At 36.0% G+C, this 72,089-nt stretch overlaps 1 non-coding gene and 1 pseudogene across 1 annotated transcript; one reads left to right on the top strand and one right to left on the bottom strand.

Annotated features, from left to right (window-relative positions):
* Positions 1 to 17,943: 17,943 nt before the first annotated feature.
* Positions 17,944 to 56,493, bottom strand: LOC116132919 (annotated as a pseudogene).
* Positions 52,082 to 52,188, top strand: LOC116132932. The gene has a single exon (XR_004128471.1). It is a non-coding gene; the product is annotated as a small nucleolar RNA R71 (small nucleolar RNA).
* Positions 56,494 to 72,089: the final 15,596 nt, after the last annotated feature.

Raw genomic sequence — 72,089 nt, 5'->3', positions numbered from 1 at the left:
ATATCCATATCTCATATGATTATGTTTGTTTCACTTAGACTCTTCATGATTCTATTGGATGCTTTAATAAAATTTCTCGTAGAATCGAGAATGAGGTTTTCGTTGTATGTTAGATCATGAATTAGTACCAATCTTAAAAAAGACTAATTGTTTCACTTTCTATTTTAGAATGGAATATTACATAATCCCCATGAATAGGATTAAACGTTATTCTATGGTATTTGTATGATATTCCTTCTTAATTTTAAGCGAGCACTTGAGAGGTTTAATTGATTTATGAATTATGTTTCATTTTTCGTTTCTTTTATGTACTAAGTCACTAAGTGCGAGATTCCTGTAAGCCGTGCTTGAGGTACGTGTAGTTAAGATTTGATTAATGGCTTGAATGTTTGTTAATTTATCCTCATTTGAGTTTGTATGTTGATATTACTTGGTTTACCCTTAGTTGAAAGGGTGATTGGTTTGGTTGAGTGATTGCCCTGAAAATTTGTAAGACTTGGCGAAATCTTGATGTTACAATCTTCGCCGGGGCGAAGAAGAAGCTTCGCCGCGGCGATGAAGTGCTACACCTCGTGTAGCTACTGTGAGTTTTTGCCAGGGCGAAGAAATAGCTTCGCCGCGGCGAAGACTCGGCTGAATTTTTCCCTTGAGTTTTAGAGAATTCTTCCTTTTGGGACTCAATGACCATTCTACCCCTAATTAGCAAAAAAAGTGGGGAGTGAAATGCAAGGAAATTGCAAGGAGAATAGTTTGAATGGGTTGTTTTTGCAAAGAATGAAAGGTCTTAGGTGGAATTTCAAAGAAAGAGCAAGGGTATATTGGGAAAGAGTGGAGAAAATTTGAGATATTAAGCGTTAGCTTTAGAAACCCTTTCATTTGCTTCTTCACCACCGCCTCTTTCACCTTCAATTCTCTCAAATTTTCATTCAATTTTCCAAGGATCTTTGAAGAGCTTTTGACTAGAAATTGTTACAAGTTGATCCTAAGCACTAAAAGGTGAGAATCCTTACTCTAGATGTAAGTTTTATTGTTGAAAGAGTAGGATCTTATTGAGTTTGTATTGAAGGTTTAGAGGAAGTATCAAGCCTTCAAGAGTAGAGAGCTTAAGTGGTTCTCCTTGAGCTAAGGTAAGTAAATCCACCTAAGTTGTGATTTGTATGATTGAATGATGTGTAGAGATTTTATATATGCTTAATGCTTGAATTTCTATGTTTGAAATGAGTTGATGAATTCATGAATGAGTTCAATGTTGTTGTATGAAAGAATTCACATGAGTAGGGTGGATTGTGTTGATAAGTTTTTGTAGAAGTATGGAGGAGATTAGAAGAATTTGAGAGGAATATTTGAAGTGTGTTTCTTTGCAGGATGTGTGAGATTTAAAGGAGTTGAACTCCTATTTTGGATTATTAGAAAGAAGTATCATTAAAAATTAGAATAGGTTTATGTATGCACACATATTGTTTGATGAAATGTCAAAAGAAAGCTTGAGTAGAAGTAGAGAACCTTACTTTATGCAACATAGCATATTTGCATGTCATGAATGCATATAAGAAAGAATTTAGGCATGAGCCATCCATATGCATATGCTTAATTGAGTAATCACATGAGAAAGAAATATGAGAAATGAGAAAGAAACACTCTATGAATAGAGATAAAGAAAAGAACTAATTCTCTTAGAATAAAGAGAAAGAAAGAACTAGCACTAGAGAATAAAATGATTATTAAGTGCTATAGAAAAGAAAAGAAAATAGGTCGTGCGATGGGGAACCCGTGAGTGTAGAGTTACCCGCATGTAAAACGCCATGAGAGAGAGAGCGGTCTCCGCCATGAGAGAGCAGAATGAGAATGGGAAACAGAATTTGTATAGCCGTGAGAATACATGCGGATGAGGGCTATACACGAGAGAGAGTACACTCACATGACCAAGGGTTCCGAATCCATGCATCGACCAAGACCGGCAAAGAATAAGAATAAGAATAAGAAAAGAATAGAAAGAAAATGCATTGTTATGCTTTAATATCTCGTCCATGCATGGTTATGATATTCTCCATGGGTGATGAGAATAGAAAGAAAGAAAAGAACAGCGAGAACTAGAATTAGAGAAAGTGACAAGAGTACGAAAAGAATTGATGAGTAATGCACGGGGATTATAGCGTAGAAGATTTACTTACTGAGCATCTTTGTGCTCACTCCGTTGTTTTCTTTGTTGTACAGGACATAGGTGAGGACCTAGTCGGATGGACGTCGGCAAGCGGGGAGACTTGGCTGCACTGTCCACTGTCTTTTTGAGAGTCTTTAGTACAAATGATGTGGTACTATGTAAAGAATGTATTTATTAAGTAAAGAAAATTTTTGAACCCAACCTTTTTGATAAATATACTTGTCTTTTTATTGATATATTTTATGAATATGATAGTAGAAAGAAGTTGTTACAATTCCCCCCGACGACCATTATTAACTTGTTCCTCCATGGGCTCTTTCCCATGTCGCCTCCCGGAATCAGCTTGTCTTCTAACTTCATGCCCATGAGTCTCATATTTGGAATTTGCTAACCCCTTTCTCATATTTGGAATGGGTATTTATACAAGTTTACACCAAAGGAAGTAGAGAGAAATCTGGGATTGCCATCAGACTTGGTAAGCAATTTCGTGATTTTAGTGATTGCGCGTTCGGATCGCACAGATATTGATTCGTTCTTATCCCTCCCGAGATGTTCGAGATAAGGCTTATCCTTTAGTCTGTTGAACAGTTGTATTGGACGGTCGTGACGAGGTTATGCTGAGTCATACTTTAAGATTCCATAACCTTGAGATCACATCGATCTACTGATTTTCGGGCTATCGAGACTTTCGAGCTTACGACAAAAATCACACACAACATATATTAAAGTAGAGGTCATGATTTGAATCTCTCATGTATAACATCTTGCTATATTTGGGTTGGTCTTTCTATCTTAAATTGTGCTTGGTTTATGTAACACGTGAAGATGCCTCTTACAGAGCTTAATACCTTTTTCAGCTTAAGCTTTTAGGTCAAGTTGTTTATCAACAAAATTGTTGTTCAACTCCTATGAGGTTTATTATAATTACAAAAATTCACTCAAGATTTTTTAAATAATAAAATTTCTCTTATTATTTATAAACTATTAGTCTGTTAGAACATATATCTATAGATTAATAAATATTCATTAAATTGCTTTCATCTTATTATTTTAACCCATATAATTTAATAGTACAATTTTTATTATTCTATCAATTTGATTATTTTTATTATATTAAACTTCAAGGCTATCAATATAACTCTATTATATAATTTAGAATTAGTAATCATATTAAACTATACATAATATTATTTTAGTAGTATAGATATTTCAATAATATAATTAGTGTGATAATCTTCTAATATGATAATGAAACATTATTCATGTAACTTCTAAAAAGTAAAAAACAATATCCCTTGAATTTTTAATATATTACATTCGATTATGTGAAATATTGATTTTGATATATTTAAAAGTTCTAAGAACAAATAGAATTTTTTTTTTTTTAATATCATTCTAAATTAAATCCAAACTTCAATAGAATATTTATTTAAATCTTATAATTTATGAATAAAAAAGGTAAAAAAAAATCCAATTGATGGATTGCATTTTGTTTGATCGACTGGTTAATTATGGATTCAGTAGAAAACTAGCTCAAAAGTCAATTCGTAAAGCATTTGAAGGCTGAAGGTGGATCTACATTTTTAACCTTCAGGGTGCTAAGTGAACAGTTTTTGAAATCATGAAGGCTGTTTATAAAATTTTTCAAAACATTTCTCTTTAATCAGTTTAATGCATTTGCATTTTGCAATAAACTTAATGCATTTGCATTTTGCAATAAACTTACTTCGGAAAAACGACCCTAAAAAACACTCTTCATACATGGCTTTGAGATCCCTATTTTGTTTGTCTTCAATCTCTCAAAACCCATCTTCGAAAGTGAATGTTTTATTTTTGTTAGCTCATTTACACAACCTCACATCTTCAAGCTCCAAAAATGAAGTTTCGTATTCTTTCAAAAAAAAAAAAAAAAAAAACCTTGAACTATCCTCACTTGCTAAATTCCTCGAAGAAAATTGTCGATCAGGTAGCTTTACTCTGAATGAAGCATTGTACTTTTTTTTATTACATGATTAATACGAAACCCATTGCTCCAATTTCATAATTCACTACGTTGTTTAGTGCACTAGCTAAGAAGAAGCGTTATTATGAACTGATTTCACTTTATAAGCTGTTGAATTCAATTGGGTTGTCTCTAGATTTTATATCTTTGAATATTTTGATGAATTGCTTTTGTAATATTAAAAGGGTTTCTGATGGTTATGCGGTTTTGGGGGGGATTTTGAAGAAGGGTTTTAGCCCAAATACCGTGACATTTACTTGTTTGATTAAAGGTATGTGTGTAGAGAGAAAGATTATGGAATCAATGGAATTGTTTAAGAAAATAATTGTTGTTGGTTGTAGGCCTAATGTGATCACTTGCAACACTTTGATTACTGGATTGTGTAAAACAGAGAAAATAAGTGTTGCCATTAAGTTTCATGAAGAGATGGTTAATGGGAATAAAGAATTTGGTGTTATTTGTATGCCATATGTTGTTTTTTATATTACTATAATTGATGATCTTTGTAATGCTGGATTGGTTGAGAAGGCTAGACAACTATTGTTGGAACATATGATTCAGAGAGGTGTGGTTCCTAACATTTATACTTACAACATTTTGATAAACGGTTATTGCTTAGCAAATAGAATTGGTGATGCAAGGGAGTTGTTTGATTCTATAACTAGAAAGGGGTATAGGCCTAATGTTGTTTGCTACACTACTTTAATCAATTGGTATTGCAAGAATAAAGAAGTCAATGAAACTCTTAGTCTTTATTGAGAGATGATTTCAGAAGGAATTAGGCCTGATGTGATTACATATAACACCTTGTTAAGTGGCCTTTTTCTTAAAGCTAAGGTAAAAGATGCACAAAATTTAGTTGGTGAGATGTGACGTATTGATGTTTTCCCTGATTCCTGGACATATAACATTTTCATTGATGGACTTTGCAAGAATGGATGTGTTTTGAAAGCATTGGAAATGTTTAATACTCTAGTAATTAATAAGTTTGTAGTTAGCATTGAAGGTTTGAGTTCCCTCATTGATGGATTATGTAAAACAGGGAGATTCGAAACTGCTTGGAAACCTGGTGCCAAACATTGTAACATATATCAAGTGATCTCTCACTCGATTATACTTCTATTTGGATAAAACCTTGAAGGTTTCACTCATATTTTCTCTTTTCAATTCTTTATGTTTCAGGTATTTGTAATTTTAGCAATTAATCATTTCTTTTTCCCTTCAGATAGGAAATATTGTGTGGGATGTTCATTCTAGGCCTAGGAAAAATTGTCCTTGGGTTGGTGATCTTTGGGTTCGATCTTTGCTCACTTTGGAACATTGCCGTGTGCCTGAGAAAGAGATATATATGGTAAGTTTCAGTTGTTACCCTTTATCTATTGGGAATTATGAGAGATTGTTACAAGTAGCTTAAGAGCAATGAAGTTTCACAAACTTTAGTGTTGGAATTTCATTTTGATCCTTTTACAAATATAGAGGTTTACTCTTGTTGTTTAAAAAGATTTTCATATCATATTCAAGTCTTTGAGAAGTCCCTTCTATAGAATTTTTCGACCATTGAGGAGGTAAAGATATTCTTTTCTCTAATTTGTAGGCTTGACTTACTGCTCTTTGGAACTTGTTATTATTTCATCTACATTTTATGCATTAAAGATCTTTGTTAATCGGGCCCTCTTTGTTTCAGTACCTAAACTTATTCTTCGCTTGAGTGGATGGTTTGAGATGAAGAATCTTTTTGCCTGGAGTAGAAGAGGATGAACTGAATTTTACATTGATAAGGGAAACCTTTTAGGTTTGCATATGTATACTGTTCATTTTTCCTTGTTAAAATTGTTATTACTCGATGTCAAAAACTTGAAGCTTCTCAAGACATTTATAGATGCTCTATTCATGGTGAATTTTGGATGAAGAAAATGTGGACCTTGTAGCTAGTCTTCTGTTTAAGGGTCTAGGCATAGATCTCTTACGAATGTGTATCAAGTGCTTCTACCCTTAGACTCTGAAGAAAAGTCTATTAATTTACTTCATTTAGTGTGTTGTTATAGTACCATTATGACCACTTTATGTAGAAATTACAATGCATAACTCAATGACCTCTAAGATGGCTTTTGCTAATTGCTAGATTATTACCTTTGTTAATTGTTTTGTCATGGAATAGTGTCCTTTGCTAAAAAAATTCTCATTCAGCATTGGAGTTACGTGCACGGAAGATATCTTTATGGATTTGTGAATTTATAAAATTGGCATGTCATTTTCAACTGGTACATCATTGTTGTGTAATGGTTGTCTTCAATATTTGTGTTTATAAACAATTAGCCTGATGTCTCGTTAGTGTACCATCAAAATTGCAGATTGTGTATGATTGGATGTATTATATATACTTGAATACTTAACTGTGCAGTTTCTTCCTTTCAGCGCGCATCAGATTACTTATCTCAGCAGATGAAGAATACAGATGGTTTGCTGCATTTGTATGCTAATTATTAGGCTCGTTTGGAGCTAAATTTGGTTGTAGCTCTGGGTGTTTGGGAGAGCTTGGTTAAGATTTGGTTTGGCCCATTCATCCTTTTCTCTTTCTTATCTTGTATAGTCCAATATGATTGATTTATGATTCATCTTTGTAATTTTTTTCATATAACTTGCTTTTTGTTTGTGCATCAGGTGAATGTTGGAAGCCTAGCAAGGTTATATAGCTATGGAAATTGAATTGGGACATTTAAATGAAGCTAGGTCCATCTACAGGAGATGCTACAATAAAAGATTTAGTGGGACAGCTTCAGAGGTATAATTCTTTACATGCTTTCTATTATACTAAATTGATTTATGGACAGAATTTGAATTTGAATGTTTCTAAACTGGTTTTTTCCTAATTTTTTTTTATTTTTTTATTTTTTTTGAAAATTGTTGCTTTTAATAGTATACGATGCAGCTTTGTTTAATTAATTGATATTTGTCATCTGCAATGCAAAAATTTCTTTTTTTATTCTCTTTCTGCAGCTGATGGAAGTTGAAACTAGACAAATGGCTTAAGTCAAGGTTGTTAAAATGTTGTTTATCAAGTAGGGCAATTTATGGAGATCTTTTGAGCTCTTAATATGGAATCATGCTCTACAGCTGAGAATATTTTTAGAGAGTAGCCTTGCAATAGGTCAACCCGTTACTCGGGCACCAGAATCACAATGGTTTTATATGTCATTTTGAATAATTTTTCCAAATCATATGTGTTAAAAACAGAGAACTGATTGTAATTTTCTTATATCTGTATTGATAAATTATACATCAATATATAGGACAATAAAGAACTAATCTAGGAAACAAATAATCTAATCTAGGAAATGAATAACCTAACTTCCTATTTTAAAGATTTGTTCCTAATGTATATTGATTACAACCCTAATATCCTATTATAGATTTATACACTTAATCATGCAATATTTGTAAGATTTTGCATGATTATCTACAACACTCTCCCTCAAGATGGAGCATAAATGTTAATCATGCCCAGCTTGTTACAAATATAATCAATCCGAACCCCATTCAAAGCTTTAGTAAAACATCTCGTAGTTGCTATCTAGTCTTCACATATCCTATAGAGATTAAACCTTGCTGTATTTTCTCATGAATGAAATGACAGGCAATTTCAATGCGCTTAGTTCGTTCATGAAATACGGGATTAGAAGCAATATGAAGAGTGGCTTGGTTATCACACCACAATTTCGCTGGCGAAGAGGCCATAAGACCAACTTCATGAAAGAACAGCATGCATGCATGAAGAGTGGTGGAAATGGAGAAGAAAGCATAAAAATGGATTCAAGAAAACGGTTTTAAAAACAATGCTTGGAAAAGAGATTATACCTACTACTTTGCTTTGGATTGATGAAGATTAGCCTCAAAGTAATGAGACCTCCACACTTTAACACCACCTTGAGAGGTTTAGAGAGTGGTCGTGGCTTTTAGAGAGAGTTTTGGTTTTGCTTTGAGTGAACAATGTGTGTTATGAACAAAAATGCAACCTTTTGCATTTATATATACTTGGGCAATTTTGCAATTATTTATTTTTCACTTCAAAGCCCAATAAAATCTTATTTTATAAAGGGACCCCACGAATTTATTATGCTACCCTTTGAATAATCAATATTATTCAAGGGCCCATGTAAACTAAACTAGTTTACAATGACAACCCATAAAGTTACCCTTTTACCCTTTAACTATTAAAAGGTTATTTTTGTTCATCTCATTAATCTTAACACTTTAAGATNGGGGGGGGAATTTTCTTGGCCCATAGGATTGGTCCTAGGGACGGGTTTAGGATTTAAGGTCCAGGTCTTAAAAAATTTCATTGGTCCCAATCAAGCCCAGACCCGAACCTGGACCCGGTTGGGACCAGTCCCTACCCAAGTCTAGTATATATATAGAAAAAAACTTGGTAAGTGCAATTTGTCTATTAAAAGCGTAACTGAATGTTAATATCCGACTTAGCTTCTAGGTTGGAGCAACAAAAGATAATGTTATAAAGACTATTCTTGCAAGAAAAAATAATGATAAACGGTTCACAAGAAGTTTCAAAAAAATTAAGTTATTAGGTTAATGTGATCTTTATGGCCAATTCTATATGAAAAATATGAAAGAGAGAATTGATCTTTATATGGTTTATGACTTCAAATTCCTTTATCTTACATTTAAAACATATTTGTTATTCGTTGTTCATACAAATTGACAATTTTTTACTAAGGCAACTAATATGACATAAAACACAAAGTTGTTACCCGTTACAATTGAATGATATTTTCTTATAATAAAGAAAAAATAAGTTGTTTATTCAAAATAAAGAAAGTGGTTTACTCAACTATGGTTTTTATCAACTATCAAATTACAAAAAATTGTGTACTCTCGATTCTGTCCATCGTTTTGGAATAAATATTATTAAATTATTTTATAAATGAAATTAATTATTTATAAATCAATGGAAAATACTACATCCACATCCTCTTCTCACAACCCCGACGTGGTAGCTCGTCGTTGGTAAGCTTGGAAAATGGGTCATGCCCATTTGCGAGCTAACCAATGACGAGCGGCCACATTGGGGTTGTTCCTCTTCATCTTTGTCTTCGTCTTCGTCTTTGTCTTCCTTTTCCTCTTCCTCTTTCTTCTTCAAGGAAGAGGAAGAGGAAGAGGAAGAGAAAGAGGAAGAGAAAGAAAAAGAAAAAGAAGAAGAAGAAGAAAAAGAAAGAGATGGAGATGGAGATGAAGAGGAAAAATAAGGAGGAGAGAAATAAGGTACTTGTTATGCCTAAAAAATTAGGGCTAGCATAAGCTTACATCAACAAGCACCAATTAGAGTTCAAGAAGGCTTTGCGCATCCAAGTGCTACCATATTGACCCAAGACATAAAGAATACATCTATCATCAACTTATCAGATTCAGGTTTTGTCTATGAGTGACTAAGGACCGCACACCTGTCTAAGCCCTAGATAATTTTAGGATATTTCCTAAGTTATCAGCCAATGGGAGGCAAGGAAGGACTTGCATGGCACCTAACCACTTGCATATTTGTAATCATTACCTTGAATTCTTTTACTATAAATAGAGGACTCCCCCTCTCATTTTAGGGATTCTGATACTGAACCTTCATTTTGATTATAATCTTTACTTTCAGAGTAAAGATAACCTACGAGAAAGAGACTGATTTGATATTCTCTTTGAGTACTCAGTTATTGTACCTTTGCTCGTTGTTCGTTATACGCGACTGACAAGTTATTCGCAATTATACGAAATCAAGCAAGTAGTAAAGCTTGAGTAAACGAGTGTCAGATCCCAAGAGAACTACCTACCAAGTACCAAACTAGTCTATTTTATTGCTATTTGATGAAACAAAATTTTAAGAATGAATTTAATGAAAAATAAAACAAACTAAAAACTAACCAATAGTAGAATTTTATTAATACTTTGGTAAAAAAATCAATATGACTAAACCTTGGGCACATATTTCACACCAATTTTTTTGTGGAAAATTAAGTTCTTGCTACTTTCAGTCAGATTTTGCATATATGTGGAATCAGGGGATAAAAACATTAATTTCGTTCTTTGGATTTCCTTTATCTAAGTAATTCTGTAAAATTGAATGACTAGAACTTGTTCTGATGCAGTCTGTCTCACTTTGGTTTGACTGCTTGAGATTTATGCAAGAATATGATCCATCTGTACGTGAATTTTCACCTGATGGTATTACGAAGGCAAGAAATCTCTTCGAGCGTGCTATAACTGCTGCCGGTTTGCATGTTGCTGAAGGCAGTAAAATATGGGAAGCATATAGGGAATTTGAGCAAGCCATTCTCCATACCATCAATGGGATCAGCATTAAGGTGAGAATTTATCATATATATATTAGAAGCTTTTTAGAAAATGTGCTTGAAGGGGATTCATTCTATTAATCAATTTACTTGATTATTTAAAGTCTTATTCCATCCTACTGGTTTGGTATTATGTTTAATAATGCTTTTGTGGGTCTTCCTTTATATTTCCTAGAACCATGGCTCAAGTTGCATGCCCTGTTTATTTTAGTGACTTTTTTTCTTCTTTTTGTCATCTATGTATAGTTCATAATTTTTTTTCTTTCATTTCCCTATGAAGTGCTATGTACCAAGAAAAAGTATCTGTTTTCAAAATTTACATTCGGAAAATTACTGCTCTTTTGCAGGAAAAAGAGAAACAGGTTCAGCGCATCGGAAGTATATTTCACCGTCAGTTGTCTGTTCCCCTTGCTAACTTAAGGTCAATCCTTCTTGCCTACAAGTCTTGGGAGGTGGAACTGGGGACTGCTTGAGATGCTGAATCAGGTGATTTAGATGGGATTCCTTCTACGTTGCTTAGCGTACCAAAAGGCATTGGAGATGTATAATGCTCGAGCTGATTTTGAAGAACAGATTGCAAGGAGCTAGGATATATCTGACTTAAAAAATTTCAACAATTCACGGTATATGGCATTTACTATCAGATATTGTTTTAGACAACTACATGATAATGCTGGGGTTATGTGATACCTTAAGAATATTTAGGTTAAATGGAACTTGATATGATATTAAAGTGTAGAGGTCATGATTGAGTCTCCCATCTATTACATCCTGTGCTATATTTGGGTGGTCTTTCTGTCTGAATTTGGGCTTGGTTTGTGACATGTGAAGTGCTGTTAAAGCTGAATATCTGTTGTGCTACCTTTTCAAGCTTAAGCTTTTAGGCCAAGGTTTTCATACAAAGTTGCTGTTGAAATTTCATTATAATTTCAATTTCTTATGTCTCTGTCTTCTGTCTTCTAATATAAGTAATCAGTTTATGTAAACTTTAGATCTTCTCTTCTTCTCCTTCTTCTTGAGGGTGGGGGTTGTATAAGAACTTGCAATGTGGCAATAGGTTACCTTTTTTTTTTTCCTTTTAAAGTGTTAATGCTTATTTTAATTTGAAATTTTTCAGATCTACTGAAGTTTGAACGTCTTCTGGAGATCCAGCCCGTGTTCAACTCTCTATGAACGTGCTATTACCGAGTTTCCCATATCAGTGATCTCTGGCTGGTTATACTCGCTATTTGGATAAAACTTGAAGGTTTCACTCAATTTTCTCTTCTCAATTCTTTATGTTCCAGGGTTTGTAATTTTAGCAATTAATCATCTCTTTTTCCTTTAGGTAGGAAATATTGTGCGGGATCATTCCAGGGCTAGGAAAAATTGTCCTTGGGTTGGTGATTTTGGGTTCATATTTTGCTTGCTTTGGAATGTTGCTGTGCACCTGAGAAAGAGATATCTACTGTAATTTTCAGTGTGTTACCCTTCATCTGTTGAGAATTATGAGAGATTGTTATAAGTGCTTAAGAGAATGAAGTTTCACAAGCTTTAGTGTTGGAATTTCATTTTGCTCCTTTTACAAATATAGAGGTTTACTCTTTTTAAAAAGATTTTATTTCATATTCAGGTCTTTGAGAAGTCCCTTCTATGCATTTTTCGACCCTTGAGGAGGTAAAGATATCTTTTCTCTAATTTGAGGCTTGACTTACTACTCTTTGATAAAGATCTTTTAATGGATCCTCTTGTTTCCCAGTACAAACTTATTCCTCACTCAGTGGATGGTTTGAGATGAAGATCCTTTTGCCGGAGCAGAAGAGGAGCACTGATATTTTCATTGATAAGGGAAACATTTCAGGTGTCGATATGTATAATATTCATTTCCTTGTTAAAATTGTTTTTACTCAATGTCAAGAACTTGAAGCTTCTCAAAGGCATTTGTAGATGCTCTATTATGGTGAATTTTAGATGAAGAAAATGTGGACCTTGTAGCTTCTACTTTTCAGGGTCCAGGCATAGATCTCTTCGAATGTGGATCAAGTGCTTCTACTTGACTCTGACGAAAAGTCTTTTAATTTACTTCAGTGTGCTGTATTGTACCATTATGACCACTTTATGTAGAAGTTACATGCTAACTCTTGATACTCCAAGATGGCTTTTGCTAATTGCTAGATTGTTACCTTTTGTTAATTGTTTTGTCATGGAATAGGTCCTTACTAAAAAATTTCTCATTCGCATTGGAGTTGCATGCTGGAAGATATCTTTTGGATCTGTGAATTTATAAAATTTATGTCATATTTCAACTGGTACATTGTTGTTGATAATGGGTTTTCAATATTTGTGTTTATAAACAATTAGCCTGATGTCTTTTAGTGTACATCGAAATTGCAAGGCCCTGTATGATTGATGTATATATATACTTGAATACTTAAGTGAGTTTCTTCCTTTCAGCGGGCCTGATTACTTATCTCAACAGATGAGAGTACAGATGGTTTGCTGCATTTGTACACTTGAGCTCATTTGGAGCTAAATTGGGGAAAGATCAAGCTCAGCTGGTGGCTTTTGGGAGAGCCTGGTTTGGCCCATCATCTCTTTCTTTTCTTATCTTCAGTTCAATATGATTTATTTTTGATTCATCTTGTTTTTTTTCCGTATAACTTGCTTTTTGTCTGTGCAGGGGTCAATGTTGGAAGCCCGGCAAGGTTATATAGCTATGGAAATTAAATTGGGACATTTAAATGAGCTAGGCCCATCTACAGGAGATGTATAGTAAAAGATTTAGTGGGACAGGTTCAGAGGTATAATTCTTTTACATTACTTGCTTCAATTATTCTAGATGATTTATGGACAGGATTTGAATTTGAAAGTTTTAAACTGGTTTTTCCTCCTTCCTTCAATTTTTTTTTTTTTTTTTGAAAATTGTGCTTTAGGAGTATACGATGCAGCTTTATTTAATTAATTGATATTGTCATCTGCAATGCAAACATTTCTATCTTTATTCTCTTTTGTGCTGATGGAAGTTGAAACCAGACAAATGGCTTAAGTCAAGGTTGTGAAATGTGTTTATCAAGGAGGGCAATTTATGGAGATCTTTTGAACTCTTAACATAGAATCATGCTCTGCTGCTGAGAATTTTTAGAAGTAGCCTGCAATAGTCAACTATACTCGCATAGAATCACAATGGTTTAATATGTCATTTTGATAATTTTTCCAAATCATACGTAAATGATATTAGACGTATCTCTGGGGATCAGCTAGTTGAAAATCCATGACGTTATTTTTTTTAACTTCAAACTTAGAGTTACTGATACTCTGATGAAATTGCGGCATATGTGAAGCAATCACATTTAAACCATAGGTTGTAGAGTAGTTTTTGAAACACAATAGGCTGATATCTTTTTCCACTTGGCTTATTTTTTCCAATATGTTGAGGAAAAGTTTCTAATTCAAGCTTTACTTTCCGAGTTTCATGTCAAAATATGCTATAGGTTAAATAAAACTATTGATGTAAATAATTTATATGACCTATCATAAAGTCATCTAAGTTCTCTCTTTTCTATGATCAATTTAGGGTTTGGTTTGATAAAGTTAACCTGTTATTTCATCTTATCGTGATTGGCCTTACTATATTTAATCGGATGTTCTCAACTCTTGCTCCCGCTCCGCTCCCGTTCCCGCTCCCATTCATATTATATGATCTCATTGATGATCTCACTACATCACTAAAGTTACCGACAATTCTTGCTTCTTGATTTTATGATATTGAAAATATTGTTTGGGTCCACAACTCCAGGGTGACTTTCTTCAATTGTTATGTACTGCTTTTGGATTTGTTGATATATTCTTTCCTAAAAAACAGAGTTATTCAGGACATATGCCACAACTGGTTGCTTTGAGAGGGAACACGAGACACTTGAAGTTTTGACTACGCTGCACAAAAGGTACACATTCCTGCTACAGTTTTAATTTCTTTTTTTCAGTCCAATGTGTATGATGCATTTGCATTGTTATTGAGAATGTATGTATAGATTTATTAAAAAACAATTGAAGTGTTTAACTAATGATATTTAGTGGCTGCGATGTCCACCTTATCTAGTAACAATATGTGTTTGAACTAAAATGTGCCACGTTAGCAGTTGTCTTTGATGACCTCAATGATGTGCTTGTAATGAGTTGTGTTATGTGCTCTATAAAATTATGAACTCTTTGCTTCTCTCTGCAAGAGCGTAAATACTACTGGTGGATCATTGCCTATCTGTTTAAATTTTTAGTTTAAGTGATAACTTAATAGAGTATTGTAGCAAGGTGGTCTACACAGTCTTGTGTTTAAATCTCTCTATGAGATTTGGGCCAGTTTTGTTTGTGATTAAAAAATAATTTTGAAAAACTAAGATACAATTAAAAATTTTAAAAGTTTTATCTCAATATTTTAAATATTTGAAAATATGTTTGATATTCAAAAATTGTTTTTGAAGTTAAAAACTATATAAAGACTGAGAAATGATATTTTTCTTGTTTTCTAATTTTACACTAATTTTTAGGATTATATGCAAAAACATTGTTTTGAAAACATTTCAACTTATTTTAACAAAAACGTATTTCATAAAATTCTTTATGGTCCTTGTTTTCGAAAATAAAACACTATTTAAAATTTATATCAAATAGGCTCTTATTTAGATTATAAATTTGTATTTGTATTTATGTTATATTTATGGTTGTGATTTTGGGTGTTCAGCGCACGAGATTATGTTAAATTTTAAGTATGGTTGTTGGATGCTTAACTATCAATTTAAGCTTTTAAGTCAAGTTGTTACGTAACATTTTTAATGATGTCACTGAATTATGATACATTTGCTTAGTATTTATTGAATGTATGCAATCCTTGCTATTTTAATTCAATGCGTAAAGATGCTTGTCTTTGTTCCCTTTCTTAGGTTATGCCCCGTTTGGAAGAGCTACAATTATTTAGGTTATAACAGGAAGCCAAATCTATTCCTGAACTAATAGACCAGAAAGAGAAGTCACATAAGAAAAGTGTTAATGGAAAGAGAAATCTTGTTTTTTCTTAAGAGCCTCCATCTCCTCTATCACAGCCTTCCTCCATTTTTCATCCCCTAATGCCTCATATATAGGTGCTGCAACCTTCACAGTTGAGAGATTAGTGGTGAATGCCAAAAAAATCATCTGCCAACTTATCGTATGCCATATACTTCAATAGGATGCAATGTACAGGATCTAACACCCTTCCTTAGTGCAATAGGTAAATGTAAATCATCATGCCTTGATTTAGAATCATCAAAAGAAAGTTCTTCCTTACCTTGTGACTGTGAATCACTGGTTTCTTCCAGTTGGGATGATTGCTCATATAGATCATTAGGTTTCCTTCCACTTTGATAGTCAGTACTTCGAGAATAACATTAGAGACCTGGCTGATTTAATCTCTCAAGACCTCCCCTTGGTTCTAATATTTCCTGAGAGTTTGGTTTATCAAGAATGGGCTATATAGTTAGAGTAGGACCTAAATTGGTAGGCTAACTATGAGACTGACTCATCCTTACGGGACTAGGCTGACCTATAGGAACCTAACCTGAACTAGGCTGACTAAGAAACATACTCATTCTTATAGGACTAGGCTGACCTATAGGAAACTAGGTGACTTTGAACTTTGAGCTAGACTACAGGACTACTGAGACTGACTCAAGTGTGGTTATGAGCTAGATAAATAGACTTGGTGTATTTTGCAAGTTGACAAGTTTCACACTTAAAAGAAAATAAACTTTTATTTTCGAATAACAATGGGTACAATTTTTGTAAATAAGGTAAGCGAGGGTGTCCTAATCTACTCTTATATTAGCCTATTGGGTTTCAAAAAGTACTCCACTATCTATGGTTTAAAAGTGATTGCTTCATGTATGCCATTATTTCATCACAGTATCAGTAACTCCAAAGTTTAAAGTTAAAAAAATAAACGCCATGGATTTTCGACTAGCATGACCCCTAAAGATACTGTCATATATCATTTACGTATGATTTTGAAAAATTATTCAAAATGACATATTAAACCATTGTGATTCTGGTACCCGAGTAACCGGTTGACCTATTGTAAGGCTACTCTCTAAAAATATTCTTAGCTGCAGGGCATGATTCTATATTAAGAGTTCAAAAGATCTCCATAAATTGCCGTACTTGATAAACAACATGTTAACAACCTTGACTTAAGCCATTTGTCTGGATTCAACTTCCATCAGTTGGAAAAATAGAATAAAGAAAGAAATGTTTGCATTGCAGATGACAAATATCAATTGATTAAATAAAGTTGCATCGTATACTAATAAAAGCAACAGTTTAAAAAAAAATTGGGAAAGAAACTAGTTTAGAAACATTCAAATTCAAATTATGTCCATAAATCAATCTAGTATAATAGAAAGCAAGTAATGTAAAAGAATTATACCTCTGAAGTTGTCCCACTAAAACTTTTACTGTAGCATCTCCTGTAGATGGACGTAGCTTCATTTAAATGTCCCGATTCAATTTCCATAGCTATATAACCTTGCTAGGCTTCCAACATTGACTTGCTGCACAGACAAAAAGCAAATTATACTGAAAAAAATACTAAGATGAATCATAAATCAATCATATTGAACTACACAGGATAAGAAAGTGAAAAAGATGAATGGGCCAAACCAGATCTTAACCAGGCCTCCCAAACACCTAGAGCTGCAGCCAAATTTAGCTCCAAACAAGCCTAATAAGCATACAAATGGAGCAAACCGTCTGTATTCTTCATCTGTTGAGATAAGTAATCTGATGTGCGCTGAAAGGAAGAAACTGCACAGTTAAGTGTTCTAGTATATATAATACATCCAATCATACAGAGCCTGAAATTTTAATGATACACTAACGAGACATTAGGCTAATTGTTTATAAACACAAATATTGAAGACAACCATTACACAACAACGATGTACCAGTTGAAAATGACATGCCAATTTTATAAATTCACAGATCCATAAAGATATCTTCCGTGCATGCAACTCCAATGATGAATGAGAAATTTTTTAGCAAAGGACACTATTCCATGACAAAAAAATTAACAAAGGTAACAATCTAATTAAAATTTCTCTAAATCTTGGGGTTAGGTAATGAGGCTATCCTCATCACAAGTTGGATGAAATATATGTTCCACAGGAAACATATTAGAACTTTACCCTTTTGAATAAAATGGGTATAAACTTTGACATATCTGGAAGAAAATTTACAAGAAGGGTACTGATATAGATTGATCTCAATAGCACATATATTTTTCATGCTCAGACAGGTATCTTTTGTCATAATTATGTTTACAGAAACATATTAAGGCAAAACCTTACGTTTTTTATAAGAAAGAGAAGTTTGTCAATTATTGTGTGATTCTAGTTAACATGTAACATTAACCCCAGTAACAAACCTCACTTCTTAAAGAACATTTCTCTTAACTCATTGTTTGACTTGGGCTTCTCATCTTCAACTTCCCCGGCTTTTGGATTTGTCGAGGGGACACCAAGTGGCCCGACGTTCCTTCGCATTGCAAATGTGTTCCTCCCCTTCAGCTAAATGCTATCACTATGTTTATTAGCAACAGAGTGTGGCACTCTAGACCCCTTGAAAGTCTGATTACTACTTTGTGCTATCATTTAACCCAAAGGAGTAAGAAAATAAAATGTAGAAGTGGGAAACACAAACATGCAAACGTTTATAGACTGCATTGCACACAAACAAACAAACACACACAAGTAATAACAAAGATAAAACATAATTCCACTTAGCCTACCATGTTCTCCAGAGGCCCCATGACCAGCAGAATCCTTTCTCTTTTGCTTCAGATTTGATCTTGGAATGCTTATCTTCTTCCCAAGAAACATTTTTTTGTTCTTTCCTATAGTTGCAGCAAGGTGTGCATCATCGTCAAAATCCACAATCGATTAGAGGATATTATATATTAGTATGCAACGGTCCCATATGGATGCTCTACAGTTTAAAGGCAAGCTAGAATATGGGTAAATCTGTATGGGACTATGGTTGAGTCTCCTAAGCATATCACTCGCTAGCAAAATGAAAAAATATGCTCTTAGACAGTTAGACTCTTTATACTTAGAAAATTAAGCAATTTTACCATAATTATGGAATTCAACACTTCTGCAGGTTTATTTGAGACTGCATAATCGTCTCTGGAAAGGACATTCATCTTAAAACCAAAAGCGTAAGAACTAAATGATTTATTGACTGCATGAAAGGAAGAAATCAAATTGAAGTTTCAGTGAGCACCCTTGAGAAATTTGATCAAAGACAATGGACTGTAATTAACAGTTTCTATCTCCCTAAAGCATTAAAATTAGTTTCGTAGGGCAAATTTCTGTGGTACAATCCACATTATGCGTACATATGTTGATGTTTAAAGGTTAGGCAATGTTAAATGAGGATTTGACTGTAAGAGTGATGTGCACATGGAAGGTCAAGTGGATAGCTTCCCCTTTTTCATTTGAAGGAAAAGCACAAAGAACATTGACAAATAATGAGTGAGAGAAAGAGAGTCATACCCTTGACTTTCCGGTGAACTTGTCTTGCAGAATTCGAACAGATTCAACCCCACCAACATTGCTAAAGAATTTTTTCAGATCCTCAGAAGTTGCCTCAAAAAAATTTAAAACCATCAGAATTATCTCTCTGTATTTGCCTGTCCAACGTTAAAAAGGAATAAAAAGCAATCTCTCTCTGAAGCCGAGAGAATCTCTACTTGCCCTGAAGTTAAAGTTTGACAAAAATGAAGTAGACTCATTAGTGTATCCTTTGGCTCTTCCAATGGTGGAGTCTTTGATGTGCTAGTCATTTGGATGCTCTTCAAACTTAGGTTTTGTTTCTTCTACTTTGTTTTCTTCAGCTAAGTTCCGTGTCGTCCCTTTTCTCTCCCATGCACTTTGTTTAGGTTTTGGGTAGTATTTTTCTACTGCTTAGCTAGAGACTATTCGTTAGTTATGTTTGAATCTGATTCTCTTTCCACTAACACTTTTCTTATGCGACTTCTCTTTTTGATCTATTAGCTCAGGAACAGATTTGGCTTCTTGCTGTAACCTAAATAGTTGCAGCTCTTCCAAGCGGGGTGTAATCTGAGAAAGGTAACAAAGACAAGCATCTTTACGCATTGAGTTAAAATAGCAAGGATTACATACATTCAATAAATACCAAGCAGATGTATCATAATTCAGTAACATCTTTAAACAATGTTACGTAACAACTTGACTTAAAAGCTTAAATTGATAGTTAAGCATTCAACTACCCAACTTAAAATTTAACACAATCTCGTGAGTCGAACAGCCACAATCACAACCATAAATATAACATAAATACATACAAAAGTTTATAATCTAAATAAGAGCCTATTTGTTATAAATTTTAAATAGTATTTTATTTTCAAAAACAAGGAATATAAGGAATTTTATAAAAATAGTTTTTATTAAAATATGTTGAAATATTTTAAAACACAATGTTTTTGCATATAATCCTAAAAGTTAGTGTAAAATTAGAAAACAAGAAAAATATAACTTCTCAGTCTTTATATAGTTTTTAACTTCAAAAACAATTTTTAATACTAGCTAGATATATTTTCAAATACTTAAAATATTGAGATAAAGCTATTAAAATTTTTAATTGTAACTTAGTTTTCAAAATTTTTAATTATTTTTGAATCACAAACCAAGCTAGCGCAAATCTCATAAAGAGATTTAAAATACAAAATATATTTTCAAATATTTAAAATTTAGAGATAAAACTTTAAATTTTTTAATTGTAACTTAGTTTTTCAAAATTATTTTTGAATTACAGACTAAACTGGCCCAAATCTGATATAGAGAGATTTAAACATGAAATCAGGAGAAAACAGATCCTAATAATCTTTTTATTTCAATCAGCATCCGAAGGTAAGAATTCTTGCAATAAGATATGAGATTAATTTTTAAAGTGTTGAATTCTTATAGTTTATATGCTTAGGGTTTAAGAAGAAAAGGAAGTCTACCAAAGAGAGATTCTAGTGTGGAACTACTAAAGTTCAAGATAAGTAAATCCAACCCTAGCCCTTGATTTGAGCAATAATGTGTAGAGAAATTTTTATTTGTATTTTATATGCTTGAGTGTTGAGATTTGTTGATGGAATTGATGATGATTCATGGTTAGAATTCCACCATGAGGAGGGATGATTGTGTTTATAGAAATTGATGGAAGTTTAGATAAGCTAAGAAAGAATTTGAGTAGAGTCATGGAGTGTATTTTCCTGGCCACGTTTGAAGTTGTTTTTAGGGAGCTTTGCTCCAAAATTTTGGTGGTTAGAGATTGTACAGTCCATAAGAGTGCATGTAGATGAGGACTGTATTTATTCACACGGCCAGGGTTCCGAATCCATGCCTCAATTGAGTCTGATCGGCAAAGAATAAGAAAGAAAAGAATACAAAGAAAAGAAAGAAGAGAAAAGAAAGAATAGAATGAAAGAAAGAAGAAAAATGGAGAAAGAAAGAAACACAGAAAAGAAAGAAAAGAAAGAAAAACAGAATAAGAAATGGAAAAACAGAAAGAAAAATGCACATCCTATGCATTTGTGCATTTCCATCATACTTATGCATGATACCATGCTTACTGTCATGAGTAGTGAGAAATTAGAAATAGAGAAAGAATGGAGAGAATTAGAAACAAAGAAAGAACAAAGAAAGAACCGAGAATAATAGAAAAGTGTGATGTAAGGAAAGAAATTCAGAATATGAGCAATGGAGATAGAAGGGTATCATAGCGGATTTACTTACTGAGCAATTAGTGCTCACTCCGTTGANTCGTAGCAATCTCCATACCAAGAAAATACCTCAACTGCCCCAAGTCTTTCAATTCAAAATCCCGAGCAAGAACCTTCTTAACAGCCTTTATTTCTTCAAAACTATCTCCAGTAATAATAATATCATCTATATAAACAATTAGAATAGTAATCTTTCCTACAGAGGTTTTAAGGAATAATGTATGATCAGTCTGCCCCCAAGTGAAACCATACCTCTTAACAGCCTTTGTGAATTTTTCAAACCAGGCATATGGAGACTATTTTAGGCCATATAATGATTTCTTAAATTTGCACACTTTTCCGTCCTTTCCACTCCCTTCAAACCCTGGTAGCATTTCCATGTATACCTTTTTTGTAAGTTCACCATTCAAAAACACATTTTTCACATCTAGTTGTTGTAGAGGCCAGTGTAGATTTGTTGCAAGAGACGAGCATCCTGATAGTATTCAACTTAGCCACCAGAGCAAAGGTCACCTCATAGTCTACTCCATAGGTTTGCGTAAATCCCCTTGCCGCCAGCCTTGCCTATACCCTTCAACTGTTCCATCTACCTTATACTTAATAGTAAACACCCACTTGCAGCTCACAGTTGTTTTCCCTCCAAGTAAACTCACAAACTCCCAAGTCTTGTTTTTTCTCAAGAGCATCCATCTCCTCTATCACAGTCTTCCTCCAGTTTTCATCCCCTAATACCTCATGTACCGGTGCTGGCACAGCTGAGAGATTAGTGGTGAATGCCAAAAAATCATCTACCAACTTATCGTACGCCACATACTTAGCAATAGGATGCAACATACAGGATCTAACACGCTTCCTTAGTGTAATAGGTAAATGTAAATCATCATGCCCTAATTTAGACTCATCAGAAGATAGTTCTTCCTTACCTTGTGACTGTGAATCACTGGTTTCTTCAAGTTGGGATGATTGCTCATGCAGATTATTAGGCCTAGTTCCAGTCTTTCCTAAGAGTTTGGTTTACCAAGAGTGGGCTATATAGTTAAAGTAGGACCTAAATTGGTAGGCTGACTGCGAGACTGACTCATCCTTATGGGACTAGGCTGACCTATAAGAACCTAACCTGAATTAGGCTGACTAGGAGACTTACTCATTCTTATAGGACGAGGCTGACCTATAGGAAACTAGGTGACTTTGAACTTTGACCTGGACTAGGAGACTACTAAGACTGACTCAAGTGTGGTTGTAAGGGTAACACTACTTCCCACGAATGACCTTCATAATCTCTCAAATTCTCCCCTAAAGGGAAGTGGGAAAAAATGGATGTGACTAAAAAAATGTAACATCACTAGAGACATATAATTTTCTCTTTACAGGACAATAGCACTAATAGTCTTTCTATGTGGGAGAATATCCAAGCAAGATACATTTAATGGCCTTAGAGTCTAGCTTTCCTCTATTAGGAGACATAAAATGTACAAAAGCAGTACATCCAAACACCTTTAAGGGTAAAGTATGTAGGATCCTACAACTAGGAAAGATCTTTAGCAAAGTCTCAATAGGTGTATGAAAATCAAGAATTCTAGTAGGTAATCTATTTATCAAATATGCAACTGTTAAAATCGCATGACTCCAAAAATACAGAGGTACATTCATGATAAACATTAAGATTCTAGCTACCTCTAATAGGTGCCTGTTCTTTCTTTCAGCTATCCCATTTTGTTGAAGGGTATTAACACAAGAGCTTTGATGTACAATCCCGTGATGTAACAGGTAGTTTCCTAGAATAGAGTGAAAATATTCCTTACCATTATCAGTCCATAAAACCTAGATTTTTTCTTGAAACTGAGTTTCAACCATTGAATGCAAGTTTTTGAACAATTGACCTACTTCAAACTTGTTTTTCAGCAAGTATACCCAACATACTCTAGTGTGATCATCAATAAACGTAATGAAACACTTAGGCCCTACAATATTTGTAACTCTAGATGGCCCCCAAATATCACTATGAATTATTAAAAAAGCCTGTAACTCTTATATTTATGAGCTAGATAGATAGACTTGGTGTATTTTGCAAGTTGACAAGTTTCACACTTAAAAGAAAATAAACTTTTATTTCTGAATAACAATGGGTGCAATTTTAGTAAATAAGGAAAGCTAGGGTGTCCTAGTATACTCTTATATCAGCCTATTGTGCTTCAAAAACTACTCCACTACCTATGGTTTAAATGTGATTGCTTCATATATGCCATAATTTCATTGGAGTATCAATATCTCCAAAGTTTAAAGTTGAAAAAATAAATGTCAAGGATTTTCAACTAGCGTGACCCCTAGAGATACTGTCATATATCATTTACGTATGATTTGGAAAAATTATTCAAAATGACATATTAAACCATTATGATTCTAGTGCCCGAGTAAGAGGTTGACCTATTGTAAGGCTACTCTCTAAAAATATTCTCAGCTATAGAGCATGATTCTATATTAAGAGTTCAAAAGATCTCCATAAATTGCCCTACTTGATAAACAACATCTTAACAGCCTTGACTAAGCCATTTGTCTGGTTTCAACTTCCATCAGCTGCAAAAAGAGAATAAAGAAAGAAATTTTTGCATTGTAAATGACAAATATCAATTGATTAAATAAAGCTGCATCGTATACTACTAAAAGCAACAATTTTCAAAAAAAAAAAAAAAAATTAGGAAAAAACCAGTTTAGAAACATTCAAATTCAAATTCAAATTCTGTCCATAAATCAATCTCGTATAAATGAAAGCAATTAATGTAAAAGAATTATACCTCTAAATCTGTCCCACTAAATCTTTTACTATAGCATCTCCTGTAGATTGACCTGGCTTCGTTTAAATGTCCCAAATCAATTTCCATAGCTATATAACCTTGCCAGGCTTCCAACATTGACTTGCTGCACAGACAAAAAGCCAAGTTATATGGAAAAAAATACAAAGATGAATCATAAATCAATCATATTGAACTATATAGGACAAAAAGAGAAAAGGATGAATGGGCCAAACCAGATCTTAACCAGGCTCTCCCAAACACCTAGAGCTGCAACCAAATTTAGCTCCAAACGAGCCCAATAAGCACACAAATATAGAAAACCATCTGTATTCTTCATCTGCTGAGATAAGTAATCTACTGTGTGCTGAAAGGAAGAAACTTCACAGTTAAGAATTCAAGTATATATAATGCATCCAATCATACAGAGCCTATAATTTCAATGGTACATTGAAGAGACATCAGGCTAATTGTTTGTAAACACAAATATTGAAGACAACAATTATACAACAATGATGTACCAGTTGAACATGACATGCAAATTTTATAAATTCATAGATCCATAAAGATATCTTCCATGCATGCTACTCCAATGCTGAATGAGAAATTTTTTAGCAAAGGACACTATTCCATGATAAAACAATTAACAAAGGTAACGATCTAGAAATTAGCAAAAGTCATCTTGGAGTACCGAGACTTATGCACTGTAATTTCTACATAAAGTGGTCATAATGGTACTATAACAACACACTAAATGAAGTAAATTAATAGACTTTTCTTCAGAGTCTAAGGGTAGAAGCACTTGATACACATTCGTAAGAGATCTATGCCTGGACCCTGAAAGAGTAGACTAGCTACAAGGCCCACATTTTCTTCATCCAAAATTCATCATGAATAGAGCATCTACAAATGTCTTGAGAAGCTTCAAGTTCTTGACATCAGTAAAAACAATTTTAACAAGGAAAAATGAACAGTATACATATGCGAACCTGAAACGTTTCCCTTATCAATGAAAAATTCAGTGCATCCTCTTCTGCTCCAGGCAAAAGGATTCTTTGTCTCAAACCATCCACTCGATTGAGGAATAAGTTTAGGTACTGAAACAAAGAGGATCCAATTAACAAAGATCTTTAATGCATAAAATGTAAATGAAACAATAACAAGTTACAAAGTGTAGTAAGTCAAGCCTGCAAATTAGAGAAAATAATATCTTTACCTCCTCAATGGTCGAAAAAGTCCATAGAAGGGACTTCTAAAAGACTTGAATATGATATGAAAAAAATTTTAAACAACAAGAGTAAACCTCTATATTTGTAAAAGGAGTAGAATGAAATTCCAACACTAAAGTTTGTGAAACTTTATCGCTATTAAGCTACTTATAACAATCTCTCATAATTCACAATAGATGAAGGGTAACAACTGAAACTTGCAGTAGATATATCTTTCTCAGGCGCATGGCAATGTTCCAAAGCAAGCAAAGATAAAACCCAAAGATCACCAATCCAAGGACAATTTTTCCTAGCCCTGGAATGAACATCCCACACAATATTTCCTACCTGAAGGGAAAAAGAGATGATTAATTGCTAAAATTACAAATACCTAAAACATAAAGAATTGAAAAGAGAAAATATGAGTGAAACCTTCAAGGTTTTATCCAAATAGTGAGTATAATCAAGCCACATATCACTTGATACAGGTAACTCAGTAACAGAACGTTCATAGAGAAGTTGAACACGGGCTGGATCTCCAGAAGACTAATCAAACTTCAAGTAGATTTGCAAAAATTTCAAATTAAAATAATAGTATTAACACTTTAAAGAAGGAAAACAAAAAAAGTAACCTATTGCCACATTGCAAGTTCTTGTGCAACCCCCCACCCCTAGGAAAAGAAGAAGAAGAAGAAGAGAAGATCTAAAGTTTACATAAATTGATTACTTATTGTTAAAATATATTAGGAAAATAGAGATATTATTTCCTAGATTGACTGTTAAGATATATTAGGAAAATAGAGATAGTATATTGATTTGTGTAAATATGGTAGACTAATATTGTGAATATATCCTTGATTATTTAGGATCAATTCTTTCCAAATTCATGTAACTTGTACATTGTACGAATTCCCATCTTGCTTGGGGAAATAATCAAGCAACATATTTCACAGACACTTTTGTTTCATGGTATTAGAGCCATGTTGGTTCTTAGCCTTCTTCTTCTTCTAAATCCATCTATTTCAGAAACCCTAAAACATATCTTTAAAGGAGGCGCCCTCTTCGCTTTTGGGGAGTTTATTTCTCAATTCTCCTGGTTTGTCGGCATCTTCTAGTTCTTCTTAAGTGATCGGTTTCCTCCAATTCTTCCTTCTTATTAGTGATTCAACTCTAACATAGGGTGTTTCTATTGTTTTGGATTTATCTCTCACTTCTCTTGATTACAATGGTAGAAGCATCAAAATCAGGTGATATCAAACCATTCTTCTCTTCTATTTCTAGTTCTCCAACAAGTACTACAGTCAAGCTTCGGGGTAGTAGTAATTATGCGTCATGGGCTGCTTCAGTAGAGTTATGGTTTATGGGGCAGGGTTATGATGATCACTTAAGCAAAACATCCATTGATATTTCTACTATTGAGAGGGCTGGTTGGGTTAAAGTTGATGCTCAATTATGTAGTCTCCTTTGGCATTCTTTAGACCCTAAACTGCTTAATTTGTTTCAATCTTGTAAAACTTGCTGTAAGGTCTGGACCAAAGCCAAAACTTTGTGTACGAATGATGTGTAAAGAATATATAGAGTTGTTTCTGATATTGTCCACCTTCAACAAAATAATCAAGATATGGAGAGCTATTTAGGGCATTTAAAAGATCAATTTGATTCCCTTATGCCAGTATCTGATAGTGGCATTGAATAAGAGAGACAACGTGATAAATTCTTTATGGTCCTAGCCTTAATCGGACTATGATCTGACCTTGGTTCTGTTTGAGATCAAATTTTAGCTAGCCCTACCATACCATCTTTGGAAGATGTATTTGCTCGATTACTGCGTCTTTCTTTAAACCTAGGTTATACTAATGAGGTTGAGACATCTGTATTAGCTGTTCAGGTAGGAAATCAGTAAGGACGGAGTGGTTCTCGAAAGGGAAGAATGAAGGGATCTAGATCACATTGCACCTATTGTGACAAGAACGACCACACCAAAAGACACTTGTTGGGCTTTGCATAGGAGGCCACCACGTCAATCTTCTAATCAATCAGTAAGGACAGGAAATTAGTAAGGACAGAGTGGTTCTCGAAAGGGAACAAGGAAGGGATCTAGATCACATTGCACCTATTGTGACAAGAACGACCACAACAAAAGACACTTGTTGGGCTTTACATAGGAGGCCACCACGTCAATCTTCTAATCAATCCACCGCTCATGTGCCTCAAGTAACTGGAGATGGACTCCTTCCTTCACCCGATGCTAAAGACCAACAACCCAACTCCATTACATTGTCTGGGGCTGATTACAATGAGTATCTTCAATATCAAGCTGTCAAGCAATAATCATCCTCATCTAGCACCTCCTAAGCTGGTAATTCCTTTGCCTATCTGAGCTGGACCTTCTCAACTGGCCAATGGATTTTGGATTCCAGAGCATTTGACCACATTTCTAGTAATAAAAATCTTTTCTCTCAAATTACCTCTTCTCCCACTTTATCAAAAATTACTCTTGCTAATGGTTCATAGTCTATGGTCAAAGGGATAGGAGAAGCTCAACCACTTCCTTCCATTTCTTTAAACTCAATCTTATTTGCCTTTGAATGTCCATATAATCTGATTTCTATTAGTCAGTTAACCAAATATCTTAACTGTTCTGTCACCTTTTTTGTTGACTCTATTATTGTGCAGGATTGGAACATAGGTCAAACGATTGGAACAAGACATGAATCACATGGACTGTACCACATCTCTGATCCAAATCTGCCAGTTGCCTTCACCTCCGCTGCATCTACCGACATTCTTCATAGCCGTCTTGGTCATCCAAGTCTTGCCAAATTTCAGAAATTAGTACCTAGTCTATCTACATTATCTTCTTTTAATTGTGAGTCATGTCAACTTGGAAAACAAACTAGAGCTTCCTTTCCCAAGCAAGTCAATAATAGGGCCATCTCGATGTTTGATATTGTTCACACAGACATCTAAGGTCCTAGTCGTGTCAGTTCAACTTTAGGTTTCTATTATTTTATTACTTTTATAGATGACTATTCTCGTTATACTTCGGTATTTTTAATGAAAACTCATTCTGAGTTTTTTTCTATCTTTCAAAATTTTTGTGCTGAGATTCGTAATCAATTTGGTGTTTCTATTAAGCTTTTGCGTAGTGATAATGCTAGGGAATGTCTATCTTCTCCCTTTACTAAGTATATGTCTTCTCAGGGAATTATTCACCAGACCTCATGTGCTTATACTCCTCAGTAGAATGGGGTCGCCGAACACAATAATCTTCATCTTATTGAAACAACCTGTACCTTACTTATACATCATCATGTTCCTCTTCGATTTGGGGGGGATGCAGTTCTCATTGCCTGTTACTTGATTAACTGTATGCCTTCTTCTGTCTTGCAACATAAGAGTCCTCACTCCCTTCTGTTTCCTGGTAAAGACCCATACCTAATACATTTACAGGTGTTTGGTTGCATTTGCTTTGTTCATGATCACACTCCAGGCAAAGACAAATTATAGCCTAAATCCGTTAAGTGTATCTTCTTAGGATATTCTCGTCTCCAAATAGATTACCGTTGCTATGACCCAACCACCAACAAATATTTTGTTTCTGCAGATGTAACTTTCTTTGAGACATTTCCATACTTTTATGAAAACACCGTCAATAACAATCTTATCCCTGCCACTTTACCTATCCCTATCCCTCCTTCTTGTCGATGGATCGTCTTTCTCTCCAAGTTTATTCTCGTCATCCTTGTCCTCCTACTAATCCCAATGGTACTTCCATTCTTGATACAGGTACCTCGGTTAATCCTGATCACCCATCTTCTGTTCCTATATCGCCTGCTCTGGTCATGTCTCCTGTAGATGAGGCAACTCCTCCACTTGCCCTTCGCAAAGGTATTCGATCTTCTCGAAACCCACATCCTATTTATAATTTTCTTAGTTATGATCGTTTATCTCCATTTTATTCTGCCTTTATTTCAAACCTATCTTCTATCCCTATACCTAAACACTGTTAGCAAGGCAATGGCATATCTAGGGTGAAGAGCTGCCATGATTAAGGAGATGACTGCTCTCAATCATAATGGTACTTGGGAGTTGGTTTCCTTACTGTCAGGCAAGACTATTGTTGGGTGTCGTTGGGTTTACACTGTTAAGATTGGTCCTGATGGCAAAGTTGATCGGCTGAAGGCTCGACTTGTTGGAAAGGGTGCACTCAGATCTATGGGCTTGACTACAGTGATACCTTCTCTCCTGTTGCTAAGATTACTTTGGTACGCCTCCTTATCTCTTTAGCAGCCATGTATCAATGGCCTCTTCATTAGTTGGATATTAAAAATGCCTTCTTGCATGGTAAACTTGCCAAGGAAGTGTATATGGAGCAATCGCCAGGGTTTGTCGCTTAGGGGGAGTCAGGATTGGTGTGTCATCCACGCCGGTCTTTATATGGTCTCAAGCAGTCACCTAGAGCATGGTTTGGACGGTTCGGTTCTATGATTCAACAGTTTTGGATGTCATGTAGTACAACTGATTATTTAGTATTTTTCCGTCGTAATGATCATGGTAAATTTATATACTTGGTTGTCTATGTTGATGACGTTGTCATAACAGGTAATGACCAAGATGGGATTTCTCAATTGAAGCAGCATCTGTTTAGCCACTTTCAAACCAAGGACTTGGGGAAGCTAAAGTATTTTCTGGGGATTGACGTAGCACAGTCTAAGGCTGGTATTACTGTATCATAAAGGAAGTATGCCTTGGACATTCTTGAGGAGATAGGTATGTTAGACTATAAGCCTGTATATTCTCTTATGGATCCCAATGTCAAACTTGTTCCTAGACAGGGGGAGCCATTAGAAGACCTTGGAAGGTATCAAAAATTGGTTGGTAAGCTGAATTATCTCACGATCACCAGACTAGATATCTCCTTTGCAGTTAGTGTGGTTAGCCAATTTCTCCAGGCCCCATGTAGTGGTCATTGGGATGCAGCAGTTCGCATTCTCAAGTATATTAATAGAGCTCCAAGACAAGGCTTGCTAAATGAAAATAGTGGTCATTCTCAAATTGTTGGGTATTCTGATGCTGATTGGGCAAGGTCTCCATTAGATAGACGGTCTACTTCTGGATACTGTATCATGATTGGAGGTAATCTAATATCTTGGAAGAGTAAGAAGCAAGATGTAGTAGCTAGATCAAGTGTAGAGGCAGAATATCAGGCTATGTCTCTTGCGACTTGTGAGCTCATCTGGTTGAAACAACTTCTTCAAGAATTTGGGTGTAGTGAAGTGAAGCAAATGAAACTAATATGCGACAATCAAGCTGCTCTGCATATTGCCTTAAATCCAGTCTTTCATGAAAGAACAAAGCATATAAAGGTTGATTGTGATTTTATTCGATAGAAGATTGAATTCGGATGCACTGTCACCAGTTTTGTCAACTCAAATGACCAGCTAGCAGATGTTCTTACTAAGTCTCTTAGAGGTTCCCGAATTGGATACATTTGTAACAAGCTTGGAACATATGACATATATGCTCCATCTTGAGGGGGAGTGTTAAAATATATTAGGAAAATAGAGATATTATTTCCTAGATTGACTGTTAAGATATATTAAGAAAATAGAGATAGTATATTGATTTATGTAAATATGGTAGACTAATATTGTGTGTATATCCTTGATTATTTAGGATCAATTCTTTCCTAATTCATGTAACTTGTACATTGTATAAATTCCCATCTTGCTTGGGGAAATAATCAAGCAACATATTTCACATTAGGATTAAGCTCCTCTAACAGCCTCCTTCATGTATAACATGGACCAAACTAAAACTAGTTGTTGGGCTCTAACAGAAGCATTCCTTCCCTATTTACTTCAAGATTGAGCTTAGTTGAGTTGACTTGGTATAGAAGCATTTAAAACATTAACAAGAAAACTATGACAACAAAAATGTGCACAAAAGTTTTTAATTTTTCCTCTTTTTCATTTGGAGTAAGCAAAGTTTTATAGTGCTATGAAAATGAAGGTATAGACGGATAACATAAGAATACCTGAAAGGAAGCATAGAGTGTCAGAAGAAAATGATGATCGAGTAACGACATGATTTCCCTTTTAGCGCATACTCGGTGAACCTAACACCAGAACAAAGATTAAATATTACTCTCTGTACAAAATTGGCACTATGAAGCAATTATTTCTCTTTAAAGTTCTTTTATTTAAAATTTGAGTTTGATCATACTATATATTCAGACCTTGTTACGATTTATCATTATAGATTTTTCCATTGCTTTCATAGCATACAACTCGCTAGTCTCCTGCAGTTCCAACAGGTGAATGCTGCAACAAATACAATAGAATTTTAAGCAGAGAACAGAAACCTCTAATTTATGTACCATGGACTTAGTAATTAAACAGCAGTCTTAGTAATATAATGGCAGATATAAGAGACAAGATTTTGAAATGCAAGTAAATCTCCATGCACAAAGTATTACAAGAACCTAGAAACTCACCCTACTATTTTAGGCATAAATAAACGGCTTATCCACACCGTCCAGGATTTTAAACTTAGATCTGGAATGTTGATTCCTTAATTAAGTTTGAGAAAACCAAATTATTTAAACCATACAAAATCCATTTTTTTTTTCTCTCCTTCACTCTTCACCATAAAGACTCCATTTCAATCCCCGCTAAGGAAGCTCATTGAAACTTCTTTTGGGTCTGGATCTCTCCCAAACCCCTTCTACCTTTCTGACTTACTTTCAAATTTTAGTTCATGAAACAATGACACTAGAAGTTATCAATTGAATATAAAAAATTTATACTGAGACTTTGAGGAGTACGTATTTTCAGCAGTGTATCATTTGTTGGGTTAAGAAAATCAAGGTAACATAATTTGATAATCTCAGGGATACTAAGCATGTGAGGGGAAAAAATTACCTGCCAGTATCACCACAACCCAAGGGTTTTATCGGCTTAAAATGATGTAGACCAATTTTTTCACCACGTCCAGTGATCTATGAAGCTCAAATAGTTTATCCCTAAAAGAGAGAAAAAAGAAATGGAGATATTAATAAAGGAGGAGAGAGCTGTAAAATTTAAAATCTTAAATAGCATAAAATTATATAAATTTAATACAATGGGAGATGAAAGTTCTCTAAGCATAGAATTTTTATATGATGAGAGCGAACTCTACAAATTTGTACCTTTTGTATTGCTATCCAAGAAGGATTGTGCTTTTTGTTTGGCCATGGGAAAACAGGCTGAGAGTGGATTGCCCACAAGTCTTCTGGTCTTTGAAAAATATTATAAATTTCAAGTTGCATGAGCTAAGATGCAATGAAATTGCTCAAAGAAAAGCTTGCTTTTGGCCTTCAGTAATGTTAGGAAACGACCCGTTAACGTAGCGGAAAACAAAATCATAATAACAAGGATTGTTCCCGTTGAGCCAAGATCAAAGGTACAATTTTACAGTTTATATAAATACAAGAATCTATAGAAAATAAACTGGAGTTTAGAAATCCATACCCACGTTGGAGGCTCCTCCAATTTTGTCTTTGAACGTGTTTTACTACCGATCCAAGTGTAGGATCGAACCCACGTAGTCCACACGAAGACAATCACAAGGAACTAAGGAGGGATTTGCTAGATCCTCCTTAGCCTTAAGAATCAAGAAGACAAATCCAATGAATTGATTTTGGGCAAAAAGCAATACTGCCGTGGGAGTGTTTTTGTGGCTGGAGGCTTTCTTTCTTTTCAATCAAATGACATAATGAAAAAACATCCTTCATTTACAATTAACACATTTCTTTTATAGTAATGTCTAATTGCCCTATTCCCTAATGGAATAGGCTTGGGCTCCAACCCAAACACCCCATGTTACCAAACACTCCCAATTAGATATTTAATTTTTATTTCATCATTATCTCAATTAAAATCCATTAATATATATATTTAATACATATATTAACATTTAACAATAATGATAATTTATTTAAATATATACGAACACATATTTAAACGTAATTTCACTTATTTAATTTTTCTAATAAATTAAATAAAGGCTACGACCTCAGCAAATTTAATTGCACAGTGAAATTACCAAAATACCCTTTTGCCCAAAAAGACGAAAATGCCCATCTTTCTTCCTGAGTCTTAAATTATCTTCTATGTGTGTGACCCATAGGCTCCTAATCATACCAGCAGTGTATAGTATCGCCATTAATACCAATTAATCGTCTCACTAATACATAGACCAAGATTGGCCCCTAGCAAGGCATCATGGCCATCTAATAGATTCGGATTCAGCAAAGTAGCTACCTGTCAATGATATGGTTACCGTGCAATTTGATCCTTTCATCATATGTTATCTCGACGAGACGAAGCCATAGAAATAGTGTCAACCTTCGGTTACTCTCGATATTAAGTATTCAGTTTCTGGACCAATGACCCGTATTATAAACTGGATAGAGCAACAACTCAATCCCACTGTGGCCACAGTTTTAGTGTCATTGCCATATACTGAATTGCACCGTGAGATAACTTCTCCGGTACCCGGGAGGATGAATCCTCTGTCGATCCATCATAGTCTTGATACACTCCTCGATGCAGCCAATCACCACCGTATTGACAGTTCTGAATAGAACTGCATTAGGCTAGTGTCAAACTACACCAATCGGTGCACAAGGCACTCCGGTGATCTCAAGTCTAAAGATCATATGCATCACTATTCGTTAGAGGATTTGTTCCATAGACACTGGGGTTACCATCTATATGGAATCCTCTGGTGGGTTACTCCAGTGAACTTGCTACGGTGTAATCGCCTACAGCAAGCACCCATGTGTTGCACCAGGTTGTCAACAAACAACCTTGACAAGTGAGATCAGTCATTGCCTTTCGACAGGGTCGTTCAACACTATGATAGCCTTATCGTATTATCTGTTCCCTTACTTTAGAATAATACTGGGGCTACAGACGTTTCTAGAATGACCACCATATGTGCTCATAGGGTTCTCACTATCAAGATTTGAAACACTTAATACCCTTGTCACGGTTATACCATTCTAAGGATATTTATCAATACATATTGCAATAATAATGATTTACGTGATATAGAATAAAATGCCTTTTGTTATTGATTAATGAACATTATTACAAAGAGTCAATTCTACAATAATTGATTGGCTTTAGGGCACCTATTCTAACAAGTAATATATCAAATCATTGTGATAAATAAATAGTGAAGAAATGGTTATGAGAGATTTAATTATTGTTGAAAGACCTATATAATAATGAAATAATTCCGTTGAATATTTTTGGTGAGTGGGTGAGGAAGAAAGTAGCTGGAAGTGGATTGGAAAGAGCAAAGAAGCTATACCAATTGTTGTGAGCACAGAGGTTAGTTTTGATGAGTTGATTGATGAAAATATTAGAAGAGGTAATTTGAGTTGCTCGCGTGTGATATAGTTGTGAAGTATGTTTTAAGTAGAGTTCCTGAACATTATAAGGTACCTCCTGCTATATTAAAGTCGGATCAAAGTGTGAAGTTATATATGATTGATGTGGCCGATAATGGTTCGAGGCCGGTTTTAAGGGTTCTTTTGTAGAAAAAACGTTGGAAGTTCGTTCAAAGGAAGGGGATAACGAGGAAGTAGGCGGAGATTTGCCTAGTTTTAATTTGAACTACGAGGCCATTGATTTGTTAGTTGAAAAATCAAGAGTAGACGGTGAATTGGGTGGTGAGGAGGACACTGTAAAAGAGGTTGGTGATGGGGGACAGAACGAAAATGTTGAGGAGGAGGACCCCGTACATGTTCCCACAGATGTAGAGATTCCTTTAAATACAGATATGCAAAAGGCGTAGATTGTGAGGAAGGAACACTATGGTCGTTTATGCAGGTTCAGAGGGGGCAATGGAGGTAATAGGAATCCGCTCATGTTTTTACGGATGGATCGGAGTTGCATATAGGGTATTATTTGACAACAAAGAGGAAGTGGTAAGGAAGCTAAAACTTGTTGCCGTGAAAGGTAATTTTGAGTTCATCACCAAAAAGTCAAATTCATTGGCTGTGACGGTTGCATGTCGTGACCGAAAGTGCAAGTGGCGGGTTTGTTGTAGAAGGTTGGCAGAGTCCAAAAAATTTATTCTTAGCACATATACTCGTGAGCACACATGTGGTTTGGGACATATTTCAGGTGAGCATCGACAAGCTTCTGCTGATGTTATTGGACAATTTGTCGAAAGTCGGTTCGTTGAAGAGAAAGGTCTATCTCTAAAGACATCAAAGACTTGTGACACAGAGTTGGGATGTGTTGTTAGTTACTGGAAATGCGGAAAGGGAGACAACATGCACATGATTTTGGGAGAGCAAGCCGGAGCATGGGTACTAGTATTAGAAGCGTACCGTTATAGCTTGAGTTGACAAACCAAGGTAGCAAGATGGCTGAAGTGGGACAGGAATATGATGTTTAAATATTTTTTTTGTTGCTTACGTTCTGCTATAGGGGTTTTGTAAACATGAGAAAGGTGTTGGCTGTTGATGGTTGCTTTCTGATGGGAAAGTATGGAGGTACATTGTTGGTGGCCATGCACAGGACAGCGAGAATCACACATATCCTGTTGCATGGTGTTGGTTGACTCTGAGAATGACGAGTCGTGGACTTGGTTTTTTCAGCAATTACATATGATAGTTCCTAATAGTGACAAGTTGTGCATAATATCCGATAGGCACAACTCTATAAAGAAGGGGATTGCCACTATTTACCGTTAAGCACATCACGAATTCTATATGAGGCACCTGGTGAGAACATAAAACAAAATTTAGTGCTGGCCTCCTTCAGACATACACATGGCAGCAAAAGCTTATCGAGTTGATGAGTTCGAGGAGCACTTCCAGCAAATCCGAATCAAGGATGATAGAGTTGCTAAGTATCTTGAGCAGATATTGTTTTTGAGCGATGGAGGAGAGCTTAGTTTCCTAGAAGAAGGTTTGATGTCAAGGCCATGAACATAGCCGAGTCCATAAATTCAAAGTTTTTAATAGAAAGAGAGTTTCCAATAGTTGCACTTTTTGATGCAATCCAGAGGACATTGTCGCGGTGGTTCCATGAGCGTCGTACGGAGTCAAATAATTTTACTACAACCCTGTTCCGTCAGCTGAAAAATTATTACGAGAACGTATGGAACTGTCAAATGCACTGTTTGCCTATCCTTTTAATGCTCAAGAGTCCACTGTGCGCGGCTATGGTCTGGAGCCCTAGTTAACCTTGTTAAAAAAACTTGCATGTTAAGTGCTTGACATTCGATGTTTACCTTGTTCTCATGCACTAGCAGCATTGAAACACCAACGGAAGCCGAATTTTAGTTCAAGAATTTACATAGAACTTTGCTCCCCTCTCTATAGATAGATCACTACATGCTAGCTTATTCAGAAATGATATATCTAGTGCGTCTAGAAGAGCAGTGGGTACTACCGCCAGAGATGGCTGACATTATCATCCAGCCGCCATTCAAGAAGACAGCAAAGGGGAGAAAAAGAGTTAAGCATATTCCATCAGCCTTTGAGATTCCTCGGAAGATAAATAAGTGCTCAATTTGCAAGCAACCTGGCCATAAGAGAGCAATTGCCAGAAGCTCACATGCAGATCCAAAAAATTAGGTTCGAAGAAGGATGAAATTCAGGGGGTTGCCAAGGCCAACCGTCGTTGAGTTACTGTGTGTCAATTATTGATGTTTTAATTTATTGTTACCTTTAATAATCATTCTTTATATTAGTATTCTTGTTACATGGCCTAATATTTGTTGGTGATTCTAGTTTGGTATTAGGTTGTCAAATTGAGGAGAAAGTATGGAATTAATATGTGTTGGTAATTTTAGTTTGATTCTGCCAATCACATGATCGCTTAAGCGATATCTACAATCGGTAATCAACCAAGTGAAGAAGACAAGAATCGCTTAAGTGATATCACAGATAGCTTAAGCGATCGTGCAGTTGGGCAGATTTGATTCTGCCATCACATGATTTAATAACCGTTTATACTTCAGGCCATTTCCATCCATTTCTCAAACGAATTGGCTCTTGGCAAAAAAATAAAAGTTATAGGTCTATGTCTTATCTTTCTAATTCTTCAAGAATCATCTCATTTAGATTTTTATAACTCAAGTTATGGTCGAAATACTGAAGCAGGGTTAACAAAACCCTAGCTCACTAAATCGAATTTTCATATTAACTATGCCACATCAATTCCTATTGACATACATAGGTCAACTTATGGATCAAATAAACCTCCCCTTAATAGTTTAACATCTTAAAGGAAGTGTAAAATCATTCCCATAATCATCCATTATTGCTATAACATTGTAAGCTAATGCACAACAACCTCAACACTTCTAATAGCAACCAATCAACACCTGCCTCCAATACTACAAGTTTTGCCACAATCAGCATCCATACTTCATTTTCTTCAATAAACATAACAACTCATAAAACATAAAAGCAATAACTTCATGTATAAGAATTCAAGGAATAAGTAGAATAAATGAGTTCAACCACACTGCCATAACTAATTCTATGCCTTAAAGCCTAATTTAAGGTTTCATAAAAATCTACAAACCCTAGCATAAACCCTAAAGTCATGGGAGGTTCTTCCTTACCTTTTTAAAGAGTTCCTCCAACAAATCCTTTGCTTTGTCTTCTTTTACACCTTAATCCTACATATAAACATTATACCTCAACATCTACTTCAAATCTCAAATCACCTAAAACTAAAGTTTTTAATCCTTACCTTAAACCCTTCAAATTGAAGAATCAAGGCTCCTATCTTGTTCTCCTTGAAAAATTAAACAAAACTCCTTTAAAACTTAGAGAAAGAAAGCTTGTTTCATGGAAGATTTGAGAGAAAATGGAAGAAATGTTGAAGAAATGCTCTCTCCCTTAGCTTGAACGAATTTATTCATTATAGGAAAATATTTCATTTATTTTCCAAAATTATGCTATTGGCCCAATTATTTTAATTGTATAACTCATAAGTCCTTAATTCTTCATATAACGGCATTTTGGTCATTTCACACTAGACATAATTATTACTTAATTAATGCCATTAAATGCAATTAAGCCTACTCATCCTTGACTTTTTCAATGCTTATCCATAGGCAAAATGACCATTTCACCCCTAATGCCTTTCTATGGATAATTGATTTATACCATTCCAAATGAATCAACTATTTTGCCCTTAGTTAAATTTTATGCTTTTTAACATAAAATTAACATCTAAAAGACTATTTTGAGTTAGGAACGTACCTTTGATATCTTGGGTATTACAGTTGTTGTGTTTTTTCGGCTTGCTATTTTGATCAAGTGACTTCTGTCTAAATTATATAGTATGTTTAATGGTTATCAGCAATAGAATTGAATGAGATGGGAACTTCAACCTTTTCTGGCATAGAAAATTTGGTATATTATTAATTGCTAATGACAGGATGGTGGTTTTTGGATAAAGTAGATGTAAAACCCCATTTTTAATCCTAATGTTAATTACATATTCTTTGTGATTTTTGTTTTTATAGAAAGGCATTTCTGTTAGTTTTTAGAAGTTTTATTGGGAGTGAATTTGAAATAAATGGAAGCTGCTGGGTTTGCATGTAACAAGGGGGCCAAATATAGAGTTTTTTAATGGAAAGCTGATGTGGCATGGGTTTAACAAGATTATGTGTAATTTAGGGGTAGAAACATAATTCTAAAAAGATAAAAAGTATAAAAAGGGACAAAAATGGATTTTTTTTAATGGAAAGCTGATGTGGCAAGGGTTTAACGAGATTATGTGTAAATTAGGGGTAGAAACATAATTTTAAAGCTTGAATTAAGAAACTTTTCTTCAAACATATTGGAAAAAATAAGCCAAGTGGAAAAAGATATCAACCTAATGTGTTTCAAAAACTACTCAACTACCTATGGTTTAAATGTGATTGCTTCATATATGCCACAATTTCGTCAGAGTATCAGTAACTCTAAAAAATAAACATCATGAATTTTCAACTACCATGATCCCTAGGGATACTGTCATATATCATTTACGTATGATTTGGAAAAATTATTCAAAATGACATATTAAACCATTGTGATTCTGGTGCCCGAGTAATAGGTTGACCTATTGCAAGGCTACTCTCTAAAAAAATTCACAGCTGCAGAGCTTGATTCTATGTTAGGAGTTCAAAAGATCTCCATAAATTGCCCTCCTTGATAAACAACATTTTAACAACCTTGGCTTATGTCATTTGTCTAGTTTCAACTTCCATCAGCTACAAAAAGAGAATAAAGAAAGAAATGTTTGCATTGCAGATGACAATTATCAATTAATTAAATAAAGCTGCATCGTATACTACTAAAAGCAACAATTTTCCAAAAAATATGAGAAGGAAGAAGGAAAAAACCAGTTTAAAAACTTTCAAATTCAAATCCTGTCCATAAATCAATCTAGAATAATTGAAAGCAAGTAAAGTAAAAGAATTATACCTCTGAACCTGTCCCACTAAATCTTTTACTATAACATCTCCTGTAGATGGACCTAGCTTCATTTAAATGTCCCAATTCAATTTCCATAGCTATATAACCTTGCTAGGCATCCAACATTGACTCGTTGCACAGAAAAAAAGCAAGTTATACAGAAAAAAATACAAAGATGAATCACAAATCAATCATATTGAACTATACAGGATAAGAAAGAGAAAAAGATGAATGGGCCAAACCAGGCTCTCTCGAAAGCCCTGAGCTGCAGCTTGATCTTTTCCCAAATTTAGCTCCAAATGAGCCTAAGAAGTGTACAAATGCAGCAAACCATCTATATTCTTCATCTGTTGAGATAAGTAAACAGACGCCCGTTGAAAGGAAGAAACTTCATAGTTAAGTATTCAAGTATATATAATACATCCAATCATACAGGGCCTGCAATTTCAATGGTACACTAAAGAGACATCAGGCTAATTGTTTTATAAACACCAATATTGAAAACAACCATTATACAACAACAATGTACTAGTTGAATATGACATGCAAATTTTATAAATTCACAGATCCATAAAGATATCTTCTGTGCATGCAACTCCAATGCTGAATGAGAAATTTTTTTTAGCAAAAGACACTATTCCATGACAAAAAAATTAACAAAGGTAACACTCTAGCAATTAGCAAAAGCCATCTTGGAGTATCGAGAGTTATGCATTGTAATTCTACATAAATTGGTCATAATGGTACTATAATAGCACAATAAATGAAGTAAATTAAAAGACTTTTCTTCAGAGTCTAAGGGTAGAAGCACTTGATACACATTCGTAAGAGATCTATGCCAGGACCCTGAAAGAGTAGACTAACTATAAGGTCCACATTTTCTTCATCTAAATTTCACCATGAATAGAGCATCTACAAATGTCTTTGAGAAGCTTCAAGTTCTTGACATCAAGTAAAAATAATTTTAACAAGGAAAAATGAACAGTATACATATGCGAATCTGAAACGTTTCCCTTATCAATGAAAAATTCAATGCATCCTCTTCTGCTCCGGGCAAAAGGATTCTTTGTCTCAAACTATCCATTCAAGTGAGGAATAAGTTTAGGTACTGAAACAAAGAGGATCCAATTAACAAAGATCTTTAATGCATAAAACGTAGATGAAACAATAACAAGTTACAAAGAGTAGTAAGTCAATCTTGCAAATTAGAGAAAAGATATCTTTACCTCCTCAATGGTCGAAAGAGTGCATAGAAGGGACTTCTCAAAGACCTGAATATGATATAAAAGTCTTTTTAAACAAGAGTAAACTTCTATATTTGTAAAAGGAGCAGAATGAAATTCCAACACTAAAGTTTGTGAAACTTCATTGCTCTTAAGCTATTTATAACAATCTCTCATAATTCTTAATAGATGAAGGGTAACAACTGAAACTTATAGTAGATATCTCTGTCTCAGGTGCACGGTAACATTCCAAAGCAAGCAAAGATCGAACCCAAAGATCACCAACCCAAGGACAATTTTTCCTAGCCCTGGAATGAACATCCCACACAATATTTCCTACCTGAAGGAAAAAGAGATGATTAATTGCTAAAACTACAAATACCTGGAACATAAAGAATTGAAAAGAGAAAATATGGGTGAAACCTTCAAGGTTTTATCCAAATAGCGAGTATAACCAAGCCAGAGATCACTTGATACAGGAAACTTGGTAATAGCATGTTCATAGAGAAGTTGAAACCAGCTGGATCTCCAAAAGACTGTTCAAACTTCAAGTAGATTTGCAAAAATTTCAAATTAAAATAATAGTGTTAAATTTCTGATATATCCTGCCTTGCAATCTGTTCTTCAAAATCAGCCGAGCATTATACATCTCCAATGCCTTTTGGTATGCTGAGGCAATAGTAGAAGGAATCCCATCTAAATCACCTGATTCAATATCTAGAGTAGTCCCTAATTCCACCTCCCAAGACTTGTAGGCAAGAAGTATTGACCTTAAGTTAGTAAGGGGAATAGACAACGACGGTGAAATATACTTCGGATGCACTGAACCTATTTTTCTTTTTCCTACAAAAGAGCAATAATTTTCCAAATGTAAATTTTGAAAATAGATACTTTTTCTTGGTACATAGTACTTCATAGGGAAATGAAAGAACAAAATTTATGAACTACACATATATGACAAAAAGAAGAAAAAAAAGTTTCTAAAATAAATAGGGCATGCAACTTGAGCCATGGCTCTAGGAAATGTAGAGGAAGACCCACAAAAGCATTATTAACCATAATACCAAACCAGTAGGATGGAATAAGACTTTAAATAATCAAGTAAATTGATTAATAGAATGCATCTGATGCATTGTTACTACAACATGCATAAATGGTAAGTGCACTAGTCGCACAAAGTAATAAAGTGATAAGTGAGTATCGTTCCCACGAGGATTGGTTATTAACCACTGATTTTCCTAATCGTTTTCAAGTTGAAGCAATCGAATTTGTTTGGATTGTGGCAGAAATTTAAAACTAAATTAAGAACAAAATCAACTAAGTATTAAAAACTAAAATTGAAAGCAAGATTACAAAGCAAGGGTAATATCAATTCAAACAAACAGGTAGGGTTTTGACTTCATTCATACTCTATAGATTAAGCCTATGGTTTATCCTATTTCCACATTCACATGCACTGATTGTAAATCAAACTCTCTAAGTTGTAAAACATACCTTCTCAGGCTATGTTTTCCTACTCTTTCCTATTAAACTTCTGCACCCAACAATTTGAAGATTAATAGTTCCAATTTCATTAAGCACATGGAATCCTAGATTGATTTCATTGATTCTCAAATCTATCTCTAGCATTCAATACTACCATGGTGATTACTCAAGGGGCTTAACATGATTCATTTCTCAATCTCATCATGTTCAACAAGTAAAATCAATAAAAATCAGAATAACCACAGAATCTGTGCAATAGCATATGAAAATAACAAAAATCAATCAATTAATCCATGGAAATCTGAATTACATCAAAACCCTAACCCAAAATGGGTTAGTTCATAACTAATTCAACACAAATGGCAAGAAAAACGATAAACCCAATAGTCAACATAATGAAAATAGAATAAAAGACAAGAGATCTCCCATAGTTGAAGAATCCACAAGATTCAATCCCAAATCTTCTCACTTCTTCACCAAAAATTGACAAATCTACACTACGGAAAACGAAAACAAGCTACTGTGGACGAACAACCGACCAATCCTCAATCAAAATGGCAAAGTTTTGCTTAAATAGTTCGCCCCAAAAACCGAAAACTTGCCTAAAATAAAACTGTGGGTTTGGGAGAAAACTGAAATTCGCAGACTTTGCCGCAGCGAAGACGGAATTTCGCCATGGCGACGAGGTAAAATGGACTCTCATACATAACTTCTTTCGACGCGGCGAAGGATAGACTTCGCCGCGGCGAACCTTCATGAAGAATTCTGAAATTACAGAATTGCCCTCCGCTTGCTTCTTTGCTTGAATCTTCGATCTTTGATGCTCTCCCATGGGAACAAGCTTCATAGTGCTTCACTCTACTTCAGAACTCTCCCAAATTCTGAGATCCACTTACTTCTGGGTCCAGAAACTCCAATTCGCTCATTATTTGTTCAAAATGTCCATTTTGGCTTGAAACACAAAATGTATAGAATTAAGTAGCAATTCAGGCATAAATGAACTAAGAAGTATCTAAAATCCGGCCAAAAAGCCTAATTAAAATAGTATAATTCTCGGATTATCAAATACCCCCAAACTAAAGACATGCTCATCGAGCATCAAGTACAAAACTCAAAGAAAGAAAAACAATAAACAACCAAAAACACAAAGCAACAAAACTGAAAATGTATCAACAAAAATTAGACTCAAACTCAACCTATGAGTTGTCTAGCATTTATACAAGTCTCAAGGGTTGTTGAAAAATTATTACTAAAAAAATGTTTAAAATTCCAAGAAGTTATAAGCTGCATTGACTATCTTTCTCTATTGGTCCCCCGAGTAGGTGATCCCCACTTCAATCCACCTTCCAACTTCCTGGATTATGTTATGCAGAAATGCAAAGTTTATCAAATGGCGGCAGACTCCATAAGCCTAAATATCGAACTACTCTCCACTAATGAGGATTAGACATTATTAAAGATCAAAAGGTCTTTATAGGATTGTAACGATAGGCTCGGTTAGTGGGCTTCAAAGGAAAGGAAAAGATAAACAAACAAGAGAACTCGGTTTCCTTAAAGCAAACACTAAGACTTAATCAACTTCCACTTTCTTCCTCAACCATCACTCAAGAAGTCAACCATTTTACAACCCTCAACCATGTACAATTTTTATTTTTGCTACTGCAAGGCAGTTCTCGAAATGAATTTTTTTTTTTTTTTTTTTTTTTGGAAATAACAAAAATCAATTTGAGGTTAATTACCTCTCTTATTTTTCTTGCCCTTCTCATAACCTCCAAACTATTCTTTTAGTTCATTCACACAACTCGTCAAGCTCTTTGTGCTTGCATTAGGCCCAAAATTCTCCTAAAGGGTACGATAAAGTGTTTAGGGTATAGGGATTGGACAAATTTTGGTTTGCAAGGAAAGTAAAGCAATGATAATCACATAAGGCTCAAATGGGTGACTAGGGAAAAATTCATTCATGGGTCAGCTGGAAAGGCTCAAACGTTCTGAAAAAATGCCTAAATCATTTCCTCAACAATGTATATTCCTAGAATTTTGCCTCAAGCACTTCTCTACTAGGTTCTAGAGTCCACCAACATTATCAAAACTTTACCTAACCACATAAAATGAATCTAAGCATGCCGAAATAATGAAAATGGTGGTTGAACCACTCAACAAACCTCAAGCTAAATTCAGTCAATCAACAAAAAGTTGAAGCAATGTTTAACATTTTTCAACAATAAAATCCCAACAATCTTATTTTCATCATTGACTTATGTAATTCATCATTGGCATACACAACAACACATGAAATTAGCTGAACAAAAATAAAAAAATTTCTCAATTTTTTCCTACCCCCAAACTAAAGATGACATTGTCCCCAATGTCACATTATGCACAAATTAGGGCTAGAAAAACAAAATTTACAAAGGTATGAGATAGTTCCCTGATTAATCCGTGAAGTTGAAGTTTCGCTCAACAGCATGCACACCCGGTCCTTGGCTTTTTCATCACCAAAATTTGTAAAAACAATTAACAAAAAAAAACTGTGGTGTCCATTGTCTTAGAAAAGTTCACTGACTAATTTGAAAATATTAGAACCCTAATCTCGCTTTTTCAACTACTAGGAAATTAAAACAATCCAAAACCAAAAGCAACAAATTAGTTCAATGTTCGAAATGAAATACAAAAACAACTAAATAAAAAAAAAATAAAATACCAAAACAGGCGCTCATTCTTCGGCCTCTCCTCTCCCTCGGTGTCGTCCTCTTCTAAGTCGGAGCCCATCCATTCATCTGAATCCTAGTGTTCCCATTGGAATTCCGAAGTATCAATGTTGAACTTGTTGCAATAGCTCTGTTGCAGATTATATATCATCCTGGTCTGCTCTGCTTGCCAACCTTGACATCGCTCCATCTGTTTCATCTTACCCATCATCTTCTGCAGCATCCCCTTCATTGTGGCTGTTGAACCGGATGAGGTGGCAGCTGCTGTGGTTCTTCTTCTTTTGGTGCCAGCTCTGGGTACTTCATCTGCTGGACGTTCAAGATGCTTGCAATAGTAGGCTATGTCAAGAATTGGGGTAGCCTGGATAGGTGGCTCATCATCTGTCTTCTCGACTCTCGCTCGAGTGTACAGCTCTGTAATGAGATGTGGGAATGGAAAACTGTCTCGCCCTGGTTGAGTTGCATTCCTTATACTAGTCAGGATAATGTTTCCCACATCAATTTTCTTTCCTGTGGCAATAGAATGGAGTAACAATGTCTTCTCATAAGTCACTGTGCTATAATACGTCTCCGGCATCATCCTTGCACACACAAAGTATTGCCACAACCTGGCCATCGGTGTCAGATTGGTTCCCTTAATACTCTTCATTCCTTTCTTTGAAATCTCCCAAGTGGTATCCGGTTTTGTTATGACCAGAAGTATCACATTATCCTTAAACTATGTCTTCCTAAATTCTTCATGCTCATCACGGTCAATGTGAGGCAAGTTATAAAAATCATTGATGACTTTAACATCAAATGCCACATCAGTACCCCTCACAAACACATAACCAGGATCACATTCAGGGAGGTTGGCATAAAATTCTCTCACTATCAGCTCCACAGCCGCATGTTTAGGCTTATCCATAAACAAATCCCAATGTCTCCCTCGACTCCACTCATCAGCCTGGTTCATGGTCAATCCCCGCTCAGCAATAAATCCTTTATCTTTCCTTTGGATTGCCCCTTCATAGCGTTTTTGAGCCTTGTCATTTATAACCGGTTGTCCACTTTTTTTTCTTTTCCTTTACCCTTGGAAGGTACCTTGAGTAGCATTTTCCCAAACTACAAATCTACTTCAACAATCCAACTCCAAGCACCCTACGAACAACCACAATCAATCCTGAAAAAGCACCAAAATTTCAACAAAATTGTACCTAGACCCCCAAAAATTACTTTTCATCCAAACTCAACCAAACACTCCAAAATTCAAAACCCTTACTCCTCAACACCACACAATTCAAGATCAACACTTCTTAACTCACAATCAAAGCACAAACACCACTAAAAATCTGCAAGATTCTCAACAATCAAAATCTCATATTCAACTCTAAAAATCAAAATTGATCAATAAAAAGTTTGGAGAACTCGAAATCTTACCAATCCCAAGGAATATTCAACACCAATTTCATCGATTGCATCCCCAAATTTTTAGAAAACTAAGGGTTTCCAAAAATTTCTTCCTTTTTTTTGCAAAAATCGTTGTTAAAATGAGTTGTTTTGGTGTTTGGGAGGGTTAAGAAGTGAGGAAAAGTGATGGGAATTTGCCGGAAAAACTCTGGATTGAAGTAGGAAAAATTTTGCTCTCGAATGTGTTTTGAACTTTTTAGCGAAAATGAAGAGTCGCGAGTGAGTATTTATAAAAAGCAAGTTTCGCCGTGGCGAAGTTCTTCAATCAATGAAAAAAAAATTTTTAACCCAGTCGATGCTGCGGCGAGGAAACATTCTTCGCCATGGCAAAAAAATCCAAGGAGAATGGCTCCCCGGCAAAGAACAATTTTCACCGCGGTGAAGTCTGGGACTTTTCAACTTCAAAATTTTGCAAAATGTGCTTCGCCGTGGCGAAAAATGGAAAATTTCCATTTTTCACCTTGATTTGATGATTCACCTGAAACACCCAAAAAAACACACAAATTAAACTTCATTAAAAATCATAAGATAACCAAACAAATGCAACACAATAAACAAATAATAACAAATGAAAACACTTGGGTTGCCTCCCAATGAGCGCTTGTTTATAGTCGGAAAGCTCGACTCTCTCAAGTTTTCATGTCGAAATGTCAAGCCGAATTGGGATTGACTTGCAACTCATCACCCCATCAATATACGGCTTCAATCTCTGTCCATTGACCTTAAATGTGCCCTTTTCTTCATGTGACACCTCCACCGATCCGTATGGGTAAACTCTTGTAACTATGAAGGGTTCGGATCATCTAGACCTAAGTTTTCTAGGGAAAAGCCTAAGTCTAGAATTAAACAACAACACTTTTTGACCCACTTCAAAGTTCTTCTTCTTGATATGCTTGTCATGCCACTTCTTGGTCTTTTCCTTGTACATTCTAGCATTCTCATAAGCTTCATGATGGAATTCATCAAGTTCATTCAAAGTCAGCATCCTTTCCTCCCCAGCAGCTCCTAAATCCATGTTTAGCTGCTTGACTGCCTAGTAGGCCTTATGCTCGAGTTCTACCGGCAAATGACATGCCTTCCCATAGACCATCCTAAATGGTGACATACCAATCAGAGTCTTAAATGCAGTGTAGTAGGCCCATAATGCAACATCCAACTTCCGTGACCAATCCTTCCTTGATGCATTGACTGTCTTTTCTAAAATTCCCTTTAGTTCTCTGTTTGACAGTTCCACTTATCCGCTAGTTTGTGGATGGTATGGTGTTGCAACTCTATGTTTCACCCCATATTTTCCCAATAGTGCATCTAATTGCCTATTGTAAAAATGCGATCCTCCATCACTAATGATTACCCATGGTACCCCAAACCTTGAGAAAATGTTCTTTCTCACAAAATTAACCACCACCCTAGCATCATTGGATGGCAATGCAACTGTTTCCACCCAATTTGATACGTAATCCATTGCTACCAAAATGTACATGTTCCCATAAGAATTTGGGAAAAAACCCATGAAGTCAATTCCCCATATATCGAATAGCTCAACAACTAAGATATTGTTCGGTGGCATGTTATCTCGCTTTGAAATATTCCCACTCCATTGACATTGGTTGCATTCTTGCACCATCCGAAAGGAATCCTTGAAAAGAGTTGGCCAATAAAACCCAGATTGAAGAACCTTGGCTGTAGTCCTAGCTCTTCCAAAATGGCCACCCACTTCCTTTTCGTGACAATGCTGTAGGATACTCTCCATTTCCTCTTCCGGGACACATCTATGTATCATTTGATCAGCACAGTGTCTATATAGAAATGGCTCTTCCCAGAAGTAATACTTCAAGTCTGAGAAAAACTTCCTCTTTTGTTGGAAGGTCATGTCGATTGGGAGCACTCTCGACGACAAGTAGTTTGCAAAATCTGCATACCACAGTGCTTCCTCCACTCTCATTAATTTCTCATCCGAGAAAGTTTCTTTGATTTGGGATTCCTCTTCATTTCCCTGAATTGGTCATTCAATCCTTGACAAATGATCCGCTACCACATTTTCCAACCCTTTTTTTTATCTCGAATCTCCAACTCAAACTCTTGTAGCAATAGGATCCATCTTATCAGCCGAGGTTTTGCTTCTTGCTTTGCCAATAGGGGCTTCAGTGCCAAATGATCCGTATAAACTATCACCTTAGCACCTGGAAAATATGAACGAAATTTGTCAGAGGCAAAAACCATAGCCAACAATTCTTTTTCAATGGTGGTGTAATTCAATTGTGCATCAGTGAGTGTTTTGCTAGCATACTGAATTACATGCAACACTTTGTTTTTCCTCTATCCTAACACTACTCCTAGTGAAAAATCACTAGCATCACACATCAATTCAAATGGTAGTCCCAATCGGGAACTGCAATAATAGGTGCTAACACTAATAATTTTTTTTGAGTTTGAAAGTCATGCATGCATTCATCATTAAAATCAAAAGCAACATCCTTGATTAATAAATTGCAAAGGGATTTAGAGATCTTAGAAAAATCCTTGATAAACTATTTGTAAAACCCCGCATGCCCTAAGAAACTCTGAACTGCCTTAACATTGGTAGGTGGTGGCAACTTCTCGATCACTTCTGTTTTTGCTTGATCCACTTCAATGCCATCCTTTGAGATTTTGTGACCGAGTACTATTCCTTCCTGTACCATGAAGTGAGATTTCTCCCAGTTGAGCACCAAGTTTGTCTCTTGACATCACTACAAAACAAAAGAGAGATTAGATAACCAATTGTCAAAAGATGAACCAAAAATAGAGAAGTCATCCATGAAGACTTCTATGAACCGTTCCACCATGTCACCAAAGATAGACATCATGCACTAAAATGTGGCTGGTGCATTACATAATCTGAAAGGCATCCTTCTGTAAGCAAAGGTGCCATAAGGACAAGTGAAGGTTATCTTTTCTTGATCTTTAGGAGCAATTGCAATTTGATTATATCTTGAAAAACCATCAAGGAAACAGTAGTAAACATGCCCTGCCAATCTATCCAACATTTGATCGATGAAAGGAAGTGGAAAATAATCCTTCCTTGTCGCTTCATTCAATTTCTGGTAGTCAATGCACACTCTCTAACCTGTGACTGTCCTAGTTGGTATCAATTCATTGCTCTCATTTTTTATCATTATGAAACCTCCTTTCTTTGGAACCACTTGCACCAGGCTCACCCATGGACTGTCTGAAATAGGATAAATTATGCCCGCATCTAGAAGTTTTACCACCTCCTTTCTCACCACTTCCTTCATCGAAGGATTCAATCTTCATTGTGGTTGTACTCTAGGTTTGATATCATCTTCTATTAGTATCTTATGCATACAAAATGATGGAGAGATGCCTCTAATATCCGAAATAGTCCATCCAATTGCTGATCCGTGTTCTCTCAACGCTCGAACCAACCGCTCTTCTTCCAAAGTGCTCAACCTTGCATTGATGATTACTGGGAAGGTTTCGGATTCACCAAGATACACATACTTAGGTGAGAAGGTAAAGGTTTCAGTTCAAGTTTTGGAGGTTCTTCCTTTCTTTTCTTTTCCTTCTCTTTCTCAAAATCAAATTCCTCAAATTCTATATCTTGGCTCTCAACTATCGGCTGAAGTGCTTCCAACAATATAGCACATTCATTCTTGGCCGACTCATCTACCTCGACTGTTTTTTATTGGGCAATACATGCTTCTAGAGGTAGTTGTGGAGTGTTTTCTTCAATAGCCTCTGCTAGTAGTCCATCCACCACATCCATACTAAAGCACGAATCTGACTCAGTCAGAAACTTCATAGCCTTAAAGACATTAAATGTTATTGTTTCCTCTTAAACTCTTAACAGTAACTTTCCTTCTTGCACATCAATGAGAGCTCTTCCAATGGCCAGAAATGGTCTTCCCAAAATGAGAGGTATTTCCTTATCCTTTTCCATGTCGAAAACAACAAAATCCGTCGAAAAGATAATCTTGTCCACCTTCACCAATACATCTTCAACTATACCCCTCGGGTGTTTGATGGATCTATATGCAAGCTGTAACGACATGGTCGTTGGCTTCACTTCACCAATCCCCAATCTCCTGAAAACAGAAAAAGGCATTAAATTGATGCTAGCACCTAAATCACATAAAACTTGATCAAAGGTAATGTCTCCTATAATGCAAGGAATAGTAAAACTCCCTGGATCTTTGAGTTTGGGGGGTAGCTTTTTCTAGAGAATGGCGATACACTCCTTTGTAAGCATCACCATTTCCTCATCTTCTAACTTCCTTTTGTTTCATAAAATCTCCTTGAGAAATTTTACGTAGCTCGGCATCTATTGCAATGCATCTGCAAAAGGAATGTTAATATGCAGTTTTTTAAATATTTCAATAAATTTGGAAAACTGCTTATCCTGATTCGTTTTCTTGAGTCTCTAAGGAAAAGGCATGGGTGGAGTGTGATGTGCCAATTTCAGTGGTATCTTGGGGTATGGCAATTTCTCTTTCTTTTGTCTTTGTCGCTCTTCCCGCTTTTGTTCATCTTCCCTAGAACTGGTTGGTTTCTCTTCAGCAACGATCTCTTCATCAACTTCCTCATCAGAATCTTCCTTTTCTTTTCCCTTTGATGAACTTTCTTCTTTCCCTGATTGTTCCACCTCTTCCAAGATTGTCCCACTCGTTAGAGTTATTGCATTTGCTTGCTCATATGGGTTAGTCACTGTGTTGCTTGGTAGGGACCCCCGTGGTCTCTCATTTAGCTTTTCAGCCAATTGCCCACCTGTACCTCCAAGTTCCAAATGGATGCCCCTAGATTTTTTAAATTCGTCCTCTCCCATTCATAAAACCTGTGGTCTCTTGCATAAACTTTCCAAACATGTCCTCCACTTTCGTTACTCTTTGTTCTCCTGATTGATTGTTCAACCTTGTTTGGTTGTTTGGCATTGCTCTTTGGTTCTATTGATTGTTCTACTAATTCTGATTGCCCCAAGATAGGTTCAGATGATTCCTCCAACCAGGATTATATGTGTTAGGGTACAGATTGTTCGGTTGCCTTTGATTTCCTGCCAAGTAGTTAACCTGTCCGATGATGAAGATGATGAAGCAAACGTGTTCCCAACTTGACATTCACTGCTCATGTGACTACCTGCACAAAAATCACAAGATAGTTGAGGTGCTTGAATGGAATTTACCTGCATACTTCCCAACTGCTTTTGGAGTGCTGTCAATTAGGCTGAAATGGCTGTATATGCATCAACTTCATGAAGACCCATAGATTTCCTTGGCATTGTTCTCTATTTAGGTCTTTGATAGTTGTTGCTTGCCAGTACTTCAAGCAACTCATATGTCTCTTCAGGTGTCTTATTCTGGAAAGCTCCTCTAGATGCCGCATCCACCATAGTTTGCACATTACCTATCAATCTGTTATAAAATGTTTGGATGCCATGGTGAGGACACCTCCTCATTAATTCCTTGTATCTTTCCCAAGCCTTATATAATGATTCAGACTCATCCTAGAGAAACGATGTGATATCAATTCTCATCTTCGCTGATTTTGCTGGAGGAAAGAATTTGGTCAGGAACTTCTGTGCTAACTCGTTCCATGTTATGATTGTTCCTGATGGTAGTGCCACAAACCATCCCTTAGCTTTATCCCTCAATGAAAACAGGAATAGTCTCAATCTGATGGTGTCATTTGACACTTTGTTTGACTTGAAGGTGTCACAAATCTATAAAAAGTTTGCAATGTGCTGATTTGGATCTTCTTTCAAATCTCCCTTAAACTATACCGACTATTGGATCATCTGGATGATTGTCGGCTTCATTTCGAAGGTGTAGGCTTGCACCACTGGTCTAGTAATGCTCGAACCACTGCCATCAACTTGGGGAACTGAGAATTCCCTTAATGTTCTAGTTTCTACCATTTCAACAACTATGACCTCTAGTTCAACAACTGTAGCCTCTCGTTCTCTTCTCTCTTGGTTAAGTCTTCTAGCAGTTCTTTCAATCTCAGAATCAATAGGAACCACTAGCTGACGTCTTGCTCTTCGCATAAAATACGAAGAAAGAGAAAAAGAAAAGGTGAGATCGCAAACCAACAGAAAATAACGACAAAAATTAAAACTAACAATAATGAAAACAAAATAAATAAATAAATAAATAAACTCCAATCTAGCTAACACAAGAAAAACTCAATGTTAGTACACAAATCAATCCCCGGCAACGGTGCCAAAAACTTGATGCGTTGTTACTACAACATGCATAAATAGCAAGTGCACTAGTCACACAAAGTAATAAAGTGATGAGTAAGTATCGTTCTCACGAGGATTGGTTGTTAACCACTGATTTTCCTAATCGTTTTCAAGTTGCAGCAATCGAATTTGTTTGGATTGTGGGAGAAATTTAAAACTAAATTAAGAACAAAATCAACTGAGTATTAAAAACTAAAATTGAAAGCAATATTAAAAAGGAAGGGTAATATCAATTCAAACAATTGGGTAAGGTTTTGACTTCATTCAGACTCTATAGATTAAGCCTATGGTTTATGCTATTTCCACATTCACATGCATTGATTGTAAATCGAACTCTCTAAGCTGTAAAACATACCTTCTCAGGCTATGTTTTCCTACTTTTTCCTATTAAAGTTCTGCACCGAACAATTTGAAGATTAATAGTTCCAAGTTCATTGAGCACATGGAATCCTAGATTGATTTCATTGATTCTCAAATCTATCTCTAGCATTCAATACTACAATGGTGATTACTCAAGGGGCTTAACATGATTCATTTCTCAATCTCATCATGTTCAACAAGTAAAATCAATCAAAATCAGAATAACCACACAATCTGTGCAATAGCATATGAAAATAACAAAAATCAATCAATTAATCCATGGAAATCTAAATTACATCAAAACCCTAACCAAAATGGGTTAGTTCATAACTAATTCAACACAAATATCAAGAAAAATGATAAACCCAATAGTCAACATAATGAAAATAAAATAAAAGATAGATCTCCCCTAGTTGAAGAATCCACAAGATTCAATCCCAAATCTTCTCACTTCTTTACCAAAAATTGTCAAATCTACACTAAGGAAAACTAAAACAAGCTACTATGGATGAACAACTGACCAACCCTTAATCAAAATGGCAAAGTTTTGATTAAATAGTTCACCCCAAAAACCTAAAACTTGCCTAAAATAAAACTGTGCGTTTTGGAGAACACTGAAATTCGCAGACTTCGCCGCGATGAAGAAGGAATTTCGCGCAGTGACGAGGTAAAATGGACTCTCGTACATAACTTCTTTCGCCGCGGTGAAGGATAGACTTCACCACGGCGAACCTTCATGAAGAATTCTGAAATTATAGAATTGCCCTCTGCTTGCTTCTTTGCTTGAATCTTCGATCTTTGATGCTCTCCCATAGGAACAAGCTTCATAGTGCTTCACTCTGCTTCAGAACTCTCCCAAATTCTGAGATCCACTTACTTATGGGTCCAGAAACTCCAATTCACTCATTATTTGTTCAAAATGTCCATTTTGGCCTGAAACACAAAATGTATAGAGTTAAGTAGCAATTCAGGCATAAATGAACTAAGAAGTATCTAAAATCTGGCCAAAAAGCCTAATTAAAATAGTATAATTCTTGGATTATCAACATCCCCTTCAAGCACATTTTCTTAAACGTTTCTAATATATATATTATAAATTCTCACCTTAATGCTGATCTCATCTATGGTATGGAGAATGGCTTGCTCAAATTCCTTATATGCTTCCCATATTTTACTGCCTTTAGCAACATGCAAACTAGGAACAGTTATAGCACGCTCGAAGAGATTTCTTGCCTTTGCAACACCATCAGGTGAAAATTCAGGTACAGATGGATCATATTCTTGCATAAATCTCAAGCAGTCACACCAAAGTGAGATACACTACATCAGAGCAAGTTCTAGTCATTCAATTTTACAGAATTACTTACATAAAGGAACTCCAAAGAATGGAATTAATGTTTTTATCCCTTGATTCCACATATATATGCAAAATATGACTGAAAGTAGCAAGAATTTAATTTTCCACAAAAAGTAGGGAAAAAGATGACAACATGCCATTAAAACTTCCAAAATGTATTTGCCACTTAAAAAAATAGATTAACTACATTAGAGACACCTACTAAGTTCTAGTCTTATCAGATTTGAACTAAAAAAGAATATATATTGAGAAACAGAAACATGTGAAACACTATAAATAAATCAAGATTTATCAGGCCTGGATATTTGAGAATATCAATGAATGAAGTTAATTAGTTGCAACATACCATTGTCCAGTAAACTGATCAGCTTGAATAGATGAACTTGAGCGGCTACCATTATTGTTGTAGTTGAAGTAAGAACCATTCCACAATTTCTCATACATGGCTTTTGCTTACTGAAATTTGCACCAAAAATAATCCTCAAACCCTTAAGACCTACTTCATGTGCAAATCCTCACATAGCCTGCAATGCTACCACCTCCACTATATGCACTTACAACAGAGACAGATCACGTATGGTATGTCTGATCAGGGAAGCCATCATTCTTAATCTTTCCCATCCCTATTAAATTCAAACAGATGAAAGTGTTTGTTGAACCTTCTTCTTACCATAACCAAAATAAAGCATTTAGGCAGTTGGATGAACTTTTGTAGGACTCTGCTCTGTAAAAAGTCTAATACTCAGTAAAGTTTTATCACATAAACTCTAATTTTACTTTTGGACCAAAAATTAAGGAAGCTCGTTCAAACATTCATGATAATTTTTGGCCTTCATTAGTAACAACATGACTAAGGACATTGTACATTCAGTCGGCTTCACATTTTTCTCCGCCATCTTATGAAGGAGTTTAACAACTTTTGGTATCTCATTATTCTTAAGGAAACCAAACATAAGCGTAGTAAATGTAACTACATCTAGAGCACAACCTTTTTCCTCCATATATAACAACAACTTATTTGCCATTCCTAGTTGTCCATTTTTACACAGCCCATTGATCAAAATGCTATATGTTACAACGTTTGGCATCAGGTTTCCATGAAGAGAAAATTTATGAAATAGGTCCAAAGCAGTTCCTAATCTCTCTGTCTTACATAATCCATCAATGAGGGAATTTAAACCTTCAATGATAACTACAAACTTATTAATTTCTAGAGCATTAAACATTTGCACCGCTTCCAAAACATATCCATTCTTGCAAAGTCTATCAATGAAAATGTTATATGTTTAGGAATCAGGGAAAACATTGTTAAGTTGCATCTCACCAACTAAATTCCGTGCATCTTTCACCTTAGCTATAAGAAAAAAGCCAGTTGATAGGGTGTTATATGTAATCCCATCAGGCCTAATTCCTTCTAAAATCTTCTCTTGATAACGACTAAGAACTTCGTTGACTTTTTTATTCTTGCAATACCAATTGATTAAATTATTGTAGCAAACAACATCAGGTCTATACCCCTTTCTAGTTATAGAATCAAACAACTCCTTTGCATCACCAATTCCATCGGCCAAGCAATAACCGTTTATTAAAATGGCGTAAGTATAAATGTTAGGAACCACACCTCTCTGAATCATATGTTCCAACAATAGTTGTCTAGCCTTCTCAACCAATCCAGCCTTACAAAGACCATCAATTATAGTATTATAAATAACAACATCTGGCCTACCAATAACACTAGATTCTTTATTCCCATTAACCATCTCTTCAAGCAACTTAATGGCAACACTTATCTTCCTTATTTTACACAATCTACCAATCAAAGTGTTGCAGGTGATCACATTAGGTCTACAACCAACAATAATCATTTTCTTAAACAATTCCATTGATTCCATAATCTTTCTCTCTACACACAGACCTTTAATCAAACAAGTAAATGCCATGGTATTTGGGCTAAAACCCAAATTCAGAATTGCCCCAAAAACCGCATAACCATCAGAAACCCTTTCAATATTACAAAAGCAATTCATCAAAATATTCAAAGATATTAAATCTGGAGACAACCCAGTTGAATTCAATAGTTTATATAGTGAAATCACTTCATAATAATGCTTCTTCTTAGCTAGTGCACTAAACAAAGTAATGAATGATGAAATTGGAGAAAGGGGTTTCGAATTAATCATGTAATAAAAAAAAAGTACAATGTTGTTTTAGTTGCTAGAAATTAATGTGTAATTTGTTTGTGTAGGCACTTCGAGGGGCCTGGTCCTCCAATTTGTAACCAATATTTGTATGAACTGAATAATCCTATTACTGATGTGTAATATACTATATAGCTAGTAATTCTATAATAAAATATAAGATAAAATTTACTAGATAACTTTTACAAACATATATACATAATGTAAATCCGAAAATTCTATTTTTAATTAATAAATATATATATATACACATAACATTGATATACTTTAGTAACATAAGGTAATCTTGAACAGTGTCGCCTAACTCCACCACTTCTTGACGTCCCACCTGATCGCAGATCATCTAGTACCTGCAAAGTAGTAAATTAACAGAGCGAGCACTGATTGCTCAGTAAGTAAACCAAACTATACTACTATATTTCCTCTGTTACTCATGTTCTGATTTTTCTTTTTCTCACTTTATTCTTTGATTATATTCTTCATTCTTTTCTATTTCTCTTTCTCTTATGCTGTAATCTCTTTCTTTTCTTTTTGATTCTCTTTCTTTTATTTCTTCTTTCTAGTTTGCCGATCGGACTAGGTTGATGCATGGATTTGGAACCCTGGCCATGTGAGTGGGTACAGTCCTCATCTACATGCACTACTCACGAACTGTTCAAGTATTATATCTCTCTGCTATGGCCGCTTGCTCGTGGTGGCGTGCATGTAGGTATGCTCTCCTGGATACAGTCCTCATCCACATACACTACTCACGGATTGTACAAATACTGTATCTCTCTACTAATGTCGCTCGCTCGTGGCGGCTTGTATGTGGGCATCTCTATCACTCACGGGTTCCCCATCGCAAAAACCTTATATCATAGCATAATATAGAAAGAGAAATAAAAAGAGATACTATGCACATTTCAACATGAATTTCCAAGCTATGGAAAGTCTACACTTGCATTTAAAAAAAAAAAAAAAAAAAAAAACATAAACTTTCTATATATGAACATATCATGTCATCAAATATATATGTTCATACAATCATTAAATAATCATAAAGACCACTCATTCAAACATGCTTCACAACCCTTTAAGTATCATTTTCATACTTGGAGTCAAATATAGATTATTAGCTACAAATAAACTAATAAAGTGGAAACACTTTTGAGATAGTCATTCTACACACATCATATTCAAATAGGCATATCTTGAGTTATACACATCGGATGCTATGCTCTTGGTCTTATTTTAAAGCTTAGAGACAGGGCTACAACTTTTGTGTTTAGGTATCAACCCAGTGCTATCGGTAAGATGCCCAAAAATTACTCAGAAAGTCACGGCTGTGACAGGGCAACCATGATATCATGCCTACTTTAAGGCTTTTCCATACCTATTTACCTCCACTTACTCCCTGACATTTCCTAACCATTCTCCCTTGTGAAAAAAGGTTAAAAGATCAATAATGTTCATTCAAACTTCAAGTCTTGCCTTTCTCTAACCCTTTCCTCATTAGGGTTTAGCCAACTCATGCATGCAATTTCTCTTTGGATTTTCATCAAACACTTCATATGCACATGCAACTACCATGTTGGCTACACTTCCACAACTCTCTAATTCAACCGAATTGTGAGGCAAAAACTCACTAATTATAGCATCAAACCTGTCCATTTTCAACAATTCTCTAGACTTCAAAAATTTCAACACCAAATCTTCAACAACTTCACCAAATCATCACATAACCATACACTACTTCTCATGGATAGAATTAGTACATCAATAAACATCAAAAACAGCCCATAATTCTCTCATACCATCACATACAAACGTGCAAAAAGTCATTCAACACATGTTTTGCTCAAATTAAGGTTTAAAGTAGGTTTACTTACCTTGAATATGTGAGATTACCTCCCTTTTGCTCTAAATCTCTTCCTCTTGGACCTAAATCATATAAAAACCATAAGAATTTAAAACTTTAAAGTTTAATCATGCTCCTTTTGCTAGAATTTTACCTTATGATGCTTGAAGATTGAAAATCTCCAAAAATCTAAACCAAATCCTATGATTTTCCTTTGAAGTTTAGTGAAGAAAATTGAGAGAAAAATGGGGTAAAGTGGCGTGAACAAGGGCTGAATATGGGTTAGGGTTCCTTCAAATAAAGCCTTATATCAATTAATATAAGCTTGTGTTCCCATTTTGCCCTTGCACTTTCTCTAAAATTCCCTTTATGTCCTTTAGTCAATTAGTAAAATACTCTCATTTTTATTGCATTCTCTATGAAATTCTATTTCTTTTCACTCACCACAAGTTCAACTAATTTTGAGTGAAAAGTCCATTTTACCCTTAATGCAAGTTTAAGGCATTTTCTTCACATTTGTTAAGGTAATTTCAAAGAAGTCCAACTAAGGGTATTAGGGCATAAGTAAAATTATGTACCTTAATGTGGGAGTTACATGATGAAATGATGAAATGCTTATAGTGACTTACAGGTAGACTTGGTCAAATGGTGACCAATGGACTCAACCATACTGCCTCACTAAATTAGGAACTGGCCCACGTACAAATAAACTAACCCACTATGCCATCGTGACCCACTAACACATACCAGAATCTATCATGTAAAGATAAATAACAACATAAAAGCAAATAAAGATAAATAAGGGCCCATTTTCATTGACCCAGCCCACGTGCTCCTGACAAGCCCCCTAAAGACTAGGATTTCTTTCCAATCCGTAACATATCTCTCCACATCAGAAAAGCTTGCCCTTAAGCATAGGAAAGTGCCATTTGATCTCATCACGATCCACCTAGGTTGCATCTTCACTAGCCATTCCTTTCCACTTTACTAGCATCTCTACTCCAGCTCTTTGTCCCTTCTTAATCATCCTTTTATTCAATATCATCTCGGGCTCAGGCTGTAGAGTTCCCTTTGTTGTTACCTCCGACATCTTAGTAAGTGGCCTTATGTGTTCTCCTACTGTCCTTTTTCAACAAGATACATGAAAAATAGGGTAGATATGTGAGTTTTATGGTAGATCTAGTTTGTATGCAACTTTCCCTATTCTTTGTACCATCGTGTACGGCCCATAATATCTCTGCAATAGTTTGAGGTTCCTCCTCATCACGATGGACATTTACCAGTATGGACGCAACCTTAGGTAAACTCTATCTCCCACTTGAAACTCCTTGTCAATCCTCTTTCGATCTGCATATAACTTCATCTTGGCTTGTGTTCCCTTCAAGTTTTCCTGGACTAATTTGTTGATAAGCTCTCTGTTTTTGAGCTCCTTATCTATGACTTGAACCCATGTGGAGCCTAGCTCATACTGCAACATCCTTGGGGGTGGCTGCACATAGACCACTTCAAATGGTGAAACCCTAGTTGAGGTATGCTCTGATGTGTTATAAGCATACTCAGCCAAAGTCAACCATTGTGCCCAATCACGTGGTTTGTCTCTTGAAAAACATCGTAAGTAGCCTTCCAGTCTTTTATTCATCCCTTTTATTCGGCCGTTAGCTTGGGGCTGGTATGCTGAACTCAGTAATAGTTTTGTGCAACTGATCCGAAATAGTTCTTTCTAAAACTGGCTTGTAAAGATTGGATCCCTATCACTGACAATAATTAGTGGAAAACCATGCAATTTAAATACATTATCCAGAAAAACTTGTGCTACTATTACTGCTGTATATGGATGTGAAAGAGACATGAAGTGAGCATATTTGCTCAATCTGTCTATCACCACCATGATCACATGATAATCACTGTATGCCCTCTTGAAGGTGGTAACCCTTCAATGAAATCCATGCTTATATCCTACCAATTTCTGGTGGAAATTGGCAAAGGTTGGAGCATGCCTGTGGGTTGAATTGTTTCCACCTTGTTTCTTTGGCATATATCACAAGCTCAGATGAAGGCTTGAACATCCCTTCATAGACCAGGCCAGTAAAATTCCTTTTTTATTCGAGCATATGTTTTATATACTCCTGTGTGGCCTTCTAATGGATTGCTATGGAACTGCTACAGGATCTCTTGCTGGAATGGCACCAAGTTTCCTAGATGTAACCTCTCCTTGTAAAAGAGTAGGTTATTGCAAACTTGGTACTGAGTTTGGTCCAACATTCCCAGATGGTAGTTGCTCATTAGCTCCTGCAATTGGGAATCTTGGGGGTAAGTCTTTTTAAGCTCTTCTATCCATTGGGTTTGCATGATGCTTATGGCTTGTATTTGTGGCTGAATGGTCTAGTTGTTGTGAAGGATAGGTTGTTTGTGTTCTGTTTGGGTGGAAGGGTTGGATTCTGGTTTGGTGTTTGGGTTGGTTGTTGGTTCTGGTTTTTCTTGTAACGTAACCAGGATAAAGCATCTACCACTTTGTTGGTTTTTCCACTTTTATATTTGTTAGGAAACGACCCATTAATGCAGCGGAAAAGAAAAATCATAATAACAAGGATCGTTCCCATTGAGCCAAGATCAAAGGTACAATTTTACAGTTTATATAAATACAAGAATCTCCAGAGAAATAAATCTAGAGTTTAGATCCATACCCACGTTGGAGGCTCCTCCAATTTTGTCTCTGAACGTGTTTTGCTACCGATCCAAGTGTAGGATCGTTCCTTTTACTGGGCTTCGGCATACTTAGCATAATAGTCAGCAGGGCGATGGGATTATTTTACGGAAGCTCGATTGGGTTTTTACATCGCTTTCTTGGTTCCTTGATCGATCGAATACAGTTTCAGAGTTTCGACCTTGGGATGTCTCAGATCATAGCTCTATGGTTGTCCGGTTTGGTCCCTGCCATGGCAAGGTACCATCCCGTTTTAAATTTCTAAATTTTTGGGCTGATCATGCAAATTTTATGGATATTGTTCAAGCAGTTTGGGACAAGCCTATTGTAGGCAATCCTATATTCCGTCTTACGCATAAATTGGGGTTATTGAAACGAAAGCTCAAATCTTTACATATTAGGGTTTCCAGCCATATCTCCAGCAGGGTAATTGATGCTCGGGCTCAGTGGCCAACAGCCGAAGAAAATTTGGACCGAGACCCCCTTTCTACTGAGTGTATCTTTGAGGAGAGGAACCTTGCCAACCAGTATTTCAGTCTTTGTCGAGATGAGGAGGCTTTTTTTAAGCAACGGTCTCATGTTCAATGGCTGAACTTGGGGGATCAGAATACTAAGTTCTTTCATAAGTCGTTGATCCATAGGCAGGTTCGGAACCGCATCCACCGTTTAACTGGTGGGAATGGTACCCATATTACTGACAGATAGGGTTTAGGGCGATTGGCGGTGGGTTTTTTTCAGGATCTTTTTGTTACCCCTACTCAACCTCAGATCGCAGAGGCTTCCAGGTATTTTTCTGGGCGCATTTCTCCTGATATGATTTCTCCCTTGACTGCTCCTGTCACTGATTAATGAGATTAGGATTGCTTTATTCTCTATCCCGGATGATAAAGCCCCTAGTCTGGATGGATACACTTCTTTGTTTTTTAAGCAGGCATGGGATATTGTTAGTACAGATTTCAAAGATGCAGTGAGACACGTTTTTGCTACTAATGAAATGCCAAGATGTGTTCATGCCACCAGGATTGCTTTGGTTCCTAAGGTGAAGAGGCCCAGTCGTATGACGGACTTTAGACCGATATCTTGTTGTAATGTACTTTACAAGTGCATTTCTAAGGTGATAGTGAGTCGGTTTAAAGTAGTGCTTCCGGATGTTATTGGGAGTTCCCAGTCGGCTTTTGTCCTGGGTCGAAGGATTTCTGATAATATTCTGCTAACTCATGACCTTTTGCAGAATTATCATCTTGGGGGTACTTCACCTCGATGTGCCCTTAAAGTTGATATTCTGAAAGCTTTTGATACTGTGAGTTGGGATTTCATCCTTTTGGGACTGTGTACTGTGGGGTTTCCTAAGCGTATGGTGAGTGGATCATGACATGTATCTCTACACTGTATTTCTCTATTACCCTGAACGGAGAGCTTCACGGTTTGTTTAGGTCCTTCCGGGGTGTTCGACAAGGGGACCCTCTTTCTCCTTACCTATTTGTGTTGGCTATGGAGGCATTTGCTGGTATCTTTCAAGAAACCTCTCACAACCCTGGTTTTCATTATCATTGGAGGTGTAGGCAGACAGCTATTACTCATTTGTGTTTTACAGATGATTTGATGGTATTTTGTCGAGCAGATGCTTCCTCTGTTAGCCTGATCAAATCGGCCTTGGATTATTTTGCCAAGGTTTCTGGGTTGGTGATTAATGCAAAGAAGAGCCAGTTGTTTCTTTCTGGGGTTACAAATGAGGAACAGATTGGGTTACAGTCTATCATGGGTTTCCAGTTGGGCTAGTTACTGGTCAGATATCTAAGGGTTCCTCTAATCTCTACCCGGCTTCGACATTCTGATTGTAGGCCTCTGTTAGAGCGAATTTTGCCTCGGATTAGGCTATGGACGTCGGCATCTTTAACCTATGCAGGCCGACTATAGCTAATCAAGTCGGTGCTATTCTCCATACAGGTATATTGGTCATCCATGTTTCTTTTGCTAGCAGCTACAGTTAGACGGATTAAGAGTATTTTGGCATCATTTCTTTGGAGGGGTACTTCTTTGTCCCCTTTTGGTGCCAAGGTTGCATGGTCTTCTGTTTGCTATCCATTGAGAGAGGGTGGGCTGGGGATTAAGAGGATCCAAGATTGGAATAGAGTAGCTATTCTTAAACACGTGTGGTGACTACTTAATGATAGGTCTTCTGTATGGTCCTTTTGGGCCCATTTGGTTCTCCTACGTGGTCAGTCCTTTTGGCATATTCGAGTAACGTCTGGGGCTTCATGGGCCTGGAGGAAGATTTTACTTAGCAGGGTTTGGTGCCGGGGTCTTATTGTGACTTGTATCGGTGATGGTAGGGACACCATGTTATGGCAAGATTACTAGCTGCCGCAGGGACCTTTGTGTGACTTACTCCCTTTTAGAACTTTGACTTCCACTGGTTTGCCATGGGATGCTTGGGTTTCAGACATTATTCGAGATGGTTTGTGGGATTTTCCTTCCGGCATTGCCGACCTTTAGCATATCTAGGACTCCATTACAGTGCAACCTTCAGCGAGTCTTCTTGACCATCTTGTGTGGAAGGGCCACCCGTCTGGGCGTTTCTCTATTGATTAAGCCTAGAATGTGTTGCGAGACAAACGGGATGTGAACTCGATTCATCATCTCTTGTGGTTTCTAGGGCATATTCCACGCCACTCTTTCATTCTCTAGCTCGCTTCTCTTGGTCGGCTTCACACCATGATCGGCTCAGCTCTCATGGTTTCATTACGTCTTCTTTGTGTGTTTTGTGCAGTTCAGCTACAGAGACCCATGACCATTTGTTTTTCAGCTATGACTTCTCAAGTTATGTTTGGCGGGAGGTCACTACTAGGACGCTCACTACATGGCCTACTCTCTCTTGGTTCCCTCTGCTCTAGTGGGCTAGCTTGCATCTTAGACGCAAAGGTGACTTCAGACACCTTCTTTCCCGATTGGTCCTCTCAGCCACTGTTTATCTCCTATGGTTTGAACAGAATAATAGAGTGTTTCATCAGCACTGTAGCTCTCGCAGAGATACTGTTTTAGCTATTTGTGATCTAATCCAGGCCAAGATTTTGTGTTCAGCACCTAAGTACGAGATCTCGACCCAGCTCCGTGCGATTTGGCATCTTCCTATTTAGCTTTGTAAGGAGCATGCGTGCTCTTTTATGCCGATTTGTGGCTTTGTGACTTATGGCATCTTCTTGTTTTGTTCTTTGTGGGAAGCCTGCGTGCTCTTTTTATGCCGTTTGTGGCTTTGAGGATTTTCCCATGTGTTTTTTGACTGACAATTATCAGTCAACCTCTTGGGGTATGCCCCTCGCTTTTGTACATTTTTTGTCTCTTCTATAAATGCTTACCTTTTCCAAAAAAGAAAGTATTTTACGGTTTAGGGTTTGGTGTTTTTAGGGTTTACGGTTTAAGGTTTTCTAGGTTTTAGGGTTTCGGGTGTAGGATCTTTTAGGGTTTACAGTTTATTAGGGTTTAGTTTTTCAAATTTAGGGTTGGGGTTTTTTAGTTTTTAAGGTTTAGGGTTTATGTTTTAGGGTTTTTAAGGGTTTAGGGGTTTTTAGGGTTTAAGATTTAAGATTTTTCAAAGTTTAGGGTTTAGCATTGTTTAGGGTTTAGGGTTTTTTTGGGCTTGGGGTTTTTTAGGGTCTAGGATTTTATGTTTTCTAGGGTTTCGGGTTTCAGGTTTAGAGTTTTTCAGGGTTTAGGGATTTTTGTCTTTATGATTTTTTAGGGTTTTAGTGTTTATGGTTTTGGGTTTTGGGTTTAGCATTTAGGGTTTAGGGCTCAGGGCTCAGGGCTTAGGGCTTTTTAGGCTTTACAAATTAGGGCTTAGAATTTTTTAGGCTTTAGAGTTTGAGGTTTCGAGTTTTTTAGGATCTAGGGTTTAGGGTTTGAGGGGGTTTAGGGTTTAAGGTTTTTTAGGGTTGGGGTTTTTTAGGGTTTAGGGTTTAGGGTGTACGATTTTTTAGGGTTTAGGGTTTAGGGTGTAGGATTTTTTAGGGGTTACGGTGTTTAGGGTTTATTGTTTAGGGTTTAGGGTTTAACACCTACAGTTTAGGGTTTTTTAGTGTTTAAGGTTTAGGGTTTAGGGTTTTTTACGGCTGGGGGTATAGGATTTTTTAGGGTTTTTTTGGGTTTAAGGTTTAGGGTTTAGGCTTTTGGTTTTAGCATTTAGGGTTTAGAGTATTTGGTCTTTTAGGGTTTAGTGTTTAGGTTTTAAGGTTTTTTAAGGTTTAGGGTTTAAGCTTTATTTTTTTTAGGGTTTGGGGTTTAAGGTTTATGGTATAGGGTTTTTTATGGTTTAGGGTTTAAGCTTTAGGGTTTTAGGTTTTTTAGGCTTTAGGGCTTAGCATTTTTTTAGGGTTTAGGGTTTAAGCTTTAGTATTTAGAGCTTTTTAGGGTTTCGGATATAAGGTTTATGGTTTTTTTGGATTTACGGTTTTTTAGGGTTTTGGGTTTAGGGCTTTTTTGTTAGGAAATGATCAAGTCATGGTAGCAGAAAACAAAAATTATTTACAACATGGATCGTTCCTTAGAACCAAGATTAGGGCACAAATTTACAGTTTATACATTATATTAAAATCTGCATAAAAAATCAGTTTAGAGTTAAGAAATCATACGCAGGTCTGGAGGCTCCTCCAACTTGTCTCTGAATGGGTTTCGCTACCAATCCAACGGTAGGATCTAACCAACGGTAGTCCACACAAAGATAACCCCAAGGAACTAAAGAGTGATTTGCTAGATCATATTTAGCCTTAAGAACCGAGAACAAAATCAATAACATTTTGATTCAACACAAAAAGCAATATGGCATGGGAAGAGAGAAAAAAGGGGCTGGAATTTTTAATCTTAATGACTGAAATGAAATGATATTTCATTTCACAAAAATTCTGCACTTATATAGTGCACACAATGTCCTATTCTCTCAAGGAATAGGCTTGAGCACCAACCCAAACAACTCATATGTCCAAACAGCCCCATTTAGATATTTTAATTATTATTATTATTATTATTTCAATTCAATTCAATTAATATATATATATATATATATATTAAGATGAAAATGCCCTTCTTATAAACTAGTTCTTAAATTATCTTCTATGTGTGTGACCAGTAGGCTCCTTATCATACCGGTAGTGTGTAGTATCACGATTAACACCAATTAATCGTCTCACTATACATAGACCAAGATTAACCCCTAGCAAGGCATCATGGCCACCCAATAGATTCGGATTCAGCGAAGCAACTACCTGTCAACGATATGGTTACCGTACAATCCAATCCTTTCATCATCTATTATCTCAACGAGACTGAGGCACAAAAATAGTGTCAACCTTAGTTACTCTTGATATGTATGTATTCAGTTACTGGACCAATGACCGGAATAATAATCTGGGTAGAGCAACAACTCAATCCCACTGTGGCCATAGTTTTAGTGTCATTGCCATTTACTGAATTGTGCTGTGAGATAACTTCTCCCGTACCCGAGAGTGATGAATCCTCTGTCAATCCACCATAGTCTTGATACACTCCTTGATGCAGCCAATTACTACCGTATTGAAAGCTCTAAATAGAACTGCGTTGGGCTAGTGTCAAATTGCACCAATCGGTGCACAAGGCGCTCCGGTGATCTCAAGTCTAAGGATCACATGCACCACCATTCGTTAGAGGATTTGTTCCATAAACACGAGGGGTTACCATCCATATTCCATAGACACTGGGGTTACCATCCATATGGAATCCTCTGGTGGGTCAGTCCAGTGAACTTGCCTATAGCAAGCACCCATGTGTTACACCAGGTTGTCACCAAACAACCTTGGCAGGTAAGATCAGTCACTGCCTTTCGACAAGGTCATTCAACACTATGATAGCCTTACCTATTATCTATGCCCTTACTTTAGAATAATACTAGGGCTACAGATGTTTCTAGAATGGCCACCATATAAGCTCATATAGTTCTCACTATCAAGATTTGAAACACTTGTACCCTCGTAACGGTTCTACCATTCTAGGGACATATATCAATACATGCAATAATGATTTATGTGATATAGAATAAAATGTCTTTTTTACCGATCAATGAACATTATTACAAAGAGTCAATTCTACAATAATTGATTGGCTCTAGGGCACCCACTCTATCAATCTCCCAGTTGCACTATAGCCAATCATTCATGTATTTAATATCAAATGATCTCAAGTGTCTTTCATGCTTCTACTGTGACAGAGGCTTTGTCAGTGGATCTACGAGATTATTGTCAGTATGCACTTTAATGATCTGCACATCTTTCCTCTCAACTATTTCTCTGATGAGATGGAATCGTCTGAGTATGTGTCTATACTTCTGATGAGACCGTGGTTCCCTGGCTTGAGCGATTGCTTCATTGTTGTCACAATAGATGTCTATTGGATCAATAATCGTGGGAACCATACCAAGTTCAGTAACGAACTTCTTAATCCAGACTGCCTCCTAGGCCGCATCTGATAATGCAATATACTCAGCCTCCATTATAGAGTCTGCTACAGTGCTTTGCTTGGAGCTTTTCCAACTCACTGCACCTCTATTGAGACAAAATACAAACCCTGATTACGATCAATAATCACGTTTGTCCGTTTGGAAACAAGCATCACTATATCCTCTTACAGTGAGCTCATCTTCCCCTCCATAAACCAAGAACATATCTGTAGTCCTCTTCAGGTACTTAAGGATATTCTTGACAACCATCCAGTGATGCTCACCTGGATCCAATTAATATCTACTACAAGTGCTCAAAGCACATGAGACATCAATCCGAGTACATAGCATGACATACATGATAGACCCAATTGCTAATGCATATGGGATCCTCATCACCCTATCTCTCTCATCTTGTGTTATAGAACACATTTCCTTAGAGAGATAGACACCATGTGACATCGGAAGAAATCCTTTCTCGGATTCTTCCATACTGAATCTTTTTAGTACTTTGTCAATATATACACTCTGACTTAGGCCAAGCACCCTACACAAACTATCACGATAAATCTTTATTCCAAGGATGTAGGCTGCTTCCCCTAAGTCCTTCATGGAGAAGCACTTGGATAACCAAGTCTTTACCAACTGCAAGTTCGGTATATCATTCCCGATCAGAAGTATGTCGTCGACATACAACACTAGGAATGCCACTGCGCTCCCACTCACTTTCTTGTAAACACAAGGTTCAACTGCGTTCTTGATAAAATCGAATTCTTTTACGGCTTCACCAAAATGAATGTTCCAGCTCCTTGAAGCTTGCTTGAGTCCATAAATGGATCTCTACAACTTGCATACCCTATTAGTTTGCCCATCAAGAACAAAACCATCGGGTTGTGTCATATACACATCCTCTTCAAGGTTTCCGTTTAGGAAAGCTGTTTTGACATCCATTTGCCAAATCTCATAGTCATGATATGCAGCAATCATAAGCACAATCTGGATGGATTTAATCATGGCAATCGGCGAAAAGGTTTCTTCATATTCAATGTCATGAATTTGTTTGAAACCTTTGGCAACCAGTCGTGCCTTATAAGTATGCACCTTGCCATCCACGTCAGTCTTCTTCTTGAAGACCCATTTACACCCTATGGGTTTTACCCCTTCAGGTGGTTCCACTAGAGACCATACTTGGTTTTGGTACATAGAGTCCATCTTAGATTTCATGGCTTCAAGCCATTGAACGAAATCTAGATCCGATTTAGTGTCTTCGTAGATTCTAAGTTCATTGTCGTTGTAAACTAGTACATCACCATGTTGAGTCACGAGATAACCGTATCTTTCAGGCTCATGGTGTACTCTCCCAGATCTACGTAGCTCCTGTACTACCTGAGGTGGTTCACTTTGATCCACAAGTTGTGGAGTAACCTCCTCTTGATGTTCAACTACTTCTTGTGGCACATCATCCCGTCCTTCGTCTAGTATTATTTATGGTTCTAGAACTTCATCGAGTTATACTTTCCTCCCACTAGTACTTTTTAGAAAAAATTCCTTTTCTTGGAAAACACCAGAACGAGCAACAAAGATTTTACGCTCTTTTAGGTGGACGAAATAGTATGCTTTGGTCTCCTTTGGATACCCCACAAATATATATTTATGGGATTTTCAAGGATATATGGCTTCTTGAGTGGCATCAAGATCAGGCTCAGCCATGTATGGCTTTTCAAGGATATACAATTTCTTTTCTGACTTGAGTATAATCCGAAGATTGCAATACGTGTTTGAGAAATTGGATCCATCCAACCTGTTTTCTTTCTCGATTATCGATCGTAGGTTCATAATGCTCATTTTGGTGAATCTACAATTGCAGAAAAGATAAAGTCATTATAAAGTTCATTATTATCTAATATGGACTTTTATTAAACGACGCTCCAACTATTTTCCTCAAGTCAATAGCCTCACTATTAACTCGGGAAAGCCCGTTGACTTTCCTAGTGGACTGAGATCTCATCTAGCCCATTTCAAACTTTTGCTTTGGCGAACAAGCCAAAATGGGTTGATTAGGTAGGCTAACAAACTTAATCCACACCAATTGATAGCTCCTACTATCAACCTCAAATGTGAAGAAGCCAACAAACCAATCACACAATCCAATGGCCCCAACCATCGTCCTTAAGTGTGATTCTCAATATCAGTAGAGTGGACACTACATGTCACCACGTACACACAACATGTGTACTTCTCTACTATGTCTATGATGCGTTTATCAACCTTCGCTTTGGCGAAGAAGCAAAACCGTCATTTTAAGTTGACCCATCACCATTAAGGAAAACTCCAATGAATTTTAACCTCCCACTGGTATAAGTGTACCCTTTGCTTTGGCGAACAAGGTTCTGAAGAACAGTGGTTTGATTAAAACCATGGTGATGGAAGGCATACATGACTTAATATACTTTAATTGAGGGGTTATTATTTAATGTCTCACTAGATTATTATCTTTGTTAGAATGACATTGTTTAGGAATGTTATTTAACATTCAACCTTAGCATGCATTCTAAACAAAATATTAAAACGTGTCGGTACATGGCCCAACTGTTAGGAAACGACCCGGTTGCGCAGCGGAAAACAAAAATTTTGAAAGATGCCATGGATAGTGAGTTCAATGCCTTAATATCTAATCACACTTGGGAACTTGTTCCAGTTGAACCACATATGAACATAGTTGGATGTAAATGGGTGTTTCGGGTGAAACATAATGCTGATGGTTCCATTCAATGATTCAAAGCAAGACTTGTAGCTAAAGGCTTTCAATAAAACCCCGATGTTGATTACCTTGAAACCTTTAGCCCTGTTATCAAGTCCTCTACAATTCGAGTTATTTTAAGTTTGGCTATTACATATGGCTGGGATATCCAACAAGTTGATGTCAATAACGTTTTCCTAAATGGAGAGCTTAGCGAGACAATTTTCATGACTCAGTCACAAGGTTTTGTTGATGACAAAATCCTCTTCATGTGTTCAAATTAGTAAAGGCACTTTATGGACTCAAACAAGCTCCTCGGGGCTTGGTTTGAGAAGCTCAAAAATGTTTTCCTGAAATGGGGATTTACTTGTTCAGTGGTTGATCCTAGTTTGTTCATTTATAGACATAACAATCAAGTCATGTATGCAGTAGTATATGTTGATGATATCCTATTGACCGGCAATGAAGATAAATTGGTTCAAGACATTGTGCATAAGTTGAGCATTAAATTTTCCTTAAAAACCTTGGGCTCTCTTAAGTATTTTTTGGGGTTTGAGATTCAAAGAACAACTTTAGAAATTCATATGAGTCCAGACAAATATGTAAGAGATTTGCTGGTTAAAACTGGCTTGATTGACTATAAACCATGCTCCACTCCAATGGCTTTAGGGAATAAGTTAACCTTTGAAGATAGTGAGTTATTTGACAACCCACCTCTCTATCGGAGTACTATAGGTGCCTTGCAATGTCTAACCTTATGCAGGCTTGATATTGCATTCTCTGTCAACAAATTAAGCCAATTCCTTAAAGCCCCCTCTCAACTTCAGTGGACAGCATGTAAAAGACTCCTTTGCTACCTTAAAGGCACCTCAAACTTTGGTCTTAAGTTCACCAAAATTCATAGGTTTCACCTTGAATGCTTCACTGATGCTGATTGGGTAGGAAGCATTCAGGACAGATGCTCAACCATGTTAGTAAACGGTCCCGTATACGCAGCGGAAACAAAAATTATAATATAATAGGATCGTTTACATGAGCCAAGATCAAGGGTATGATTTTACAATTTATATTGAATAAAATCTGCAGAAATATTAAACATGAGTTAAGAGAAACAAACGCACGTTGGAGGCTCCTCCAAATTTGTTGACGAATGTTTTGCTACTGATCCAAGTGTAGGATCAAACCTGTGTAGTCCACACGAAGACAATTTCAAAAAGAACCAAAAAGGTATTTGCTAGATCCTCTTTGGCTTCAAGATTAAGAAGAAAAACAAAATCAATTGAATTGATTTTAGGCTAAAATTGTTACTGCCGTGGGAGTGTTTCCAAAAGGGGGCTGATGTGTGTGTTTTTCTTTTAGAAAGAAATCAATTCCCTTATTAATTAACACACACACTTTTCTTTTTATAGTTAATCAATTTGCCCTAATCCCATACGGAATAGGCTTGGGCTCCAACCCAAACACCCTATGTTGCCAAACACTCCCAATTTGATTTATTTTATTTTCCATTATTATCTCAATTAAAATCAATTAA

This window comes from Pistacia vera, unplaced genomic scaffold, assembly GCF_008641045.1.
Source record: "Pistacia vera cultivar Batoury unplaced genomic scaffold, PisVer_v2 Contig263, whole genome shotgun sequence".
Lineage (NCBI taxonomy): Eukaryota > Viridiplantae > Streptophyta > Magnoliopsida > Sapindales > Anacardiaceae > Pistacia > Pistacia vera.
Note: the sequence above shows the minus strand (reverse complement) of the source record. Positions and strands in the feature narration are given on the sequence as shown.